The sequence below is a fragment of the Pongo pygmaeus genome, chromosome 10 (assembly GCF_028885625.2).
Source record: "Pongo pygmaeus isolate AG05252 chromosome 10, NHGRI_mPonPyg2-v2.0_pri, whole genome shotgun sequence".
NCBI lineage: Eukaryota > Metazoa > Chordata > Mammalia > Primates > Hominidae > Pongo > Pongo pygmaeus.
Window position 1 is genome coordinate 7,301,474 of NC_072383.2, and position 72,089 is coordinate 7,373,562.

The 72,089-nt window shown below is 41.0% G+C and overlaps 1 protein-coding gene across 17 annotated transcripts; it reads left to right on the forward strand.

The window, feature by feature from the left end:
• Positions 1–7,912: 7,912 nt before the first annotated feature.
• PEX5 (peroxisomal biogenesis factor 5) lies at positions 7,913–48,603 on the forward strand. Of its 17 annotated transcripts, none has more exons than XR_008492984.2 (18): positions 7,913–8,010; positions 8,623–8,785; positions 9,056–9,091; positions 9,395–9,527; positions 9,734–9,865; positions 15,790–15,892; positions 17,034–17,124; positions 17,524–17,634; positions 17,895–17,987; positions 18,753–18,872; positions 22,644–22,787; positions 22,994–23,064; positions 23,439–23,651; positions 23,991–24,156; positions 24,638–24,795; positions 24,977–25,197; positions 38,145–38,249; positions 48,448–48,603. XR_008492984.2 is itself a non-coding variant. In XM_054444532.2 (17 exons), the coding sequence occupies exons 2-16, from the start codon at positions 8,639–8,641 to the stop codon at positions 25,176–25,178; spliced, it is 1,920 nt and encodes a 639-aa protein (XP_054300507.1). In that variant the 5' UTR covers positions 7,913–8,010; positions 8,623–8,638; the 3' UTR covers positions 25,179–25,197; positions 38,145–38,317. The 17 variants fall into 17 exon arrangements, 14 of the variants coding, with proteins under 14 accessions (XP_054300507.1, XP_063502981.1, XP_063502980.1 ...); XR_008492983.2 differs by lacking the exons at positions 7,913–8,010; positions 48,448–48,603 and adding exons at positions 8,107–8,240; positions 33,335–33,457 and having other exon boundaries at positions 38,145–38,317; XR_008492985.2 differs by lacking the exon at positions 17,524–17,634.
• The last annotated feature ends 23,486 nt before the right edge of the window (positions 48,604–72,089 follow it).

A 72,089-nucleotide genomic window follows, 5' to 3' on the forward strand; every position in this document is an offset into this window, starting at 1 on the left:
AGACTCAGGTGTGAGGATTTCTGGGGAAAGGCTTTCTAACAACTCCCAACCCTTCTGGGTTGGGAGTGTTGGTCTGCCTGGAACCAGCTTCCACTTTCACAATATTCCTGGGGGAAGTCGAGGGCTGACTAGAGGCAGAAAGGTGTCATCCTGAACTCCTGGCATTGGCCAGTTGAGATCATGGCACAGCCAGAAGTCTGTACTCAACAGTCGCCCATGCATGTGCCTCTACCTCCCCTTCTGACCCATACCTCCTGGGTCCCAACCACGACTTTCTTGAAAGTGTAGCCCCCAAATTCTCCTTACCTGTGATACTGTAGATACTGCCTCTGATCCCTGTAGATACTTACCTGTAGATACTGCCTCTGATCCCTGCCTCCTAGGTACTAATGCTCAGATTTTTACTTCCTTTCCCAAGTATTAGAGCAAGTTGTATCTCCAAAGGGATCTAAGGGAGCTCTACGCTGTGTCCTTAGGCACCTAGGCTATGAAACCAGGGAGTCTTTCCCCTGGTGTCCCTTCCAATTTAGGTATACAGCTCTTGGCCTGGGCAGTTATGTGGGACCCATTCCCCACCACCCTTGCCAGGGCCTTAAAACTGATGACCCAGTACTTTAACAACTGGAACTGGGTCTACAACAACATAATAGATCAGGATGAAAACAAATTAAGTAAATTAAGGGAAGGTGCATATTCCTATAGTGGCAAATGGGGGCAATGAGCGAATGTCCTTCCGCTGTGTTCCCAAAATCCATCTACCAAGAGAGAAACTATCTCTCTCACAGCTTTGCCTAGTGATCCTATGTAAGTCAATACTACTGGAAAGACAACATACCACCCAGAAGTCTATTTACTGGACTTTAGCACATAAAACCAGCAAGTCCATCCTTTTCTCCTTGCTCCCCTTCTCATAGGAAAAAGGCACATAGGATAAACAGGATCCATTTCTCATATTTCATACCCAAAAGGACTTAATCTGGGGCAACAAAAAGTTTAAGATTGATAATTAGGGCATATTTCTACAAAGGAAAAGAAGGACAAAGGCCCTAGTGGTCAAAAACTCTATCTCAATCCTGACTCAAAAGGTTACCTACACCCTCTCTGAAATGAATTTGCATAGGAACTGTTATTTATGGGACTGCATCTTGATGGGGCAACTGGGTTGTTATGAAATACTCAGGAACCCAGCCCAGCTCTAGAACTCGCCCTTAAGTGCAAAGGCAATGTTGGGCACACTAGTAAAGGACCACTAGAATCCAGCAGCCCTGACCCCTTTCTTTGTGGTCAAGAATGGTGGGAAAACAGGTGCAGGACTGCTACATCAGTGAGCGTAACTAATCCAATAAGCAGAGGTCCATGGGTGGTTACACACCCTGGAAAGGAATAAGCATTAAGACCACAGAGGATGCTCTAAAACTGATGCTCATTGGAAAATGACTTGGGGTGCTGGCATCCCTATGTTGTTTTTTCAGATGGGAAACATTCCCCCCAAGGCAAAAATGCCCCTAAGATGTATTCTGGAGAATTGGGACCAATTTGACCCTCAAACACTAAGAAATAAATGACTTATATTTTTCTGCAGTACTGCCTGGCCACGATATCCTCTTCGAGAGAGAAACCTGGCCTCCTGAGGGAAGTATAAATTATAACACCATCTTACAGTTAGACCTCTTTTGTAGAAAAAAGGGCAAATGGCATGAAGTGCCATATGTGCAAACTTTCTTTTTATTAAGAGACAACTTGCAGTTATGTAAAAAGTGTAATTTATGCCCTATAGGAAGCCCTCACAATCTACCTCCCTACCCCAGTGTTCCCCCAGCTCCTTCCCCAACTAATAAGGACCCCCCTTCAACCCAAACGGTCCAAAAGGAGATAGACAAAGGGGTAAACAATGAACCAAAGAGTGCCAATATTTCCCAATTATGCCCCCTCCAGGCAGTGGGAGGAGAATTCGGCCCAGTCAGAGTGCATGTACCATTTTCCCTCTCAGATTTGAAGCAAATTAAAATAGACCTAGGTAAATTCTCAGATAACCCTGACGGCTATGTTGATGTTTTACAAGGGTTAGGACAATCCTTTGATCTGACATGGAGAGATATAATGTTACTGCTAGATCAGACACTAACCCCAAACAAGAGAAGTGCCGCCATAACTGCAGCCTGAGAGTTTGGTGATCTCTGGTATCTCAGTCAGGTCAATGATAGGATGACAACAGAGGAAAGAGAATGATTCCGCACAGGCCAGCAGGCAGTTCCCAGTGTAGATCCTCATCGGGACACAGAATCAGAACATGGAGATTTGTGCTGCAGACATTTGCTAACTTGCGTGCTAGAAGGACTAAGGAAAACTAGGAAGAAGCCAATGAATTATTCAATGATGTCTGCTATAATACAGGGAAAGGAAGAAAATCCTACTGCCTTTCTGGAGAGACTAAGGGAGGCATTGAGAAAGCATACCTCTCTGTCACCTGACTATTGAAGGCCAACTAATCTTAAACGATAAGCTTATCACTCAGTCAGCTGCAGACATTAGAAAAAAACTTCAAAAGTCTGCCTTAGGCTCAGAGCAAAACTTAGAAACCCTATTGGACTTGGCAACCTTGGTATTTCATAATAGAGATCAGGAGGAGCAGGCGGAATGGGACAAATGGGATTTAAAAAAGGCCACCGCTTTAGTCATAGTCCTCAGGCAAACAGACTTTGGAGGCTCTGGAAAAGGGAAAGGCTGGGCAAATTGAATGCTTGCTTCCAATGCGGTCTACAAGGGCACTTTAAAAAAGATTGTCCAAATAGAAATAAGCCACCCCCTCATCCATGCCCCTTATGTCAAGGGAATGACTGGAAGGCCCACTGCCCCAGGGGATGAAGGTCCTCTGAGTCAGAAGCCACTAACCAGATGATCCAGCAGCAGAACTGTGTGCGTGCGGCAAGCACCAGCCCGTGCCATCACCCTCACAGAGCCCCGGGTATGCTTGACCATTAAGGGCCAGGAGGTTAACTGTCTCCTGGACACTGGTGCAGCCTTCTCAATCTTACTCTCCTGTCTCGGACAACTGTCTTCCAGATCTGTCACTATTTGAGCAGTCCTAGGAGAGGCAGTCACTAGATACTTCTCCCAGCCACTAAGTTGTGACTGGGGAACTTTACTCTTTTCACATGCCTTTCTAATTATGCCTGAAAGCCCCACTCCTTTGTTAGGGAGAGACATTCTAGCAAAAGCAGTGGCCATTATACACTTGAATATAGGAGAAGGAACACCCGTTTGTTGTCCCCTACTTAAGGAAGGAATAAATCCTGAAGTCTGGGCCACAGAAGGACAAATGGACAAGTGAAGAATGCCTGTCCTGTTCAACTTAAACTGAAGGATTCTGCCTCCTTCCCCTACCAAAGGCAGTACCCTCTTAGATCCACCCAGCTCTCTGATGGACAGCCCAACAAGGCCCAACAAGGACTCCAAAAGATCATTAAGGACCTAAAAGCCCAAGGCCTAGTAAAACCATACAATAGTCCCTGCAATACTCCAATTTTAGGAGTACAGAAACCCAATGGACAGTGGAGGTTAGTGCAAGATCTCAGGATTATCAATGAGGCCGTTGTCCCTCTATAACCAGCTGTACCTAACCCTTATACTCTGCTTTCACAAATACCAGAGGAAGCAGAGTGGTTTACAGTCCTGGATCTTAAGGATGCCTTTTTCTGCATCCCTGTATATCCCAACTCTCAATTATTGTTTGCCTTTGAAGATCCTTTGAACCCAACATCTCAACTCACCTGGACTGCTTTACCCCAAGGGTTCAGGGATAGCCCCCATCTATTTGGTCAGGCATCAGCCCAAGACTTGAGCCAGTTCTCATACTTGGACACTCTTGTCCTTTGGTATGTGGATGATTTACTTTTAGCAGCCTGTTCAGAAACCTTGTGCCATCAAGTCACCCAAGCGCTCTTAAACTTTCTCGCCACCTGTGGCTACAAGGTTTCCAAACCAGAGGCTCAGTTCTGCTTACAGCAGGTTAAATACTTAGGGCTAAAATTATCCAAAGGCACCAGGGCCCTCAGTGAGGAATGTATCCAGCCAATACTGGCTTATCTTTACCCCCAAACCCTACTAACTGTTGGATGTGCCTCCCCCTGCACTTCAGTCCATACATTTCAATCCCTGTATCTTTAACCTCCTTGTTAAGTTTGTCTCTTCCAGAATCAAAGTTGTAAAAACTACAAATGGCTCTTCAAATGGAGCCCCAGATGCAGTCCATGACTAAGATCTACTACAGACCCCTGGACCTGCTAGGCCATGCTCTGATGTTGATGACATCAAAGGCATCCCTGCTGAGGAAATCTCAACTGCATGACCTACTATGTCCCAATTCAGCAGGAAGCAGTTAGAGCGGTTGTCGGCCAACCTCCCCAACAGCACTTGGGTTTTCCTGTTGAGAGGGGGAACTGAGAGACAGGACTAGCTGGATTTCCTAGGCCAACTAAGAATACCTAAGCCTAGCTGGGGAAGATGACCGCACCCACCTTTAAACATGGGGCTTGTAACTCAGCTCACACCTGACCAATCAGGTAGTAAAGAGAGCTTGCTAAAATACCAATTAGGCTAAAAGCAGGAGGTAAAGAAATAGTCAATCATCTATTGCCTGAGAGCACAGGGGGAGAGACAATGATCAGGATATAAACCCAGGCATTTGACCTGGCAGTGGCAACCCCCTTTGGGCCCCCTCCCATTGTATGGGAGCTCTGTTTTCACTCTATTAAATCTTGCAACTGCCAAAAAAAAAAAAAAAAAAAAAAAGAGTTTTAGACTTACCACTTTAAGAGGATTAAGAAAATTGAATAAATGTTTATAAGTTTGATTTATTAAAGGGTTGATAAAAGTTTAGAAAGATTTTGCCTAGTAGTGTTGTTTGCCCTGTCAGGTATTTAAAATATGAATATTAAATGTCACATAGTTAAAAATATTAGGAAATTTGTCTTTTATTTCTAAAAAGCAAAAGTACAGCACAGTGTTTAAGAGCATAGACTCTGGAACAAGACTGTGTAGGTCAAATATCCACAAACTATGGCCTGGTCCCTGTTTTTCCATAGTCTGCAAGCTAAGAAGTATTTGACATTTTTTGGCTGGGCACAGTGGGTCACATCTGTAATCCCAGCACTTCGGGAGGCCAAGGCGGGTGGATCACCTGAAGTCAGGTGTTTGAGACCAGCCTGACCAACATGGTGAAACCCCATCTCTACTAAAAATACAAAAATTAGCTGGGTGTGGTGGCATGTGCCTGTAGTCCCAGCTACTCAGGAGGCTGAGGCAGGAGAATCGCTTGAACCTAGGAGGTAGAGGTTGTAGTGAGCCGAGATTGCACCACTGCCTGCTGGCCTGGGTGACAGAACAAGACTCTGTCTCAAAACAAATAAGTATTTGACATTTTTAAATGGTTGGAAAAACATCAAAAGAAGAATAATATTTTGTAACATGAAAATTATATAAAACTCACATTTCAGTCCCCATAAAAGGCATTACTGGAATACAGCCATGCTCATTTGTTTAGGTGTGGCCTATGTCTGCTTTTGTGCTCCAACAGCGGGGTTGAGTCACTGTGACAGAGACTGTATGGACTACAAAGCCAAAAATATTGACCACTGAGCCTTTTACAGTTTGGTGACCCTGGTCTGGGTTCAAATCCCAGCTCTGCTATTTATTAGTTTATTATGACCTTGTGCAAGTCACCCAACTTCTCTGTGCCTCAGTTTCCTCTTTTGTAAAATGGGGGATAATAGTTATTATTAATAACTATTAGGAGGATTAAACAAATCAATAGTTGAAAAGTGCTTGAAACAATGCCTGGCACACAGTCAATGCAATATGTGTCTAAACATGGGAAGAATTTAACCTATGGAACTTGAATTAGTCAAACATTAAAGAATAAGTAAAAATTATTTTTATTTTATAAAAATTACTACTTTTATGAATAGAATAAGAATTTAAAGTTGAACCTGGATTAACAAAATCTAGGGTTTCAAATCTAGAGCTTCAGTAAATTAAATATTAAACACCAAAGTCACTCTATTCGCCCTTTACCAGCACCTCTGGCTGGGACTGTGGACCAAGTTCTGTGAATGATTCAATGGCCTAGGAGATCAAAGATCTCCACGGTTTATCAGTAAATCTTCTCTAAGACTGGGAAGTAGGTGCCTAGAGTTATGCCTGGATTAAATTTTGACTTCCTAGCCGTCTGATTTTGCACAAGTCTTATCTGTAAAGTAGGTCTACTAATATCTGTTTAATAGGGGTATTAAGAAGATTAAAAGCATTGAGATACATAAAATGTTTTACACAACACCTGGATTTTAGTAAACATCAGAAATTATTATTAGCATTCTTCCAAGATCTGCACACAAAGTGAGTTACGGCTAATCAGTCGATAAACTCCTAGCAGAGCAGAAGGTTATGTGTGTCGTGATGTTTAAGTGGTACTGGGAAACTCTGGTTGCCTTGAGGTTCTGAAATTTTACTGTTATCAGATGGGTTCCTTTAAACATTGCTCTCTCTAGGGGGTCCTCTTTTTAAAAGTATGCACCTTCTGGAGGGCATCTCTTCATCCTTGTGTGGTTTAGTTTATCAGGTACTAGGTATTTTCCTCACGATGGCAGCCTGAGAACAGGGGACACCCAAGGGCTGGGATTTGTGTGCTCCGGAAGAAAACTGGGCGTAGGATTGGGGCCTCTGAAAGAGGACGAAAAGGCAAGGAAAAGGAGAAGTGTTGCACAGTCTTATGGTCTGTCCCCGGCCATTCTGTTCCCCTGAGGTGTCAGAGCAGCTTCTCTATCTTCCCAGGGATGAGTTTACACAGACATTCCCTGTGGCACCCTGAGGCCTCCACCTCTGAAATCTGCAGAACAGCCAGGAAATAAGCCCGGTCCATGGCGCCACCTGCTGCCTGCCTGCCTCCGCTCCTGCACCCTGGGCTGGGATGGTACTTCTGTTCGTCTGGCATTATTGTCCTTGGTCATTTACCGGCAGCCCTGGGCCCCTCCTTGCTCTTCTCCATGATACTAGGACTCCCTTGGTCTTGAAGCCGGGTGAGATTATCAGGGTTTGTTTCTCAATGACTTTGAGGTTTGACAGCAGAGCACACTCTGGCAGATGAGGGGGCTTGAGGCTTAGTCTTATTCCGTGATTAAAGGCATTTCTTGTATGTTTGTGCTTTCCCAGCCTGGAGTGGTGGGAATAAGGCCACTATGTTGACTTAGCGGAAGGAAGAGCTGACTCACTGTTCACCTTCCCTGTACGTTACCAGCTCGAGGTCTCAGGATGCGTTGGACCCTATTTTGGTCTCCGGAATTTGTCATCATGCAGTGCTATTTTCCCCATTATGCAGAGGTGGAGAGGGATTAAGGCGGGGGCGGGCCCCTGTCTCCATGGAGACAGTGACGCTACCCCGCCAGGGGTTATTTGGAAGGGGGACAGGGCTAGGAGGCTGAAGAAGGCTTCGGACTGGACTCCCCAGCCCCTGGTGTTAGGGCTTTTCTCTTTCTTGGGCTTGGGAACATTAGCCAGCCCATTTTAGAGAGGAAAACGGAGGCTCAGAAGGGGCAGTGAATCCCCTTAGGTCACAATGCGCCCAAGGGAAGAGGCAGGATCAACTGAGCCTAGGATCTCGCGTCTTCGGCTTTCCCCCAGAGCCTGGGAAGCCCTTCTTAGCTCCACTTTTCTTTGAGCTTTCCGTCAAACAAATCCTAGGGCCCGTGGCCTTTTTGAGCGCTCCTAAAGGCGACTCTCCAAGACCTGCTCTCTAAGGTGCTCTTCCCCTTTAAGACTCACGGCTCTTCCCGTCAGGCTGCGTCGCGGTCTTAAGGCCCCGCCCCTTCAGAGAGCTTCCGCTGGGCCTGGGCCGCTGCGGTGCGGTCACGGCCCCTTTAAGCCTGAGCCCCGCCCCCTGGCTCCCCGCCCCCTCTTCTCCCCTCCCCCAAGCTAGCACCTGGTGGCCCGGCGGGTCGTGCGGCGCGGCGCTCGGCGGTGAGCGCCTGACCCCGAGGGGGCTCGGGGCCGCGTCCCTGGGCCCTCCCCACCCTTGCGGTGGCCTCGCGGGTCCCAGGGGCGGGGCTGGAGAGGCAGCAGGGCCGGGGAGATGGGCGGTGGGGAGCGCGGGAGGGACCGGGCCGAGCCGGGGAAAGGGCTGCGGTGACTTAAGGGGAGGGAATGCTCCTCTGCCGTGCTCACCGCGTGCTGGGGCTGCGGGGGGCTAGGTATGGTCGGGCTGTTTTCCCACTCTCCCTTGCTCGGCCAGTGTCGCCGTCCAGCCCGGTTGTTGAAGCGTCCCCGTGGTTCCCCGGGGTCCAGGCCCCTTTGTGGAGGCAGCTACTGGCCCCCCCAGCCCATGGGACCGTAGTCGTGGAGGCCTCTGCAGAGGCGCAGGCTGGAAGCGGTGGCCTTTGAGGGGGGCGGCAGGAGACAGTGCCGACCTCCTTCGAACTCCTGGCAGGGTGGGGGTCACAGCAAAAGCACTGGGGTGGAGGGCGGCCAGTGTGGGGCAGACGTCTGTGTGCCTTCCTCAGATACGGGCAGAGTTGTGGGTCTGGGAAGGGTCTGGCTTGGGTACCTCAGTTCCAAATCTCCTGTGTCCATCAGAGAGCTGGCGGTCACCATGGCAATGCGGGAGCTGGTGGAGGCCGAATGCGGGGGTGCCAACCCGCTCATGAAGCTAGCCGGGCACTTCACCCAGGACAAGGCCCTTCGGCAGGAGGGATTGAGGCCTGGCCCCTGGCCCCCCGGAGCCCCAGCCTCTGAGGCAGTGAGTGTTCTTGAGGTGGAAAGCCCAGGTGGTGGTCTGAGGTGGAGGGGCTGTTTGCACATCTTGGTATAACTGCTTTCTCTATTGTGTTGCAATCATAGTAGTTACCACTTACTGAGCGTTTACTAAACACTAGAAAACCCTGTGCACCTTTAAATAAATGCAACCATTTTATAGATGAAGAAACCGAGGCTCAGATGCCTATGGTCTTCATCAACCCCTAATTTTAGAGAAATTGCATCATTTTACCTCTCTGTCTTTCTCTCTTAGGCCTCCAAGCCTTTGGGAGTAGCTTCTGAAGATGAGGTAAATAGACCAGTCTCTTTTCTGTCCCATTTTTCTCTTGCCCATTGTGTTTTTACCTTTAAACTTAGTTCACCCGTATTTCAATTTTTGGGCTTTCCTGACTAAATGAGAATGCCTGCTTGTTTTTAAATGTATTTTTTTGTGCTTCTAAATCTATGGAAAGACAATTTCTCTTTATGTGTCTCCAGTTTCTGTGTTTTCCTTTCCTTGTATCTGACATTGGGATCCCCCTCCAGTGGGTCCTGGCCTCTTGCTGGGGCCTCCCAAGCCTATGGGTTCATTTCATCATTTCCCTTCTGGCAGTTGGTGGCTGAATTCCTGCAGGACCAGAATGCACCCCTTGTGTCCCGTGCCCCTCAGACCTTCAAGATGGATGACCTCCTGGCTGAGATGCAGCAGATTGAGCAGTCGAACTTCCGCCAGGCTCCCCAGAGAGGTGAGTCCAGAGTCTAGTGGGAGGGGAGATCGTTTTCCATGTAGCCAGGACCAAGGAAGGGGGTTCCATTGGATGCTGCTGGCATTGGGGACCTGAGATGCAGAAGGAGACAAAAGTAACAGAGTGTTTTCACGTGGACTCACGGTTCTTTAGGCATGATGGAATGGTATGTATGTATTCTTAGTTTTCTGTCTCTCTCTTTTAAGCCCCTGGTGTGGCAGACTTGGCCTTGTCTGAGAACTGGGCCCAGGAGTTTCTTGCAGCTGGAGATGCTGTGGATGTAACTCAGGATTATAATGAGACTGACTGGTCCCAAGAATTCATCTCTGAAGTTACAGGTGAAACTTGTTATGGGAAAATCTATATTGGCTTCTATGGGGCAGAATTCTATACCCTTCCCCTGTTCACAGTATAGTGTGATTACGATTTTTCTGGTCTCATGACTCATTTCTAGAGGGGTAGGGTACTGAACTCAATTTCCCTTAGGTGATAACAGAATGTAATGTATATTAAACAGAGGACTGGGTTTGTACTGGGTAAGAGATTTTGGATAGAGAGAACGAAGAGTTTGGTTGGCCTTTTTACTTTATCACTGTGGTTTGGTGGAGAGGATCTGCAGATTGGATGGATGGCAGTGTTGCCGAGGAAGACAGTATTCACTACAGCACCTGGGATTCTGGCATTAAGTTATTTGGAACAGAATTGGGGCCTTCAGAGTGTTATCGTGAAGTTCAAGTGCCTGAAGTATATGGCTTTAGAAGGTAAAGACCATACCATGATGATGATAATAAAAATTAATAACGATAGTTACGTTCTAGGGCTTGTGTTACATGCTTTGAATGCATTATCTACTTACTCTCCATGAGAACCCTAGAGGTAGTTACTGTTTTTAGACCTAGTTTAAAGATAAGAAAATTGAGGCTTAGAGGTGAAGTGTGCCCAAGGTTACACAGCTTTGTCAGTGGTAGAGTTGGGATTTGACCCTGGATTTGAATGATTCCTGACCCTGTGGCCTTAACTGTGATGCTATACTGTCAGGCCTGCAATTTATGCTCTTTCTTGCTTTGCTACAGACTTCAAGGTCTCAGCCTAATTTTTCCTCTTTGAAAGCATCCATTGCTCCCTGCATCTTTTATGATTGATTCTTCTTGCCCTAAGCCTATCTGATCAGGTACATGGTGGGAAGGGAAGTCTCTTCAGCTTTCCTTTTCCTGATTGCTCTCAAAAGTTAGCCTTTTTCCAGTTTAGGAAATCAAGAATAACAAGAGATACACATAGAGAAAGTTACCAAGTTCCAGGATCTCGGGGAGTCACATCATCATGGTTCCTGAATTTTTCTGAGATGATTAAAGGGACCGAATTAGTTTCTACCCCCACCATTTTAATTTATGTTCTTTCTTGCTTTGTTACAGATTTCAAGGTCTCAGTCTAATTTTCCTTGAGAGCATCCATTGCTCCTTGCATCCTTTAGGATTGATTCTTACCCGAAGCCTATCTGATCAGGGACAAATGTGTGTGAAGGAGGCCCATGTTTAGGATGGGCTTCTCCGCACACAAGAGAAAAATCCCAAATCTAAAAACTAAAACTCACCTTTAATAAGATCTGTGGGTCTCTTTTATCACGTGTCTCTTTCCCACCCATAAGTTGGAGTTAAGGTAGAACAGTAGGTGCTCTTGGCTTTGTTAAGACTGCTAATCACTTTATCTTCTTAAGCTCATTAGAACGTCACAGTAACACTTACAAGGTGGATAGTCCCCCCGCCCCCCACCATTTTATAGATGAGGAGACTGAGATTTGGAAAAGTTAAATACTTTGTGCAAAATAATTGAACAATAGAGATGATATTCAAACTCATGTCTGTGTGGCTCTTGAGATTCTTTTTTTTTTTTGAGACAGGGTCTTGCTCTCACCCAGGGTGGAGTGCAGTGGTGCGATCTCTACTCACTGCAACCTCTGCCTCCTGGGTTCAAGGGATTCTTCCATTTCAGCCTCCTGAGTAGCTGGGACTACAGGCGTGTGCCACCATGCCCGGCTAATTTTGGTATTTTTAGTAGAGACAGGGTTTCACCATGTTGGCCAGGCTGGTTTTGAACTCCTGACCTTAAGTAATCCATCACAGCCTCCCAAAGTGCTGGGATTACAGGTGTGAGCCACCGCACCCGCCCTCAAGTTGAGATTCTTTGTGAAATTGCCGCAAGTTAAAATCTGAACCATAGCAAAGACCCTCTCCTAGACAGAAACTGAGTTTTCTACATAAACCTTAGACTTAAGTGCTTCTTTTATCACAGAGAGGCTTTTGTTGTAATGTGGGCATTAGTCATTTTTGATAACTCAAAAAAATCATTGCTACTGTGAGCGTTGAGATGGATGAAATTTTTGCTATAATTACCTGAATTGCATGCAGCCAGTGAAATCTTCCTTAACTTGAAATGAAAAACAACTTTAGAAAAACATGTTGGATGTGTCTCACCAGTTAAATGCTCTTAGTAGAGCTCTTCTAGTATTTTATAGATTCTTTTGGAATCATGCCTGTTTCACAGAGGTGGAGACATGCAAACCTTAGAAGGGGAGTTGAGCTGTTGAAGTCTTCCTTCATAAAAATGTCTTATTGCAGCAGTATATTGCTTTGCATGTAGTAGGCCTCTGGTATTGAATGAATGAATTGAGATCTGGGAGAAAAAGCTGAAGGAAAGGAGTTCATTTTGTGTAACTGGCTTTTTTTATTATCCTTCATTTCTAATTATAGCATTTGTGGCTGATACAATTGTATAGGTTAGCTGTGGCTTTATAGATAAGTAGATTTTGAGATGAAGGAAGGCTATACTATTTAAGTTCTTATTTTAAAATCTCCATTGTTAAGAGTCAAAATCAAGTTTAAAAAGAACTTTGCAGCTCAATTATTTAAATTTAATTTTTTTATTTGGAAGTACTTAGTTTCACTGGAAGTTGAAAAAAAAATGTATAGGAAGGTTCTGTGTACCCTTCACCCAATCTCCTCCAGTGGTAACATTTTACATAACAGTTATGCAGAGATCAAAAATCAAGAAATTGCCTTTGTTTCAGTCCTCAGAGTTTATTACCTTTCACCAGTTTTACATGCCCTTATTTGTGTGTGTGTGTTTTATGCAATTTTATTAAATGTGTAGATTTGTGTAAGCACCATCACGATCAAGATACAGAACTATTCTCTCACTACATGAAGTTCATTTTTTTAGCTGACCTTATTTTGTGATGGAATCCCCCCCGTCTTAAATCTTCTGGGTCAAATAATTCTCCATCTTGTGTTTGCTCAGATCTAGAGATAAAACACATCTTCAGGGTTCTTAAATTTAGACAGCTTCGGTTGACATGGTATGTGAGGTTCATATGATAATCGTGAGAGATAAACCTGCACTTTTATGGGAAAAGCCATGGATAGCAGTAGCAGAAGATAACTGGCAACAGATCTTTTCTGGATGGTGGAGGAGAGGCTTTGGAATAACAGTCTCATTGTGATGTTTTCTGCTTTTGTTATAGGTTTGCTGTGAGCAGACTAATGCTAACATTTGTTACTGTATGCGTTGGTTTTCACAGCAGCCCCTACTGTTATCTCTGCTTTAAAGATAAGGACGTGGAAACTTAAGAAGGTTGAGTAACTAGTCTGAAGATGCACAGTGAATAAGTGATGGAGTTAGGATTTAAATGTGGCTAGACTGACCCTACAACCTGTATTCTTCTCCACAGTGCTGCTATTTAGCAGACACAGAAACTTTCATGAGTAAGAGTAGCAAGTTCAGACACAGAAACTTTCATAAGTAAGAGTAGCAAGTTCTGAGTTTTTGACTTTTGAGCTTGGAGAAGATGTGCCTAGAAGGAATGAGTAAACAACGAGAAATTTTATGAGGTGCACATTTTGAGTGGGATATTTGGTGTCTAGGTTATTCTCACTCTACTAATCTATATGACCTCAGGCAGTGCATCCCCTCTGTAGACCTTAGTTGCCTTGATCTCAGATGTATCCACATGGATCTGATTTTCTGTAGGAATTTCTCAAAGATTGTGAAGGCAGTGTGTTACTCTTTTGATTCTTTTGGTTATTTGACTCTTTTGTTGGAGTAGGTTCCCAATGCCAAGAAATTCTGGGTCTTGTGGCTAATCTGGCCAAATACCAAATTATGGATATTTGAGGATAATTTTTCTCAGCTCTGGGATTTTTTTTCTTAAACTGCCTCATATCTATTGTTAAGTCCTCATGTCTGTTGTAAAAATTCAAAGGTGCTTTGTATTTTTTCGGTTTTTTTTTTTTTTTTCCTTGAGAGGACCATTTCATAGAAATTTGAAATGTTTTCTGTGAATTGAGGAGCACTTATGGCCAGAATATGCTTTTGCAAAATACTCTAGTTGAGAGTTAGACGTGATTAGAGAGTTGAGGAGGTAGTAGTTATTTTTCAACAGAATGGAACTAAGAATTTCAACTAAGAATGGAACTAAGGAACTAGGAGATCTTAAAGTCTCTTTGAGTATTAAGCATCTCCTTTCTGTCTCCACACTTGAGGCAACAGTCTAATTGGGGCAAATGGAAGAGAAATGCTTCCTGTAAGAGCTAGTGAGCAGAATCTGCATTTAATTTTTGAGAGTCCTTGAAATTAACAGATGGATCTATGGTCAAAAAACAATTGCCAACCATATTTCTTATTACATTATACATTATATATTATATAATATTATATATATTATATATATAATACATTATATAATATATAATGTATTTCTTATTACATGTTATATAATGTAATATCTGTTATATATAATATAATAATTATATATATAATGTAATAAGTAGTAATTACTTATTATTTATAATTAGGTGTATTCTGAGAGTCTTGATCCTTTGTTTTTCACATTTTGACATTTCATGCTCAGATTTTGAGACTACTTTGTTGACATTATTCAGGCAAAGTCTCAGTTAAAATGGAGTAGAAGTTTTTGTACTTTAATACCGAAGGGGTAGTAAAAGCAAGGGCGGTCAGATCTTGAAACTGGGGACAAAGACTGCTAGTATCAGCTAATATTTTCACACACCTGCCCAAATGTCCCTCTTTAATGCAAATTGGAGTTAGTAGGTTCTCAACAAGAGAGTGGAGTTCCCCCTTGGGAACTGTCCTTGTCATGGGCCAGGAGTGGGGAATAGCAGGGGAAGGTGGTGGCAGACTAACTAGTAAGATTAGTTCTGGACACAGGGCAGAAGGAAAGAACACAGTAGGCTTGTGCCTTCTGTTTGTTTCCTTGTTCTTTAGTGCTCGCAGTCAGTCTCCTTGTTTTTTTTTCTGGCCTCAGGATAGTAAAGGGCAAAGTCCTGGAGGATGAAAAACAGTTCAACACCCTCATTGAGTTTGTTGCCTTGATAGATTTATTCTGATGTTGCAGCAGTCCCCTTTGTCACTAGAGCTTCTGAGACAGTTTCTAGAATTAGACTGAAAAAACGTAGCTACTCAAAGATAATCAAAAGTGAGAAGAGTCAGAATAGTGTTTACTTCTGGGGGCTGGGAGACTGAGGGAGCCTGTGAGGGAACTGTAAACATTCTGTATCTTGATCTGGGTGGTGGTTATGTGAGTGTATCATATGTGGAAGTTAATTTAGCTGTACACTTAAGTTTGGTAGACATTATATGGTTTCATATTTGTATATTACATTTCAATTAAAAAATGAAAAAACCCACCAAACATCCATAGGGAAGAGCAGACCTATGTATCTTTAATTCTAGCCTAGCATTCCACTTCTCTGATTCTCTTGGTAGGCAAATTACAATGAAATAAGGCTCCTTTGGCCGGGATTGTGTGAACTCTGGGTAGAGGGAGAACAGACCAGTGCCTTGGTTAAGGAGCAGGAGCCCTTCTGTGCTCCCTTCACTCCTTACTGGCTCCCTGCTGTACTTCTGAGGAAAGTGAAAGCCCTTCCACTTCCTATTTCTTATTGAAATATCTTGTACTTCAAGAAAGAGAGTTTTGTTCTTAATCCTTTCCTGAGATTCCTTATTTGATCTCCCGTTCCCAAATCTCGGTAAATTTCTGCCCCAGGCTCCTTGAGAATGGGTTGGATATTGAGGATGTTGAAAATTTAGTACTATATTCTTTTGACCAGGGGTTTCTGAGGGAGTCAGCAGAGTTTTGTCTGCTTTGGTGTGGCTAAGAGGGTCAGTTGAATATGGGCATCTCTTTCCCTTTCCTTGATCCCACACTGAATGAACCTGTGTGATTTCCCCACCTCTCTGCTCCTTGCAGACCCCTTGTCTGTGTCCCCCGCCCGCTGGGCTGAGGAATATTTGGAGCAATCAGAGGAGAAGCTGTGGCTGGGAGAACCCGAGGGAACAGCCACTGATCGCTGGTGAGTTCAGATGCCTCTTTCCGAATCCCGTGAAAGGAGTATGGACAGTTTTCCCAGCCTCCTCTAACTGCCTCCATCCACGTTCTCAAACCAACTTACTTTATTCTTTAAGATTTCCCCTTGGATTATTACTCCTGTGAATTTATGGTTCAAATGTAGTCAAGGACATGGTGGTTGTGTGCCTGTACTCAGGAAGCTGAGATGGGAGGATTGCTTGGGCCCAGGAGGTCAAATCTAGCCCGAGGAACACAGTAAGACCTTGTCTTTAAAAAAACAAAAGCGCATGCATGTGCGCGTGCGCGCACACACACACATATACACACGTACGCATATGTACATACACGCATACATATATACACATACATACATGTGCACACACGTATACACATACATATGTACACATGTAGATACATGCATGCACATGTATACACATACATAGACATATACATGTATACACACATACACATACACATGTATATACATACATACAAATGTATACACACGTATATATACATACATAGCTATATTTGGCAGGAAGGGAGTTTTCAGACTGTTTTAAAATATATGTATATAGGTAAATATATATGTATTTTTCAAGAATCCTAACTATCCTATATGAAGTTCGTAACTTCATCTTAAAGTTCATAATTTTACCTTGTTCCCTTCTTTTTTTTTTTGAGACAGAGTCTCGCTGTCGCCCAGGCTGGAGTGCAGTGGCGCGATCTCGGCTCACTGCAGGCTCCGCCGCCCGGGGTTCACACCATTCTCCTGCCTCAGCCTCCCGCGTAGCTGGGACTACAGGCACCTGCCACCTTGCCCAGCTAATTTTTTGTATTTTTAGTAGAGACAGGGTTTCACCGTGTTAGCCAGGATGCCTTGTTCCCTTCTTAATTTTGAGCCTGCTACTATCCCATCTGTATGCAAAGATATGTTTGGGAAAGGAAGAGCTAAAAGGATGTAGCTAGTACTTTCACACTCCTGCTCAAATGTCCTTCTATAATGCAAATTGGAGTTTGTAGGTTCTCAACAGGAGAATGGAGTTCCCCCACAGGAACTGTCATTGTCATGGGCTAGAAGTGGGGAGTAGCATGGGGAGGCTGATGGCAGACTAATGTGTAAAATTAGTTCTTACCCGTTCCAGGTATGATGAATATCATCCTGAGGAGGATCTGCAGCACACGGCCAGTGACTTTGTGGCCAAAGTGGATGACCCCAAATTGGCTAATTCTGAGGTGAGCCACATCCCTCTGCTGCTTTGACCAGCAGAGCTGGTTTTGGAAGGCAAGAATCTTGCTTCTCTTACCCCGGTTTAGTTTAAAGAGAAGGAGAAGAGATCCTAGGTCTCTTCCTTCCTGTCTATAGAACAGAGACTTAAGATCCTGCCTCTTCCTTCTAGTGTTCATTCCCTCATCTCCTTGCCTACTAACTCTTTTTTCTGATGCCTTTTCAAGTCTTTAGAGCCAGAAATCCCTTTCTTTTTGCTCTCTACTTCTTTTAGGGTCTTTAGCATATCTTGTCTGCAGCTAGAGATGGTCAGGGGAGGGGTGAGTACAGGGTCCTCTTGGGCATGGTTGAGAGTGCACACCTGGAAGTCCTTTCCCAAGTGGCCTATGTGTGTCTCTGTGCCCCAGTTCCTGAAATTCGTGCGGCAGATTGGCGAAGGGCAGGTGTCCCTGGAGTCCGGTGCAGGGTCGGGCCGAGCTCAGGCAGAACAGTGGGCAGCAGAGTTTATACAGCAGCAGGTAGGACATTGTCACTTTCCAGTCCCACTTCAGAGCCAGCTGATGCCCCAGGCCATGGGTTCAGTGGTCAGTGGTCCCAGATGGGGAAGGATAAGGCCAGCTTGTCTTGATAGCATCCAGGTCCCAAGTGGGTGGGAAAGAGATTCTGAGAATGATTTTCTCAGAAGTACCCAGGTTGGTGGTGTTTAGTGGGTATTTAGTGTGCATCTGATGGATAGAAAGTTGGTGGTAGTGGTACTGACCATCCTTTTTTGTCGCAGGGTACATCAGATGCTTGGGTTGACCAGTTCACAAGACCAGTAAACACATCTGCCCTCGATATGGAGTTTGAACGAGCCAAGTCAGCTATAGAGGTGAGAGCAGATAGTGCAGGAGCAGACACCCCAAAAGAAAACACTCCTTGGAGTGAGTGGGTGTATGAACATCAAAGATGATGCAAATTGTATTTCATAGTGGACCTGGATCATCTGTGTCAGAGTTGCTTGGGGATGGGGTGGGTGCTGTTCAAAAATGCAGATTTCTGGGCCAGGCATGGTGGCTCATGCCTGTAATCTCAGCACTTTGGGAGCCCGAGGTGGGTGGATCACCTGAGGTTAGGAGTTTGAGACCAGTCTGAACAACATGGAGAAACCCTATGTCTCTACTAAAAATACAAAATTAGCATGGTGTGGTGGCGCGAGACCAGTCTGAACAACATGGAGAAACCCCATGTCTCTATAAAAATACAAAATTAGCATGGTGTGGTGGCGCATGCCTGTAATCCCAGCTACTTGGGAGGCTGAGGCAGGAGAAATGTTTGAAACTGGGAAGTGGAGGTTGCAACGAGATGAGATCACGCCATTGCACTCTAGCCTGGGCAACAAGAGTGAAACTCTGTCTCAGACAAAAAAGTAAACTAAACTAAACTAAACTACAGATTTCTGGCCATCACCCCAGACTACTAAATCAGTATCTGGGGATAGGATCTGGCCATCTGCATTTTTAAAAAGTTATTCAGATGATTCTTAAACATGTTGAAATTCAAGAACTGCTGCCTTGGGGAATCCCAGCAGAGCTGAGAGTGGGGTGGGGTGCTCATGATGGATCTCCTTTTTCTATCTGCTTTCTCTTCCTTATAGTCTGATGTCGATTTCTGGGACAAGTTGCAGGCAGAGTTGGAGGAGATGGCAAAACGGGATGCTGAGGCTCACCCCTGGCTTTCTGACTATGATGACCTTACGTCAGCTACCTATGATAAGGTAAGTTAAAAACTCTTAGTTTTACAGGTTCCAGAACCTCCTTCTTTTTAACGTCTTTCCTTTAATCCTGAATTTGAAGGGTGCTTTTAAGTATTTTCTTGAGTCCTTTTCCATGAAAAGAAGTCTGAATCATTCCCTTGCCCTTCCTCTTCAGTGATTGAATATAAACTTTATTCTTGGGATATAGATGTTAATGAGACTATCTTTGTCAATAATGACAGTCCAGTACGTAACACCTATGAAGGAGGTTTGCACATGCTTGCTGCATTAAAAGCACAGAGGAAGTAGCTCTGCTTGGAGGTCAGATTGGGAGCTTTTTGAGAAGACTGCTAACTCCTTTGGTGGGGAGTGTTAGTGGACAGACTATCCCTTTGCCTCCACATCTTAATATCTGTTTACTTTTTAAACTCACATGTTCATTTTAAGTTCTTATCTTTTATAGGTACTAGCCACTTGCCCTAATTTAGGGTTTTCAAATAATTTATATTAAATAACTTAAATATTAGGGAAATTTCTTAGTATGAAAGATGATTGCATTTTGCATATGGCATGTGCTGTTGACTTAGAAGCATATGTTACTTCTGGGGTCTTACTAAAAAACAAATCTACCTGTGGGTTGTAGGATATTTGGGGATGTGTTTAATAACTGAGCTCCTGAGTTGAAACATGAAGAGGGGAAAGAATCACTTGGTTTTGAAAAAAGGCAAAACAGGAACTGGGGAGGTGAATAGTGATGTCTTTTTCTCAGTTCAGATCTGGTTGGGAAAGTATTCTGGGGCTGGAACCAGGGCCTGAGATGCAAACCAGGGTGCTGGAAATGGATCTTGATGTAATAAGGGAGCTATGCAAAGATGGGAAGATGCAGTTCAGAAAAAGGCTAGGGTTTGAGAACCAGTGAAGAACAGTATTAGGAAAAATATGATTTTGCTTATTATTCCAGTCTGATCTGGATTTTTCTAAGTATTCTGTGTGATAAAAGGGAAAAGACAGCTGGGACCTTGCCATGTATTTCACCAGACTATTAGTTCATTGTATATAATTTTGATAAGGAAGAACTGAAGGAAATATAGATAACACTTTTGTTATTATTTTGTATTAACAATTTGATAAGTCGCATACGCCCCATCAACTTATAAATGGAAAGTTATACATTTATGTAAAAATGTCCATGCTTTTCATACATATAGACATAATACTAGTTTTGTATGAGCAGCATTTTCTTTTATCATTTATTACTTTCGTATTTATGACATGCTGGCCAGAATACATTTTTTAATTAAAAACTTTAAAAGTATGTTTGTAGATTCTTGAGCCCTACTTGATGTCATTGATACTTTGGGATATTGCAAAATTAGGACTAGAAATACTTGCATTAATGTTCCTCAAAAAGTGATGTAGTAAGCAATTCAGACAGTATCTGGCTTTAAGCTAATATTGAATTCCATGTCAATAGCACTTTTTAAAAACAAAGGATTTGACTCTTGATTGTTACATAAATTCGTGGATCTCTTTGAATGCACTGTTTGTTTATTGATAGCCCTTGTATTTTCAGAGACAATTTACATTGCAGCTCAGGCAGATGTTAATATACTATTACGATAAAAGAGAAGTATGTGACGGGGCAAACTCTTTGTAGTGATCATTTCTGCAGTTTGATCCTATGAGATTTTGGAGCAGACCAGACCAGACCATGTATCAGATAAAATTAATGACTTGGGTTTGGCTTTTCAGGATGTAACAGTGAAGCCAAGCTTATCCCGTGTTCTGTGGGTTGTTGAGGGATCCTCCAGAGTACTGTATTTCCATCATCTATGCAAATATTCTAATTTTGGAAAATTCCTCTTTGATCAGCAATTGATGAGACTTCAAGGAGGGTAGATAATATGGATGAGAGGAAACTTAAAGAATCCTGTGGTTGCAAGATGGTGGCATTGAGTTGTTGTGTTATCTAATGAAGACACCTGAAGAGCATTCACATCACTCCTGGCTGTCATATACAGGCCATCATATCTTAAGGAAGTATCCAGAGCAATGAGGATAATAGCTATTTACAGAGAGTATCTTAAGCTTTTTGGTAAGGCGTTGGTGAAGATTCCCATGTGATGTTCTCAATGGCTCTGAGAGGCAGGAATTACTTTTATTAGGAAATTGCATTATAGATGACAGTAATCTCTGTTTTCTGTAGAGTGGCTTAAAACACGTATTAATGATGAACAATAGTTGAGGTTGAATGCAGAAGGATTTATTTTATTGAACTGTAATAGTCTAGGGCAAGGGCCAGCAAACTGGCTTGTGGAATAAATCTCTTATGTTTTTAGTGATCCACTAGCTGAGGATGGTTTTAACATTTTTAAATGGTTGGAGGAAATCAAAAGAGTAATACTTTGTGACAAGTGAAAATTATATAAAATTCAAATTTTAGTGTCCGTAAATAAAATGTTATTGGAAGACAGCCGTGCTCATTTGTTTACTTATGTCTGGCTGCTTTCGCACTACAACAGTAGAGTTGAGTAGTTGCAGCAGATCCACGAAGCCTGAAATATTTATTATCTGGCCCTTCACAGAAAAAGTTTGCTGATCACTGGACTAGCGTCATTTTCTGCCTTCTGAGTTTTTATATTATGCAGAGATGTCCAAAAACACACTTGTTTTCAATATAAATATACTTTGTATACATTTATCTCAAATCTACTATAATATGTCTCTCTTCTTAAACCCCCATTGTAATTATTTAATTTTCATTTGTGACAAATAATTTGCATCTGATCATGACTTAGAATTTTGCTGGTAAGATTTAAGCATTTTTGATTCTTTATCATTTTCACAATAATAATGAAAAAGGGCCTCATGTCTTTATTTTGTACAGTTTTATCTGAATTTATTCTTAACTGCATTTAGAAAGACCTCCACCTGGTGTTTTGCATCTTGTTTTCATTCTGGTGTATTATTTTGTGATGGTAACTACTCTCCAAAAAGGGACTTTTTATTTGCATGTCCCAAATTTTGCAGCTTACTAGTGACTTCCCCTTTACCTTATTTCTTCTCTGCCTAGTGTAAAATGCCAGTTGACAAAGCTTTGCAGATAGTATTGTAACTCTTCTCTAAAGTGAGAAATCCTCAGCTGGAAGAGAATGGTGTCTTTCTGAAGTATTCTCTGCCATCTGGATTTGGGATCCAGCTTTTGCTTACTGTCAGATACAGATTAATATTCATAATTATTAAGAATGAAATTGGGGAATAAATTAACATTTTCAAAATTCTTGAACGTGGTTTATCTAGTTGACATGTGGAATGACTCTGTGAGCTAAGTAAGAGTTATATTTGAATAGCAGGACTCCAAACAACATTTCCTCTATACATCATCACATTATTGAAGGATAATAAGAAATGCACTTTGAATAGCTAGGGACACTTTGTCTCATTACTATAAGCAGATCCTGTTGAGACATTCTGCCCCGTGGTGAGAAGTCAAGGTGTGGGAATGCAAGCCTGTGATGACTTCCTAAAATAAGCTTATTTGCAGCGTGGATGAGTTTGTAGACTTGCCTAGCTTCCCAGGTATCATGAACAGGAGATGGGAGCACGAACCTGATACCAAATGATTTTACTTGTGTCATACATGATCTTTATAATATGGAGAATTTGCCAGCAATTAATTCAGGAACCTGTTTGGAGGCCCTCAGCTTCTCTGCCTGTTGGTTGTCATCCTCACATCCCTGCTGTTCTGACTGTGCCACCTCTCAATCCATCTCTCACGTACTTTTCTTGTAGGGGTACCAGTTTGAGGAGGAGAACCCCTTGCGTGATCACCCTCAGCCTTTTGAAGAAGGGCTGCGGCGCCTTCAGGAGGGGGACCTGCCAAATGCTGTGCTGCTTTTTGAGGCAGCTGTGCAGCAGGATCCTAAGCACATGGAAGTGAGTGACTCCATATTCTCATTTCTGACTAGAGACTGCTTCCTCCATCTTGAGAAAGGCCCCAAGGAGAGTAGTGCAAATGGGTTAGGGCCTGGGTGATGGCCTAGGATAGGGGCTTGAGAGTGAGATGGTGAGTGGGAGAAGCCAGGGGAAGGGCGAATGGAGAGGTGAATATGGGGTGATGGAATCTGTCAACTTCCCTCTAGGCTTGGCAGTATCTGGGTACCACCCAGGCAGAGAATGAACAAGAACTATTAGCCATCAGTGCATTGCGGAGGTGAGTACACCGAAAGGTGTGGGTGAGGTGCTTCCAAGGCTCTGCATATAACCTTTTGAATGACAGAAGCCCAGACCTGGATCGTTGTCTTCTTTCTGGGTGCTAACAAGAGTGTTTTCTCATGCTGAAACTCTGAGGGTTGGAGTGAATTCCATTCCTTCATTGGGTTTTGATTTTATTTGTGGGGCTTTGGTTGGCTCCTTGCCCGCTAAAACTTTCCCCTTAGATCTGTAACTTTATTATTAACTCATGTCAGAGGAGTCACAGGTGAGGCCGTTGTGACTCTGCATTTCAAAGCTTGGCTTGGATCCCAGGGTGCTCACGTGTGCCAGTATCATTGCCGTTATCAAGTCTGCCCATCCCTGATCAAACAGGTGTCTGGAGCTAAAGCCAGATAACCAGACAGCACTGATGGCTCTGGCTGTGAGCTTCACCAATGAGTCCCTGCAGCGACAGGCCTGTGAAACCCTACGAGACTGGCTGCGGTACACACCAGCCTATGCCCATCTGGTGACACCTGCTGAAGAAGGGGCTGGTGGGGCAGGACTGGGCCCCAGCAAGCGTATCCTGGGATCTCTCTTGTCTGAGTGAGTATGAGGGGTTCCTAGGATGAGGAATTACAGTTACCTAAGTCCCAGTAGGAGGGTGACCTTGATTTTGGAAGTTTGGATGGATTGAGACTGAAGGGTCCTGAGAGTGGGATGGGAAACCTAGGATCAAGTTGAAGGAGGTCTGCATTCTACAATTCAGTGCTAGGATGAAATAGAAAAACAAGCTTCTATATTGGACTTTGAGAGTAGAAGAGATGACTGATAGATTGATGAATGTTGGGGATAGATTGATCAACGAAGGAATTAATTTGGGGGGGATGGGAATAGAGACATTCATCTACCTACTTTTTTTGTGTTTTTTTCCTTTTCATCCAGCTCCCTGTTTCTTGAAGTAAAAGAGCTCTTCCTGGAAGCTGTGCGGCTGGACCCTACCTCCATTGACCCTGACGTGCAGTGTGGCTTGGGAGTCCTTTTCAACCTGAGTGGGGAGTATGACAAGGCCGTGGACTGCTTCACAGCTGCCCTCAGCGTTCGTCCCAATGTGAGCCCAGGGGAGGAATGGAAATGGGACATGACTGTGTACCTTATTGAAGAGCCATTTGTTGGGAAGCTGGGTTTGATGGTGCATGCCTGTAGTCCCAGCTACTTGGGAGGCCGAAGTGGGAGGATCACTTGAGCCTGGGAGTTCAAATCCAGCCTGGGCAACATAGCAAGACCCTGCCCACCTCCACAAAAAAGAATAATTTGTTCAGGCTTTTGGAGTCTTGGGGTATTTCATTCCAGTGTTCCATGTACTGACTGCCTTGGGAGGATTGGGAAAAGAAGGATGGGAGTGTAGGGTCATATGGACATAAGAGAGTCTGCGTAGGGTGAGAGGGGCTACATTGTAGCCACACACTGAACTGTTAAGAATGGAATGGGACGAAACATGTTAGCTAAACAGAGTAGTGAAACAGGTGGAGTAATGTGCAGAATTTGATCTGAGTCAAGCTGTTCCCATCCCTTCTGCATCCCTATCCCAGGACTATTTGCTGTGGAATAAGCTAGGGGCCACCCTGGCCAATGGAAACCAGAGTGAAGAAGCAGTAGCTGCGTACCGCCGGGCCCTCGAGCTCCAGCCTGGCTATATCCGGTCCCGCTATAACCTGGGCATCAGCTGCATCAACCTCGGGGCTCACCGGTGAGAGTATCTATTGAGAAATGAATGAATGAGCTTTTTCTCCCTGCCTTTGGCGCTAGCTCCTTATTCTCAGATCCTGTTTGACTAACCAGCCCTAGCTTTCTCCCTCCCGCTGCTAGCTGACCTGCTTCCTTCCATTGTTGTTCAGCTTAAGAGCTCTCATTCCTCTTCTTCCTTACAGGGAGGCTGTGGAGCACTTTCTGGAGGCCCTGAACATGCAGAGGAAAAGCCGGGGCCCCCGGGGTGAAGGAGGTGCCATGTCGGAGAACATCTGGAGCACCCTGCGTTTGGCGTTGTCTATGTTAGGCCAGAGTGATGCCTATGGGGCAGCCGACGCGCGGGATCTGTCCACCCTCCTAACTATGTTTGGCCTGCCCCAGTGACAGTGGGACGGGCTGCCCTGTGAGTGTCCACCTGGAGGGATCCCCGCTTTGGATGTGATTCCCTCTCCCCAAATGGGCCTACCAAGGGGGTGGGCTGATGACCATAAGCGGTACAGCCTTTCAGGAGCTGCCTCAACGTAGGGGTGGGTAGTCTGTGTTCTAGTTCCTACATAATTGTAGGAAAATGAGCTGTGTTATCTCTGAGTCCCTTGGTAATTCAAGGGCTGTACATCCAGCTGCAGATCTCTCTGCTCATCATGCCCTTTCTTGGTGCTGCTTTTTGGGTAGGACCCAACGATTTAGGGTAACTGTTATCATCAGCTGCCATTTCTGATAGGGTCTACCACATCTGTAATGTCTGTCCTTTCCCCCACTTTTACTGGGAATTGATAGTCCAGCTACCTTGGGCAGTGTAAGTAGGAGGTTCATCTGCTGTGCGCCTCTAATGTCTGTCTGGATGGGATGTGTTAGGAGTTGGCCTGTTTGGTTGAATTGTTGATTTGGCTGAGCAGAGCTGAGTTTTGGTAGGAGTGCTCATGGTTCTGTCATTCTTGGACCTCTCCTGGCTGAACTCTGATTCCCTGTGAGCACGATGCTGATGCAATAGTCCTGTGTCATCACTGCAGCGGTCCTCAGGAGCTGCCAGGGCCAATTGCTACAGAATGTCTGGGTGTGTGGCATAGGAAGAAGGTTCGCTTGTGAAATGAAGCTGGGTGGGAGCGGGGAGGGACTAGATCAGAAGAGATCAAGGGCTCTATTCAGGAACGTTGGTGGGAGGACAGAGCAAGTGGGAAGGGGGTATGGTGAGTGTGGCAATCCCTCCTCCTCTTAGAAGCACCTGTGAATGGGAATTGAGCTAACTGTTCTAGAAAATTGGTTCAGAAACTGCAGTCTTGCCAGATTTCTAGCAAATAGGTTCAGTGTTACCATAAGCCTTTGCTGCACTTCTTGAAATGTTTCTAGGGGAGAGCATTGGAAAATCCCCTTCCCCCATCTTCTCTCCAGAAGGTGAAGATCGAAGGAAGATGAGGGAGCAGCTTGGATTCTTCTCAGTTGTCCCCTGCATGGGGAGATACACTAACCCCCAGAAATGACTGCTAAGCCTCTTGCCTTGTCTTCAGTAGCTAATGATCAGAGAGATTTTTTTTTTAAACTGCTATGGTCCCAAGATTCCATCCTGAAATTTATTTTTCTTTGTATGAATATGTGTAAATGATTTAAAAATAAAACTGTAAAATATTTGTACGAAGAATAAATGGAACTGATGTGGGTATGAGTTCTGCTGGTCATGAAGTTGGGGTGGCAGGAGGTGAGTTGGCGTTTGGAGGACCGGGATTCAACAGTTTTTGTCTTTCAAATTCTCACTGGTATATTGGTTACCCGCTCATCCCTCTAAAAATGATAGAGCACAGGGGACAGGGTCCCTGTTCTCTGGGCCTCTGGGCTAGCAGGAGAAAAAGATTCTCCTGCATGAATTTTTACTCCTGTTACTACCACAGAGGAAAGTGTGCAGTGCCATATAATTGTTAGGTTGTTTTGTATTATGAATTTCATGGAAGGATTTTGATAGTTTTTCAGTGCTTAGGGTTTCTAAAGCTTTTCATCTGGCTCTGCCTGCCTTTATCGGGAACTGTATCAAGTGCCATATCAAGATGGGTATTTATCCTGAGGAAAAATTTTAAAATATACACAAATATTTATACTTGGAGATAAATTTTTGTGGCCACATTAGATGTGGAAAAAAGTGTTTTTTTTTTTTTTTTTTTTGAGGCAGAGTTTAACTCTTTTTGCCCAGGCTGGAGTGCAGTGGCGCGATCTTGGCTCACTGCAGCCTCCACCTCCAGGGTTCAAGCAATTCTCCTGCCTCAGCTCCTAAGTAGATGGTATTACAGGCATGTGCCACCACACCCAGCTAATTTTGTATTTTTAATGGAGACAGGGTTTCATCATGTTGGTCAGGCTGGTCTCGAATGCCCGACCTCAGGCAATCTGCCCACCTCGGCCTCCCAAAATGCTGGGATTACGGACGTGAGCCATTGTGCCTGGCCAAAAAAAGTCTAACTTTTAAAATTATTTAAAAAGTTTTTCAAATAGAGACTAGATCTCACTGTGTTGACCAGGTTGGTGTTGAACTCCTGGCCTCAAGGAATCCTCCTGTCTCAGCCTCCCAAAGTTCTGGGATCACAGGGAGGAGCACCATACCTGGCCAAAGTCTATTTTTTTTTTCCGGTGGGCTCAAAAGCTGCCAAAAAAAAAAAAAAACCCAAAAAACAAAAACACAGGTCTAAAAGACAACTAGGTAAGTAAATTGTCCAGACAGTGAAATATAGCTATTGCTAGTTAATCATTTACGGAATAATTTCCAGTGACAATAGATGCTAACAATATAGTGAGAAAAATGGTTAGTCAATTATTTACAGATTGTCTCAAGAAAAAAATGCATTGAAAAGACAATAGGGAACTATCCCAATGTGCTAAAAGTGGGGAGATCATGCTTCTCTGTAATTCTCAAATTTTCTTGGTGCATGTGTGGTACTTTTCTAGAGGAGAAAATTAAACACCTGGGGGAGGGAAACAGGAAGCTGTGGTGGCACCTGTCGCCACCTGGGTGATCATGAGGCAGCTGGTGTCTTGGGCTCTGCAGGGTGGTGGTGCAAAGACCCAGGCGGGAAGTGGGCTGGGCAGGTGGAGGAGCAGTTTCCACACTACATAGGTGCAGGACATGACAAAGTCTGGCTGTGTAAATGACTTAAGAATTAAGCTAACACTTGGTTTAAGCTGAGTCTCCAGGTTTGCTTCACCTGATTTTGGTAGCATTAATGTGTCCAAGAGGATGCGTTTCTTGCATGGCTTGTGCCAGGTACATCTTTTGAACCTAAATAAAATTCAGCCACATTGCTGACCCCCTACCATGTGCCAAGCACCAGTTCTAGGCACCAGGGCTACAATTCACAAAGCAGATGAGATCCCTCCTCTTGGGGCTAACATACTTGTTGGAGAAGAGACAGTATACAAGTAAGTAAGACAATTTCAGTTATAAGTGCTCTGAAGAAATAAAAATGTCACTATGTACTAGAGAGTGAAGGGGAGGGTTAGTGGTAACATTAGGGTGGTGAGGAAAGGCCTTTCACTTGAGGTTATCTGCGTGATTGGTAGGGGCCAGCCCTGGAGAGTTTCGGTGGAAGAGCAGTCCAGGTCCTGGGAGCAAAGGCTCTGATCTGAGGCTAGAAGAGCCGTACATTCCAACAGAAAGGGCAGGAGCTGGAGGAGACCTGAACACTCACCCACCCCACTCTACCTCTCGCTCACAGCCAAGCTGCTTCAGTGAGTGGGCTGTGCACACTGCCTCCACTCAAGGCCATTTCATTCACGTCTTCTACAGTACTGTTCCCTGCACTCACCAATGCAACTGCTTTGCCACGGTCACCTGACTTCACAGATTGCCAAAGCAAATGGACACATTTATTTATGATCTTGACTATACTGTGAGCTCTGCCACACCTGGTTAGGCAGGTTGTGCACTGCATATTACTATGCCATTAATATCCATATGATGATCTGCAGTGTTGTCCAGTTCATGATCTATATGGCTGTACTCTGGCTCCGCACGATGACCACCCTTCTTGAAGTCTTCTCCCCTGCTTCTGTTATTTCTCTTCTCATGGTTCTACTACGTCTCAGTCTCCCCCATGTGTCTCTATCTGCTGCTTAATGTTGATCTTCCTCTGGGCTGTTCTTGCCTTGCTTTCCTTGCTTTGCAGGATCCTGGGGTGCCTTCATCTACACCTGTAGCGTAACTACCATGTAAATGTTGATGACAGTCTAACCTAGATCTCACCCCAGAGGCCTTAGATACGTGGTACAGTTACTATGTTCTGTCTTCTCCACTTGGATGTTCCCTAGGTACCTTAAATTCAACAAATTCAAAACAGGAATTTCCTTCCAAAAATCTGCTCCTTGTTTTGTAGACTTGGAGACACATGAGGAAAAAGCAGTGAGTGGATCTGGACTCCTCCTCGTTCTCCCGTAATACTCCCTTAGTCCCCAGCCCTGCAGGGTCTACCTCCTTGATACAGGTCACAGAGATTCTCCCATCTCTTTGCCTTTGTTAGTACTTTTGTTCAGGGGTTCATCTTCTTTCTTGGATTGCTGTGATAGCTTCTTTTTTTCTCATTTCATTTGCCATCAACTCCTCATCACTATAAATAGTGTTCTTAGACATGACGTGCTGTCTCTTACCTCCGACTTCTCACTATCGTGCATGACAGGTGAAAGTTTAATCAATGCTGTTGAGTGAACCGAATGCATACTAGAACTGTGGGTTGAAGAATCAGGGAATGCCAAGGGAGCTGATCCATATGTGGAGATGTTTTGATTCTCTCCTAGTTGGAGAAGATGAATTGAAATTCTTGGTCACGGTGCCTTCCCCAAGGGAAAGTGCCCTGAGACAAAGGTACAGGCGGATACTTTTCTGGAGGGCTCCGCCTAGAGAGGGCACAGTTAAGGGGGTGCTCTCCTTCAGAACAAAGCCATAGAATGAGCCAGAAACCCCATTCAACTGCTCTTGGTATGGAAGGGAGAACACAGCTCCTGGAGAGGGACTTCTGCAGGGGTCAGGGTGTGTGTCCTGCCCAGAGGCTCCTCAGTGCCCAAGGCCTGGGGTTCAGCAGTTAATGTGGAGTGGGAAGGAGCTCTTTGCAAGGAAGCTGTGGCTTTGGAGACTAAGGCTATGCAGCTTGGCAGCAGAGCTTATGAGTCCTTACCGAGAAGACCCTGATGCCTGGTGTTAGGAGAGAGCAGCATGATGAGACAGTGATGGTGGGAGGGACCACCTTGGGTATGACTGATTAGTGATTGCCTTGACCACACCGGCATTGCAGAGGCCACAGACATCTGGATGAGCTGCTCTCTGGTGTCTGAGGTGCTGCACCTTTGTTGGTCCTGCAGAACTCAACTATGGCCCATGGCCAATTAAGAGAATCAGAAGAGAACTTCAGCAAACAACAACAGGAACAACAACACCACACATACACACACACACACACACAGAGGAATTCTCAAGAAAATGGCAGTAGAGCACAAAGGACTTCTTAGAATGAATAAACATGATTTTCTAATTAAAAATGCAATAAGTAACTAAAAAAGAGAATGATCACTCTTGAGAACCAAATTAATGAGGCCAGGAGCAGTGGCTCCTGCCTGTAATCCCAGCACTTTGGGAGACCGAGGTGGGTGGATTACCTGAGGTCAGGAGTTCGAGACCAGCCTGACCAACATGGTAAAACCCCATCTGTACTAAAAATACAAAAACTAGCTGGACGTGTTAGCGCATGTCTGTAATCCCAGCTACTGGGGCGGTTGAGGCAGGAGAATTGCTTGAACCCAGGAGGCAGAGGTTGCAGTGATCCAAGATCGTGCCATTGCACTCCAGCCTGGGGGTCAGGGCAAGATTCTGTCTCAAAAAAACAAAACAAAAACCCAGAAAATGCTCTTGAGCTCAAGCCTTGATTGAAAACCTATTCCGAATCCCATATAGACTAATTAGAAAAACAGGGCTCCCTCGTGTCAATTGGGATGATAGCGTTCTGGAATTGTAGAGGCTGTGTGGAGGCAGTTAACCCTCAGAGCAAGATGGGCATAATTACCATAGTAGATGGTAAGGTTGGAATGGGAACGAGGGGGCCTTGACCCACGTGAAAGTATTTGTCATGGCTAATCAACACTGTTCTTCCTCAGAGCAAGAGAGATGGACAGCCAATGAAGGCACGGCAAAAGGCTAATGTCAGCCACTGCAATGGAATCACTTTTGCCCAGGTTCCAGATCTGAATTAGTTATTAATTGAAGAGAAGGGCGAGTCTCTTTGAAAAAGAACCCTGTGATACCACATACAAGTATACTCAATACATATTCTCCAAATCTGTCAAAGGACCTACCGCCAAATACTAGAATTACCATGTACTAGGGAAGGGAGAGTACCTAGATCTTCAAGGCATCTAATGACCCTGGGTCATAACTATGACCTAGCTTGACATAGTGTGGAATGAATGGAGTCCAGGCCCAGGGGTTTCTCATAGTAGGTCTAATGTGGTCTTTTCTCTCAATATTTAGCCTTTCCTAATACAATTAGTTATTATTACTAAACGCAGCACCCTTTTTCCATTACCCAGCCTGGAAACTCTAGTTCTCAAATCTTTCTTTACTCCCATATCCCATCAGTCACTAAATTATAACTAAGCCTTTTTATTCATTGTTTAAAACTATGTAACATTTAATAATGCTGAGAATACACTTAACATGTAATTTATAAAGCACAAAAATGAGGTTCTTTCAACGTATGCTTCCCTATAACAGTAATGTATTTGTTTTTGAGTTTTCTCAAAATGGTATCATTTTGTTTTACATTCTTGGCACTTGCTTTTATTCATTTAGCATTACATTTCAAAGACTCATACATATTTTAGTGTACAGCTGCTGTTCACTAAGATATCACAAATAATTTGTTCATTCTTCTGTTAACATTTAGGTTGTTTCCACTGTTTGCTGTAAAGAACAAATTGGGAATATTCATGTAATAGTCTCCTAGTGCACATATGCAAGAATTTTGGGGTATATACCAAGGAGTAGAATTGTTGAGTCGGGTGCATACCCATTGTTAGGTATATGCCAATGGGTAGAATTCTTGTGAATAATTTAGGGTAGGTACTCTATTTAATATATGGTAATGTTGAACTATTTTTAAAGAGTGCCAGTTTCCATTCGCATCATAACTGTATAAAAATTCCCACTGCTCTGTATCTTTCCTGCACTTAGTACTGTTGAACTCTAACTTATTCTATAATTTGGAATTGTTAGACATTAATTTTTCCATTCTAGTGACTTAAAATGGTATTTCATTGTGACTTTTCTTTGCATTTCTTTTTTTCTTTTTCTTTCTTTCTTTTTTTTTTTTTTGAGATGGAGTCTTGCTCTGTCGCCCAGGCTGGAGTGCAGTGGCGTGATCTCAGCTCACTGCAACCTCTGCCTCCCAGGTTCAAGTGATTCTCCTGCCTCAGCCTCCTGAGTAGCTGGGATTACAGGAGCCTGCCATCATGCCCAGCTAATTTTTGTATTTTTAGTAGAGACGGGGTTTCACCATGTTGGCCATGCTGGTCTTGAACTGACCTCAGATGATCCACCTGCCTCAGCCTCCCAAAGTGCTGGGATTACAGGCATGAGCCACTGCGCCCGGCCTACATTTCTGATTAATAAAAACATTGAGCATCCTTTCGTATGTATTGGCTATTCATAGTTCCCCTCCTGTGAATTGCCCAATTTATGTCTATTGTCCATTTTTCTATTGAGTTGTTTTTATTTTACTGATTTTTAGAAGATCCTTATGTATTTTGGATGCTAATCCATAATGTATTACAAATAAGTTCTCTCAGTTTGTGGCTTGTCTTTTCATGTACTGACATTTTTTTTTGACTAACAAAAGTTTGTTGTAGTTACATTTCTCACTTTAAAAATATGATTATTGCTTTTTGTGTGTAGTTCAAAAAGTCCTTGCCTACCTCAAAATCATAAAAATATTATCCTATATATTGCTCTATAAATTTTAAAGCATTGACTTTCACATTTAAGACTTTAATCCATCCAAAATTGATTTTTATATATGGTATGAAGTAAGAATCCAATTTAATACTGTTTTCCATATGGATAGTTAATTACTCCAGAAACATTCACTGAATGACTTCTCCTTTCTCCAGTGATCTACAGTGCCATCTCTTTCATTTCTATTTGGTTTCATTTCTTTTTTTTGTCTATTCCTGTGCTGATACCACTCTGTCTTGGTGATCTAATTTTTGTCATAGCCTTTAGCTATGTTAGCTTGTTAGCACACGTGCTAAACAGAAAAAGTATCTTTCCTCAGTTTATTCACTTTTGGTTTTTTTTGAAAAATATTCTGGAGTCTTTGCTTTTTCATATATATTATATAAGGAGTTTATAAATTTCTACAAAAAAGCCTATTGGGATTTTAGTTGGGATTGCATTTAATCTGTAGATCAATTTGGAAAGAGCTGATATCTTTACAATGATTTTTCTTTTCCATGAAATTTGTATAAATATCTTTTTAAAAATTTTTTAAAATTTATTTTATTTTATTTTTTATTTTTAGACAGAGCCTTGCTCTTGTTGCCCAGGTTGGAGTGCAGTGGCACAGTCTCTGCTCCTTGCAACCTCCGCCTCCAGGGTTCAAGCAATTCTCCTGCCTCAGCCACCCGAGTAGCTAGGACTACAGGTGTGCGCCACCACGCCCGGCTGTTGTTTGGTATATACCAATGGGTAGAATTCTTGTATTTTTATATTTTCTTGTAGAATTTTGTATTTTTAGTAGAGACGGGGTTTCACCATGTTGGTCAGGCTGGTCTTGAACTCCTGACCTCAGGTGATTTGCCTCCCAAAGTGCTGGGATTACAGGCATGAGCCACTGTGCCTGGCCTAAATTATCTTTTAATATACTTAGATCTTTACTATTTTTTTAAATGTAAAGTTTAGTATATATGCTGCCAAAGCAAGCACTTAGTGCAATGTTTTATAATTATTACATTTATTTGTAGGTACTTACTTAATATTATAAATTATGTCTTTATTAAATTATGTGTTAAAAATAGTTTATTTCTGGCAGTTCTTTTTGAATATGAAAATGCAACTCTTTTTGTGTAATAATACATCCAATTGCCAAATTCTCTTACAGAATCAGTAGGTTTAATCAATCTGACAATAGATTCTTTTGGATTTTCTGTAATCATACACAATTATACCATATAGGAATGATGACCTTTTTATTTATTTTTCTCCAATTGTTATAACTATTGTATCTTTAAAAAAATTATACTGCACTATCTAGACTCTCCAACACAAAATTGAATAGAAGAGTTTATTCTTATGTACGCAATGCTTCTAATTTTTCACCAATAAGAATGACTTTTGAGTCTTCTAAAAATGGTATCATTCTATTATAGTTTCCTGGGATTTGTTTTCATTCATTATATTTCAAAGACTCATTCATATTTTAGTGTATAGCTGCAGTTTGCAAATACATCATAAATAATTTGCCCATTCTTCTGTCAATTAATATTTAGGTTGTTTTCACTTTTGACTGTAACGAACAGATTGTTGCTATGAATATTCTTGTAGTTATTTCCTAGTGCACATGTGCAAGAGATTTTTGGCTGTATATCAAGGAGCACTAATGGTAAAACAATTCATTAGTTTACAGAAACTTCTATTTTCCTTATTTGGTAAGAATTGTTCTCTTAAAAAATTGTTCTCTTAAAAAATTGTGAATGTTACATTATTCATGTTTTTACATTAAAAATATGAATAGATGTTGAAATTAATTTCTTTAGAAATCGTCAGATATAGACTATTATCTATTAATATAATACTGATAATGATATCAGTATTAGTGAAAAGTTCTAAATTCATCTTGGGATTTTAGAAATTATATTGAAGCTAGCATCAATGAGCAATACAATTATTGTTGATAACCCAAATTTATCAGAGACATGTGGCATCTTAAAATTTTACTCAGATTATGCATTTGGGTGACTTTGTAGTCTGCAAAATTTGCAGTCACTAAGGCTAAGGTTAAGAAAACCATTTTATAAATGGACAAAGGACATGAACAGACACTTTTCAAAATAAGACATTCATTTGGTCAACAAATATATGAAAAAATGCTCAACATTACTAATGAAATGCAAATCAAAACCACAATGAGATACCATCTCACGCCAGTCAGAATGGCTATTATTAAAAAGTCAAAAAAGTAACATGTTAGTGAGGTTGCAGAGTGAAGGGGACTTATACTCTGTTGGTGGGAGTATAAATTAGTTCAGCCACTGTGGGAAGCAGTTTGGAAATTTCTCAAAGAACTTAGAACTACCATTTGACCAAGTAGTCCCATTACAGAGTATATACCCAAAGGAAAATAAATCACTCTACCCAAAAGACACATGCACTCATATGTTCATTGCAGCAGTATTCATGATAGCAATGACGTGGAATCAACCTGGATGCCCATCAATGGTGGACTGGATAAAGAAAATGTGATACATATACCATATAGAATACTATGCATCCATGAAAAAGAACAAAATCACGTCCTTTGCAGCAACATGGTTGCTGCTGGAGGCCATTATCCTAAGCAAATTAACACAGGAACAGAAAACCAAATACCACAGATTCTCACTTATAAGTGAGAGCTAAACATTTAGTACACATGAACATAAAGATAGGAACAGCAGACACTGCAGACTACCAGAGAGGTGGAGGGGGATGAAAGTTGAAAGCCTATTGGGTACTATGCTCACTTTTCTGAGTGATGGGATCATTTGTACACCAAACCTCAGCGACATGCAGTTTATCCGTGTAACAAACCTGCATGTGTACTTCCAGAACCTGGAATAAAAGTCAAAAACAAAACAAAACAAGCCATTTTACAAAGACACTATTTAAATTATTTGTAATCAATTTAAATATATTAATTAAATGATTTTTTTTTTTTTTGAGATGGAGTTTCACTCTTGTTGCCCAGGCTGGAGTGCAATGGCACGATCTCTGCTCACTGCAACCTCTGCCTCCTGGGTTCAAGCGATTCTCTTGCCTCAGCCTCCCGAGTAGCTGCGATTACAGGCGCCTGCCACCACGCCAGGCTAATTTTTGTATTTTTAGTAGAGACAAGGTTTCACCACGTTGGCCAGGCTGGTCTTGAACTCCTGATGTCAGGTGATCCACCCGCCTCAGCTTCCCAAAGTGCTGGGATTACAGGCGTGAGCCACTGTGCCCAGCCCAAATTCCTTAAACACTCACACCCATATATATATTACCTACTCTTAAATAATGACAAAGGTAATAACAACTTACTTTATCTCCAGGGCAAGTGTAAGTGATTTAAATTTCATTTAATCTAGTATTTTAGAAAGGAAAATCCAAACTCTTGCATAAGCTGTAATACCATGTTTGCATTTTTATTTTACTCTGTGGGAAAAATGGGAGAGAATATTTATATAGAAATATTGTATGTCCAAAATTCACAAATTGACTTACTTTGGAGTAAAATTGAATTATCATACTTATTTTACCATCATAACTTCTATTTTTTGGTTTTAAGATCTTAGGACAAAAAGGTTTGTAAATAAAATATCTTTCAATCTGTAACAATATATTTGAATGAAATTTAGACCCAGAAGCTGGAATAAAAGTCAAAAACAAAACAAATTTTAGAAACTTAGACCCAGAAATTTTTGTATTATTTTTATTTTCTCTTTAGTCTTTACGTGAGTATTAATCATTAGCCTATTGCCCATTTGTATTTCTTTTGTATTTTTTCTTGTAACACAGCAGGGACTCTGAAGTCATTAAACCAAAGTAAGATTTCCTTTATTTCCATCCAACAACTTTTTAAAGGAGATAAAGTGTTTGCGTTAGAGAATAGGAATGTTTAATCTTTTGTTAATAAATTATTACTTTATACACACTAATTCATATGTATTTATTTTTTCTTTCTTCACATCAGTGTAGTATTTACTTTTAACCATGAATTTATAATTCAAAGTAATCCAGTGTTTCATTTGAAAATGAAGTAGAAAATCTTCATTTTAAGATTTAATTCTATGAACTATCAGCCCATGGGGAATACTAACATATTTAGTAGATTTGGGCAAATTAAGGTGGTGACAATTAAGAATGTGTTCTCATTTTCCAAGTAGGAAAGTTTTTCGTAAAGAGCAAGTGCACTTAAAGCATTCAGAGTTTGGTTTGGGATTTACCTTTTCTTGGGAAGTATATTAGTTATATCTTGCTGCATAAAAACCACTCCACAATTTAGTGGCTTAAAACAACAATAATTAATTATCTCTGACTATTCTGTGGATTGGCAATCTGGGTGTTTCTTCGCTGTACTCACCGGGGAACATTCATGGGGCCACCTGCCGTCATCTGATGCCTCAACTAGGGCTGGGACGTTCCAAGGTGGAGGAGAATTCCTCAGTAGGCTAGACGGCCTTGTCACAGGATGGTGGTCTCAGGGTGTCAAAATGACAGAGCAGGAACTGCAAGGCCTCTCAAGACCAAGTCTCTGGATCTCACACAATCTCACTCCTGCCACCTTTCATTGGTCAAAGCAAATTATTTATTTTACAAGGCTCTGCCTTTGGTCCCACAGGCAGGAGGTCAGACTGCTGCGTCAGGGCAGGCATAACTGGGGTCGCCTGTCCCTGTGGAGAATGACCCTTGGTGGCCCAGGCTGGCTGCAGGGGCTTTGCAGCCTCCACCCATACACTCAAGCTGGAAATGACTTAGGGGGCCAACAGGGACACGATAGGCCCCGCTGCAGAGCGAGTGCCCTGCGTATGCACCCGTACATTCCTCCCCTCCCCGAGTTGTATGGGGTGCACTGTGCCTTTACCCTAAGTCCCTTCACGGTCAGTCCCTGGCTGTTGTCCCTTTGTGGTGGTCAGCAAGAGATGTGCAGTTTCAGTTCCATGCGGAGTGGGATGGCAACTTCAGGGAGGGGAGTTAGTTAGTCTAACTAATATCAGTTAGATGTTATTTTACAAACTTATAAGTTCAACCCTGAATCAAGGGTGTGAAGATATAGACTCCATCTCTTGATGGGGAGATGGGGAGAGAAGAAGTGACACACTGCAAAGAGATGTGGAAACAGGGAAGTATGATTTATTGATGACTATTATGATAGTGACCTATCACAGTAGCCTTTAAGAGTCCTTCCAGGATTCATATAGATGCTTAATGGTCTTTCTTATATCAACTAAAGTAGGAATTCATTGCAATTGAGACACTTTCTGGTCTTTAAATATAAGAATATTCTAGAGACGGGCAAACTATTCTAGGTCAAAGTTTCCTCAAGTGGAAACTGTACAACTGGGTTTTATTCAATTTACCCATTTGTTTTTCTTTAGAAATATACAGCCTCTGGAGACACTGCTTCTGAATGAATGGGCTGGAGTTTCCTTGGGATCCTGAACTCATACTGGATTCTCTACCTACCATCTTGGACAATTCATGTAGGAAAACAAATCCTCATTTGTTCAAACAATAGATGAAAATTATTAAAGTTTGGACACATCTTAAATGGCAGCCTTGTGTTTCAAAGAAAAGGAAAGAGATAGTTGAATCAGGGTAAAACAACCCACTCACAACCTTAGGCTAAGACACTTACACAGCTTGTCTTCTAGCAAACTGCATATTTAATCTGCTAAGGCAATGGGGACCTTGTCTTGAGATAGGACTGCCACTCACGGTCATATCTTTTGTTCTCCTCTAAACTCTACTCTAGTTGAAGTTTTCTAACAGTCTGGGTACTCTTATCCCCCAATCCCTGCAGAATGGCTTAATCTAACATGTCATAAAGAAGGAAACTTCTTGTCTTAACTTGGGTTAAAAAATCTTTCTAATGACACAATTTTCAAAGGCTTCATCAGTTTAAAAAGATTATTGTGCTGACTCCATTAGCAATATCTGGCAGCTGCTATTAGGCAGCAAAACCTACCATGACTACTACTATTATATATTTGCAGTTCTCTTACTTTTTGGTGTTTTTTTGAAAAACAAATGTTTAATTTTTGTAGGTACATAGTAGATCTATATATTTATGGGCTACATGACATATTTTGATACAGGAATGCAATATGTAATAAACACAGGGTAAATGGGGTATCCATTACCTCAGGCATTTATCCTTTGTGTTACAGACACTCCAATGATATTCTTTTAGTTATTTAAAATGTATAATTAATTATTTTTGACTATAGTCACCATGTTGTGTTAGAGAATACTAGGTCTAATTCGTTCTTTCTGATTATTCTTTTGTACCCATTAACCATCCTCACTCCCCCCCACCCACCCCACTACCCTTCCCAGCCTCTGGTAACCATCCTTCTACTCTATCCCATGAGTTCAATTGTTTTAATTTTTAGCTCCCACAAATAAGTGAGAACATGTGACGTTTATCTTTCTTTGCCTGGTATATTTCACTTAACATAATGACCTCCAGTTCCAGTCATGTTCTTGCAAATGACAGGATCTCATTCTTCTTTATGGTGTTCTCAAAGCCAAAATATCTTCAATTCTTTGGACCATACTAGAAGCAGGCACAAAGTCAGACAGCCTTCAACATTCAAACAGAAATGGACACCAACACTCTTCTGGCCCATATTTGGGCTCACTTAGGAAGTTAAAATGAGATCTATAATCTCAATGTTTTTATTTGAATAGATGACCTAACAGTGGAAGAAGAAAACATCATAGGCATATGTGTTCCAGTAACAGAAAGAAACAGACTTAAATGTCCCTGTCTGACAGCTTTGAAGAGAGCAGTGGTTCTCCCAGCATGCAGCTGGAGATCTGAGAACAGGCAGACTGCCTCCTCAAGTGGGTCCCTGACCCCTGACCCCCGAGCAGCCTAACTGGGAGGCACCCCCCAGTAGGGGCAAACTGACACCTCACACGGCTGGGTACTCCTCTGAGACAAAACTTCCAGAGGAACAATCAGACAGCAGCATTCGCGGTTCATGAAAATCCACTGTTCTGCAGCCACCGCTGCTGATACCCAGGCAAACAGAGTCTGGAGTGGACCTCTAGCAAACTCCAACAGACCTGCAGCTGAGGGTCCTGTCTGTTAGAAGGAAAACTAACAAACAGAAAGGACATCCACACCAAAAACCCATCTGTACATCACCATCATCAAAGACCAAAAGTAGATAAAACCACAAAGATGGGGAAAAAACAGAGCAGAAAAACTGGAAACTCTAAAAAGCAGAGTGCCTTTCCTCCTCCAAAGGAATGCAGTTCCTCACCAGCAACGGAACAAAGCTGGACGGAGAATGACTTTGACGAGTTGAGAGAAGAAGTCTTCAGACGATCAAACTACTCCGAGCTACAGGAGGGAATTCAAACCAAAGGCAAAGAAGTTAAAAACTGAAAAAAATTTAGACGAATGTATAACTAGAATAACCAATACAGAGAAGGGCTTAAAGGAGCTGATGGAGCTGAAAGCCAAGACTCGAGAACTACGTGAAGAATGCAGAAGCCTCAGGAGCTGATGTGATCAACTGGAAGAAAGGGTATCAGTGATGGAAGATGAAATGAATGAAATGAAGCAAGAAGGGAAGTTTAGAGAAAAAAGAATAAAAAGAAACGAACAAAGCCTCCAAGAAATATGGGACTATGGGAAAAGACCAAATCTACGTCTGATTGGTGTACCTGAAAGTGACGGGGAGAATGGAACCAAGTTGGAAAACACTCTGCAGGATATTATCCACGAGAACTTCCCCAATCTAGCAAGGCAGGCCAACATTCAGATTCGGGAAATACAGAGAATGCCACAAAGATACTCCTCGAGAAGAGCAACTCCAAGACACATAATTGTCAGATTCATCAAAGTTGAAATGAAGGAAAAAATGTTAAGGGCAGCCAGAGAGAAAGGTCAGGTTACCCACAAAGGGAAGCCCATCAGACTAACAGCAGATCTCTCAGCAGAAACTCTACAAGCCAGAAGAGAGTGGGGGCCAATATTCAACATTCTTAAAGAAAAGAATTTTCAACCCAGAATTTCATATCCAGCCAAACTAAGCTTCATAAGAGAAGGAGAAATAAAATCCTTTACAGACAAGCAAATGCTGAGAGATTTTGTCACCACCAGGCCTGCCCTAAAAGAGCTCCTGAAGGAAGCACTAAACATGGAAAGGAACAACCGGTACCAGCCGCTGCAAAATCATGCCAAAATGTAAAGACCATTGAGACTAGGAAGAAACTGCATCAACTAACGAGCAAAATAACCAGCTAACATCAAAATGACAGGATCAAATTCACACACATAACAATATTAACTTTAAATGTAAATGGACTAAATGCTCCAATTAAAAGACACAGACTGGCAAATTGGATAAAGAGTCAAGACCCATCAGTGTGCTGTATTCAGGAAACCCATCTCACGTGCAGAGACACACATAGGCTCAAAATAAAAGGATGGAGGAAGATCTACCAAGCAAATGGAAAACAAAAAAAGGCAGGGGTTGCAATCCTATTCTCTGATAAAACAGACTTTAAGCCAACAAAGATCAAAAGAGACAAAGAAGGCCATTACATAATGGTAAAGGGATCAATTCAACAAGAAGAGCTAACTATCCTAAATATATATGCACCCAATACAGGAGCACCCAGATTCATAAAGCAAGTCCTGAGTGACCTACGAAGAGACTTAGACTCCCACACAATAATAATGGGAGACTTTAACACCCCACTGTCCACATTAGACAGATCAACGGGACAGAAAGTTAACAAGGATACCCAGGAATTGAACTCAGCTCTGCTCCAAGTGGACCTAATAGACATCTACAGAACTCCCCACCCCAAATCAACAGAATATACATTTTTTTCAGCACCACACCACACCTATTCCAAAATTGACCACATAGTTGGAAGTAAAGCTCTCCTCAGCAAATGTAAAAGATCAGACATTATAACAAACTGTCTCTCAGACCACAGTGCAATCAAACTAGAACTCAGGATTAAGAAACTCACTCAAAACCACTCAACTACATGGAAACTGAACAACCTGCTCCTGAATGACTACTGGGTACATAACGAAATGAAGGCAGAAATAAAGATGTTCTTTGAAACCAATGAGAACAAAGACACAACATATCAGAATCTCTGGGACACATTCAAAGCAGTGTGTAGAGGGAAATTTATAGCACTAAATGCCCACAAGAGAAAGCCAGAAAGATCCAAAATTGACACCCTAACATCACAATTGAAAGAACTAGAAAAGCAAGAGCAAACACATTCAAAAGCTAGCAGAATGCAAGAAATAACTAAAATCAGAGCAGAACTGAAGGAAATAGAGACACAAAAAAACCCTTCAAAAAATTAATGAATCCAGAAGCTGGTTTTTTGAAAGGATCAACAAAATTGATAGACCGCTAGCAAGACTAATAAAGTAGAAAAGAGAGAAGAATCAAATAGATGCAATAAAAAATGATAAAAGGGATATTACCACCAATCCCACAGAAATACAAACTACCATCAGAGAATACTATAAACACCTCTATGCAAATAAACCAGAAAATCTAGAAGAAATGGATAAATTCCTCGACACATACACCCCCCAAGACTAAACCAGGAAGAAGTTGAATCTCTGAATAGACCAATAACGGGCTCTGAAATTGTGGCAATAATCAATAGCTTACCAACCAAAAAGAGTCCAGCCAGATGGATTCACAGGCGAATTCTACCAGAGGTACAAGGAGGAACTGGTACCATTCCTTCTGAAACTATTCCAATCAATAGAAAAAGAGGGAATCCTCCCTAACTCATTTTATGAGGCATTATCCTGATACCAAAGCCTGGCAGAGACACAACCAAAAAAGAGAATTTTAGACCAATATCCTTGATGAACATTGATGCAAAAATCCTCAATAAAATACTGGCAAACTGAATCCAGCAGCACATCGAAAAGCTTATCTACCATGATCAAGTTGGCTTCATCCCTGGGATGCAAGGCTGGTTCAACATATGGAAATCAATAAATACAATCCATCATATAAACAGAACCGAAGACAAAAACCACATGATTATCTCAATAGATGCAGAAAAGGCCTTTGACAAAATTCAACAACCCTTCATGCTAAAAACTCTCAATAAATTAGGTATTGATGGGACGTATCTCAAAATAATAAGAGCTATCTATGACAAACCCACAGCCAATATCATACTGAATGGACAAAAACTGGAAGCATTCCCTTTGAAAACTGCCACAAGACAGGGATGCCCTCTCACCACTCCTATTCAATATAGTGTTGGAAGTTCTGGCCAGGGCAATTAGGCAGGAGAAGAAAATAAAGGGTATTCAATTAGGAAAAGAGGAAGTCAGATTGTCCCTGTTTGCAGATGACATGATTGTATATCTAGAAAACCCCATTGTCTCAACCCAAAATCTCCTTAAGCTGGTAAGTGACTTCAGCAAAGTCTCAGGATACAAAATCAATGTACAAAAATCACAAGCATTCTTATGCAGCAGTAACAGACAAACAGAGAGCCAAATCATGAGTGAACTCCCACTCACAATTGCTTCAAAGAGAATAAAATACCTAGGAATCCAACTTACAAGGGACGTGAAGGACCTCTTCAAGGAGAACTACAAACCACTGCTCCAGGAAATAAAAGAGGATACAAATGGAAGAACATTCCATGCTCATGGGTAGGAAGAATCAATATCGTGAAAATGGCCATACTGCTGAAGGTAATTTATGGATTCAATGCCATCCCCATCAAGCTACCAATGAGTTTCTTCACAGAATTGGAAAAAACTACTTTAAAGTTCATATGGAACCAAAAAAGAGCCCGCATCGCCAAGTCAATCCTAAGCCAAAAGAACAAAGCTGGAGGGATCACGCTACCTGACTTCAAACTATACTACAAGGCTACAGTAATCAAAACAGCATGGTACTGGTACCAAAACAGAGGTATAGATCAATGGAACAGAACAGAGCCCTCAGAAATAACGCCACATATCTACAACTATCTGATCTTTGACAAACCTGACAAAAACAAGCAACGGGGAAAGGATTCCCTATTTAATAAATGGTGCTGGGAAAACTGGCTAGCCATATGTAGAAAGCTGAAACTGGATCCCTTCCTTACACCTTATACAAAAATTAATTCAAGATGGATTAAAGACTTACATGTTAGACCTAAAACCATAAAAACCCTAGAAGAAAACCTAGGCATTACCATTCAGGACATAGGCATGGGCAAGGACTTCATGTCTAAAACACCAAAAGCAATGGCAACAAAAGCCAAAATTGACAAATGGGATGTAATTAAACTAAAGAGTTTCTGCACAGCAAAAGAAACTACCATCAGAGTGAACAGGCAACCTACAAAATGGGAGAAAATTTTTGCAACCTACTCATCTGACAAAGGGCTAATATCCAGAATCTATAATGAACTCAAACAAATTTACAAGAAAAAAACAAACAACTCCACCAAAAAATGGGCGAAGGACATGAACAGATACTTCTCAAAAGAAGACATTTATGCAGCCAAAACACACATGAAAAATGCTCACCCAAAACACACATGAAAAAATGCTCACCATCACTGGCTATCAGAGAAATGCAAATCAAAACCACAGTGAGATACCATCTCACACCATTTAGAACGGCAATCATTAAAAAGGAAACAACAGGTGCTGGACAGGATGTGGAGAAATAGGAACACTTTGACACTGTTGGTGGGACTGTAAACTAGTTCAACAATTGTGGAAGTCAGTGTGGCGATTCCTCAGGGATCTAGAACTAGAAATATCATTTGACCCAGCCATCGCATTACTGGGTATATACCCAAAGGACGATAAATCATGCTGCTAAAAAACACATGCACACGTATGTTTATTGCAGCACTATTCACAATAGCAAAGACTTGGAACCAACCCAAATGTCCAACAATGATAGACTGGATTAAGAAAATGTGGCACATATACACCATGGAATACTATGCAGCCATAAAAAATGATGAGTTCATGTCCTTTGTAGGGACATGGATGAAATTGGAAATCATCATTCTCAGTAAACTATCACAAGAACAAAAAACCAAACACTGCATATTCTCCCTCATAGGTGGGAACTGAACAATGAGAACACATGGACACAGGAAGGGGAACATCACACTCTGGGGACTGTTGTGGAGTGGGGGGGAGGGGGGAGGGATAGCTTTAGGAGATATACCTAATGCTAAATGACGAGTTAATGGGTGCAGCACACCAGCATGGCACATGTATACATATGTAACTATCCTGCACATTGTGCACATGTACCCTAAAACTTAAAGTATAATAATAAAATTAAAAAAAAAATAGCATTAAAAAAAAAGAAACAACAATCATAGGAGTCCAAACTATTTGGAATTGCCAACTCTGGCACTAAACAGCAGATGGCGCCAAAGGACCTTAGTAGCAACCAACAGATTTGTGGCCATCTCTTACTTTCTGCTTTCTCCTCCATCTACCCAAGATTCCTAGGCCTCAGGGTCTGGAGTTAAGAGCATAGGTTCAGGAGTCTGACTGCCCAGCTTCACAGTACCACATTTGCTACTTGGGTGACCTTTGATGACCGACTTAACTTGGTTTTCCTCTTTGCAGAATAGGAATGTTAAGAAAAACCCTACCTCCCAGGGTTATTGGTAAGATTAGAGTAATTATTACATATCATCATAAGGAATAGTTCCTGTCACATAAGTTTAAAAAATGTTAGCTATTACTCGCTGAAATGCATTCCTTTCTATATTTTAACATCTTCAGTGGCATCTAATCTTGATGCATTGCCACCTCTCCTTTAATCCCCACCTAAGCTCCGTGGGGAACTTCCTATGACAAATTGACTAGGAAAAAAATTCAGGTCTGATTTACAGATGGTTCTGAGGATATGCTGGTACCTCCTAAAAGTGGATGACCACAGCATTATAGAATTCCCCAAGGGTGATCCTGAAAGGCAGTTAGGAAGAAATATCTTCTTAATGGTCAGAACTCTGAGCAGTGCACTTAGCTGTCCATTTTACCTGGAAGGAGAAAGGCCAGAAGTTATGGATCTAAGCTGATTCACGGGTAGTGGCGGATGGTTTGGCTCTATGTTCAGGGACTTAGGGAGGACTGACAATGAATTAGAGAAGAGGCATGTAGATCAATCTTTTGTAAGGGCACAGGTGTGGAGATATTCGTGTTCCATGTGAATGCTCACTAAATGTCATCTGTTATAGGGGTGGTGCTCAAAAGTCATCTTGACAAGATGACCTTTTGTGAATCACAACCAACTGCTTTCCCAAGCCACTTCAGTGCTGCTCATTGGACCAATGAACAGGGTGATTATATTAGATCTCTTCCATTATGGATAAGCACATGATTATTTTCCTCACTGGAATAGATACTTACTTGATATGGATTTGTCTTTCTCGTGCATGATATTTCTGCCGGCACTATGATTCTTGGATGTATTGAATTCTTATCCACCATGATGGTATCCTATGTAATACTGCTTCTGTACTACGAATTCATTGTACAGCAAAAAACCCAGGCAAAATGTTCATACCCATAATATTCACCAATCTTACCTGTATCATTTCATCACTCAGAAGTAACTGGCCTGATAGGATTATAAAATAGTTTGTTGACAACTCAATTATAGCATCAGCTGAGTGACAATGCCATGAGGGGTTAGGGTTCTGTCCTATAAGATGTAGTGTCTGATCAGAATCAGTGACCAATATACGGTAGTTTCTTTCCCATAGTCAGAAAATATAGGTCTAGGAACAGAGGGATGGAAGGAGAAGTGGCTTTCTTCATAATTATCTATTATCCACATACAAAATTTGTGCTTTTTGTTCCTGCAACTTTGGAAACTTTGATTTAGATTCTTAGTTCTCAGGGGATGAATACATCTACCAGGGTACATAATTATGATTCCATTGAACTGGAAGTTGAGACATCACCTGATTATTTTGGGCTTCTTGTTTATTCTGTTGTCTCTACAGCATCCTTCCAGATCAGCTCAGGAGGACTCTCCTTTCACAGTGGTGAAAGGCTAATTAAGCTGTTTTCTCAAGCAAACAACTCTTTTTACACCTCATCTCTATCCTTATGTCATGTAGGCAGTGCTGCAGTTCTTTTTCTCATAGCAAATTTTTCTTCCTGTTTTACTTCTATGTGGTTTTAATTGAAAAGCAGCCAAATGATAAATATATAAACATCCTGCATCCTCTGTTGTGTCTGATTAAGACTTAGTAAGAGGCCTCAGGGTCTCCACCTGTTAGTATGTTGTGGTTTGTCTTGTGTATCTTTGGAGACAGGAGAGATCTATGGCTTGTATATGTTTGTTGGAAAGAAACTGCTTCTGTTTTTGAAAATTGGAATTTGCTTTATTTATTGCTGAAAACTTACACCTTTGAAATGAAAATATAAATTGCCTAAGTAATGTTTTCAAAACCAATTCTTACATAAGATAATTTCTCTTAAATGTCTAGCACAGTGCCATTCGAGCATTCAATAAACATTAGTTGAGTATCGTTTAGGTTATAGACATTGGAAATACAGAGTCACTCCCCTCAAAATCTAACCTAGAAGAGTAAGTTGCCATAAATAAATAAGTTAAGAATTTCAGGCACTAGAGTAGCAGTAGCTAAGAGGTAAAATGGGGGCATAAGGGAGGTAAGTAGATATAGGCTTTCCCCCAATCTTGGGCCCTATCAGAGCCCCAGCAGATGCCTGTGGCCTGCAGAGGCCTTAGCATGCCCAGATGAGGAAGGATTCAATGATAAGGAAAGAAAGAATCTGTTTGCAGACTTGGAGTCTCACTCTTTTTGCACAGGCTGGAGTGCAGCCTGGGCAAAAATCTCAATCTCAGCTCAATCTCAGCTTGCTGCAATCTCAAAAAGCTCAATCTCAGCTTGCTGCAATCTCTGCCTCCCAGGTTCAAGCAATTCTCCTGCCTCAGCTTCCCGAGTACCTGGGATTGCAGGCGCACACTACCACGCCTGGCTAATTTTTGTATTTTTAGTAGAGATGTGGTTTCACCATGTTGGCCAGGCTGGTCTCCAACTCCTGACCTCAAGTGATCTGCCCGCCTTGGCTTCCCAAAGTGCTGAGACTATAGGCATGAGCTACCATGCCCAACCACAGGCAGGACTTTAAACTGCACAGAAGCTGCATGTGTAGGACAGATCACCTGTGTGGGAGCATGTGGCTTTGAACTCTGAGTACCAGCCAGAGATGGACAATCTTGGATCAGCTGCCCAAATTCTGTTCCTCTTCTGTCTTCCGGCTTAAAGATAGAACTGTGGTGTCATTAACCTTGGGTTCAATTACCTTAAGAATCTCCACTCACAAGAGCTCAAATTGCTTTGGAGTTTTTAATTACACCAGCCTCTGAATAGAGGTGGATTAATCGTGAAGCTAATGAAGTTTAAGCTTCATGACCTAAATTTCACTGCACCAGCTACTTCCAAGGTTCTGGAAGGGGCCCTGACACTGTGTTTGCAAGGGCACATGCTTCTGTAAACTTTGCAAAAATAAACTATTTTCAATGCAGTTAGTTAAGATGACTGTTTCTTTCCACTCCAACCCCCTCTCTGCCATACTTCTCCTTGCACTGAAGAGGGCTGAAGTAGGACCATGGAATTTCATACTGGTAATTTGTATTCTTTTACTTACAGAGGGTTCCTCCAACTGTACAAGCTTCAGTCTCCTCCCTGGATCCATCCCTGGTTCTGATCATGACTACGATTTCCCCCAAGTCAACATTTAGATTGTATTAATATTAAATTGAGATAAAACAGTCCTTATTATTAAAAGAATGTATTGTCTTTTTTAAGAAAAGAAGCAGTTCAGTGAAATTATTATTATTATTGTTATTATTTTTGAGACAGAGTCTCACTGTCACCCAGGCTGGAGTGCAGTGGCGCAATCTCGACTCACTGCAACCTCCGCCCTGCCAGGCTCAAGCAATTCTCCTGCTTCAGACCCCCAAGTAGCTGGGACTACAGGCACATGCCACCATGCCTGGCCGGTTTTTGTATTTGTGGTAGAGATGGGGTTTGCCATCTTGGCTAGGCTGGTCTTGAACTCCTGACCTCAGGTGATCCACCTGCCTCGGCCTCCCAGAATGCTGGGATTACAGGCTTGAGCCACTGCGCCAGGCCCAGTGAAATTATTTCTTACCCAAAGAAGGCAACTAAAGGAGCCTATGCATGGAGCACTAAATCTGGGGATCAGATTTGCCAGAAAAATCAAGAAGAAACTGAAGAGGTTTAAACACATATATTGCTTTTTCATTAGTATAGGAATGGTGGAAGAATAAAAATAAAATCAAAGATGATGGATTGATTCAGCTGGAGGAAAGGAGAGACGATTAAGATTAAGGGTCATGGATCAGGGACAGAAGGGAAGAAATGGGAAGATGACTGTCAGTAGAGACAGATATAAAAAGAAAAAGGAGATGAATGCACCTAGGTCCAGCTGCTTTCAAGAAGAGTTTTAAATCTAGATGCCAGTAAATCAGAAATAAATTGTGACTGGAAGCCAACAAAGTCCAACTGAAGAAGCAAGGCGAGATCTAAGAGAGCTGCTTGGAGTGAATATGAAGAAGGAAGCCTGGATCCAGGAAACTACTGAGAAGCACCTTAATGCAAAAGATTCCATCTTCTTTTCAAGTATTCTTTCTATATTATATTCATCAGAATAGGCTAGGTTATGCTGTGGGAACAAGTTAACCCCCAAATCTCCACAGCTCACACACACACCATTTATTTATCACTATGCTACAAACCTGCTGTGGTTGGTGGAGGGCTTGGCTCCACATAGTAACTCAAGGACCCAGGTTGACCTAGGCTCCACCATCTTGTAGATGCACCATCTGGAACATGTAGTTGCTAGGGCAGCGGAAGAGAGAGACTGGAGCGTCTTACTTGGACTTTTCACTGCCTCTGCTTGGAAGTGACACACATGACATCCATTCACATTTTATTGGCCAGAACTAGTCATTGGGGATTTGGAAAATTAATATTTAATGAGTATTCCTGTGTATGCTGCCTCCTATCTGAATCTTGATAGTGATGCTGTCAGTTTTTTTTTGAGGTGTAGTTTCGTGCAGAAATTGGATGCAGTCTGAGCCTCCCCAGAGTGAGATTTGAATACATTTTGTATTTGATTGCTTTGACCGATAGGGTCTCCAGTTTAGTCGGTGCTGAGGGTGATTACTCGAATTTTGTGTCTCCCCCCTTCCCTACCTCCAATGTCCCCTGAGGGTCATTAACTTTAGGAGTATTTTCATTCTATGTTCATGCATTCATTTCTTTATTTATCCAACATTTATTAAGCTCTTACTGTGTGTTATGGCTTTACTTGGCCCTGCAGATTCAATGAAGACTAAGACACAGTTCTTATTCTCAAGAAGCTCCCACTTTGGAGAAAGTAAGCAAGTTAATACAGATCACATAGACATGCCAGCAATTTCTAGCTGGAAGGATCGGGAAGGACTCCATGTAGGTGACAGCTCAGTGTATTCATAAACTTGGGGAGATTTAGGAATTTATCATCTGTAGGAGGCTTAAAAATGTATACACAAGAACTCAGATATGCATAAATGTAGTGTGCTCTACTTTTTTTCTTTTCTTTCTTTTTTTTTTGTATATAGATATTTTTATTTTACATTTGAAAAAGACTCAGAGGTGTGAAGAAACTTGTCAAGATCCTTCCTATATATTGGTTTAGTTGAGGCCTGGTTTTAAACCCAGCCCAACTTTGTCTGGCTCTGAAAACTGGGCTCTTAGCCACCACATGATTCTGCTACCTAATCATCTATATGTTCCTATCTTTTCCTTTTTTTCCAGAATAAAAGAGAAAAAGGGGGAAAAAACCCATTTTTTTCAGGCAAGGATTAATTTTTAATGACATCCTTTCCTGTGTTAAATGTGAAGTCTCTTTTGTCTCAATGCCAGTCAAGTATTTAGTTTTCAGTTTCTTTATACTATTTGTATTCAAAATATACTTGATCTTAAAAAAGTAGGGGAACACTTAATTTGGTCTGTTTTCAGATTCCTGCCATTAATTTGGCACACATTCAAAATGGTCAGATGATTTAATTACTTATTATTTTTATGAGTTTAGTTATTCTAAAGTAGTTTCCAACCTATGGATCTTAGTTTCTAGAAGTTTTTTTTTTTTTTTTATTATTATCATTATTATACTTTAAGTTCTAGGGTACATGTGCACAACGTGCAGGTTTGTTACATATGTATACATGTGCCATGTTGGTGTGCTGCACCCGTTAACTCATCATTTATATTAGGTATATATCCTAATGCTATCCCTCCCCGCTCCCCCCACCCCACAACAGGCCCCGGTGTGTGATGTTCCCCACCCTGTGTCCAAGTGTTCTCATTGTTCACTTCCCACCTATGAGTGAGAACATGCGGTGTTTAGTTTTCTGTCCTTGCAATTGCTCAGAATGATGGTTTCTAGCTTCATCCATGTCTCTACAAAGGACATGAACTCATCCTTTTTTATGGCTGCATAGTATTCCATGGTGCATATGTGCTACATTTTCTTAATCCAGTCTATTATTGATGGACATTTGGGTTGGTTCCAAGTCTTTGCTATTGTGAATAGTGCCACTATAAACATACATGTGCATATATCTTTATAGCAGCATGATTTATAAGCCTTTGGGTATATGCCCAGTAATGGGATGGCTAGGTCAAATGGTATTTCTAGTTCTAGATCCTTGAGGAATCGCCACACTGTCTTCCACAATGATTGAACTAGTTTACAGTCCCACCAGCAGTGTAAAAGTGTTCCTATTTCTCCACATCCTGTCCAGCACCTGTTGTTTCCTGACTTTTTAATGATTGCCATTCTAACTGGTGTGAGATGGTATCTCATTGTGGTTTTGATTTGCATTCTCTGATGGCCAGTGATGATGAGCATTTTTTTATGTATCTGTTGGCTGCATAAATGTCTTCTTTTGAGAAGTGTCTGTTCATATCCTTTGCCTTCTTTTTGTTGGGGTTGTTTGATTGTTTTCTTGTAAATTTGTTTAAATTCTTTGTAGATTCTGGATATTAGCCCTTTGTCAGATGGGTAGATTGTAAAAATTTTCTCCCATTCTGTAGGTTGCCTGTTCACTCTGATGGTAGTTTCTTTTGCTGTGCAGAAGCCCTTTAGTTTAATTAGATCCCATTTGTCAATTTTGGCTTTTGTTGCCATTGCTTTTGGTGTTTTAATCATGAAGTCCTTGCCCATGCCTATGTCCTGAATGGTATTGCCTAGGTTTTCTTCTAGGGTTTTTATGGTTTTAGGTCTAACATGTAAGTCTTTAATCCATCTTGAATTAATTTTTGTATAAGGTGTAAGGAAGGGATCCAGTTTCAGCTTTCTACATATGGCTAGCCAGTTTTCCCAGCACCATTTATTAAATAGGGAATCCTTTCCCCATTTCTTGTTTTTGTCAGGTTTATCAAAGATCAGATGGTTGTAGATGTGTGGTATTATTTCCAAGGGCTCTATTCTGTTCCATTGGTCCATATCTCTGTTTTGATACCAGTACCATGCTGTTTTGATTACTGTAGCCTTGTAGTATAGTTTGAAGTCAGGTAGTGTGATCCCTCCAGCTTTGTTCTTTTTGCTTAGGATTGTCTTGGCAATGTGGGCTCCTTTTTAGCTCCATATGAACTTTAAAGTAGTTTTTTCTAATTCTATGAAGAAAGTCATTGGTAGTTTGATGGGGATGGCATTGAATCTCTAAATTACTTTAGGCAGTATGGCCATTTTCATAATATTGATTCTTCCTATCCATGAGCATGGAATGTTCTTCCATTTGTTTGTGTCCTCTTTTATTTCATTGAGCAGTGGTTTGTAGTTCTTTGTGGAGTGTAAGGCAATGTCATGTGATGAGAATGAGAAAATGGTGGGGTAAGAGTCTTAGTGAAGAATTGTTTAAAATTATCATTGCTGAAAATAGAAGAAAGAGCAAATTGTAAAAATGAAGGAGAAATGGGTAATGATAAGAGCACATTTGAGGTTGGAGAGCATTAGTCTTCATTTTTTTAAGTTACTAGTTGTGTGATTTTCTCCAATATCACTCTAAAATATAGATGAAAAGCATGGTAAAAGTGGACAGTTAGATTGAAGCAGGATTAACATTTTGCCAAGAAGGTGCAATAAAAGGGCAGTGGGTAAGGGATCTAGGGATATTGGCATTAAGATGAAAGACTAAGAAACTAAGTGGATCAGAGAAGGAGAATTCAAGAAAAGGCAGATCAGTAGTGAGAAGACAAGGCACTGGAGATGTCCATGGGGATGGAAGGACTGAAGGTAGTTGTCTTAGTCTGCTCAGGCTGCTATAATAAAATATCTAGAGGCTGGAAGTCTAAAATCAGAGTGCCAGCAAGGTCAGGTCCTGGTTAGGGCCCTCTTCTGAGTTACAGACTGCCAACTTCTCATGGTGTTCTCACCTGACCGGGAGAGAGAGATCAAGCTCTTTAGTGTCTTTCTTTCTTTCTTTCTTTTTTTTTTTTTTTTGTGAGAGGCAGGGTCTTGCTCTTTTGCCCAAACTAGAATGCAGTGGTGTGATCATAGCTCCTGGCAGCCTCAGATCCCTGGGCTCAGGAGATCCTCTAACCTCAGCCTCTCAAACAGCTGGGACTACAGGTGTACACCACCATGCTTGACTAGTTTTTTTGTAAATTTTTTAGCAGAGACACAGTCTTGCTATGTTGCCTAGACTGGTTTCAAACTCCTCTCCTCAGTGATCCTACCACCTCAGCCTCCCAGAGTACCTAGGAAGACAGACACAAGCTACCATGCCCAGCATCTTTTCTTACAGGGACATGAATCCCATCATGAGGGTGCCACCCTCATAACCTCATCTAAACCCAGTGACCTCCTGAAGGCCCCATCTCCAAATACCATCACAGAGAGGAGTAGGGTTTTAGCGCATGAGTTTTGGGGAGACACAATTGAGCCCATAGAAGTAGTAGTCAAAAGTGAGATGCATAGACTTACGATTTCAGAGCTAGAACATTTACAGGTGATGCCAATACAAGGACATGGTCACAGGTGGATTAAGTGTCATGATACTCTCTGGAGATCAGGATCAAGGAAGGAAGAGAATAGGGGTAGGACTGATTATCCATATAAATGTAGGAGACACTCAGGATAATGGTGGGACATGGAGTCAAAGGAAGGATCATGAACTTCATGCTGAAGGCTTTAATGAGTAAGGAATGACTGAGAGATTGGTAAATTATAACAACCAAGAGTGGCATAGGGTGGTAAAAGTAAATGGTGTGAGTCTCAAAAAGACAAGGGGATTGCCCACAGGGTCAGAGAAGTAATGGTCAGGAGGTGGTATTGGGAGCTCAGAGGATGCCAAACCTAAGGAGTGTAGAAGAATCAACATCCCCCTCTTGAAAAGGAAAAGTAGTAACATCTTTCCATGGAAAAGCCAGGTCTCTGGAAAGGTAAATGATAAAGAGAACATCCAGTGAAGAAGATATAGAAGAGTGGATGTAGAATAGTTCCTTAACCACTCAATTGATATTCTATCTAGAGGGCACTGTGAAACGTTTCTGGAGGGAGAGGAAGAGTCAGGGAACAAACAGTCCTGTTCCTGCAACATGAAAATGAGAATGCAGGAAAAGAGAAATAAGCAGAGGAGTTTATATGATGGGAACACCACAGATAGAAATGTTAGAGCTGGTACCTTAAGCTGGTGGCCAAAGTCTTACAAGAATTGGTCTCAGTGTTTTCCAGGTGGAGAGGAACAATAGAACATAGGGAGGTGCTGCCTGGATTAACTGCATTCACTGCTAGATGGTCCATAAAATAGGGTACCTGAGAAGCAGAAATCCAAAATATTTTTGAAAGAATTTAATACCCACTATTTTAAAAACATTCAAATAGCCAGCATGGGAAAAATAAGACTTTGGGAGGGGGGATTTCTTACATTTGTTTTATATGTTACTACTGTTTTTATGAATTATACTAAGAAGGGAATTCCATAATCTTGGTAACACCAAAGCCTTTCTATAGGACTTAGTTCTATCTTTATACTTCCAAAAACATTCTCTGGTGACTAGAAACACCTCAGCCTGCCTGGGAGAAGACAAAACAGTCAAATTGATAGCCCAGACTCTGGGGAGAGGACTATAGTTTGAGGACTCTGGTGGTGCCATGTGGTTCCATTGGCTTACTTAGAAAGATAAAAGAAAATTCAGAACACAAGGTTCAAATCTTCAAGACGACATCATAGTCAAGCTCACACTTGGTAGGCAGATTATAATTCAAAAGCATAAAAGAGGGAATTCGAGAAATAATCAAATTCTGTCTCAAATTCTGTCTATACCACACTCACAGATATATTTAATTACAAAAGAGTTGACATTTTCAATACCTGAGACTCATTGCATTGTGTTTTCCCACTGATCTCAGCTTGTGAAAATTCTGTCTAACAAGAAAATAGCACATCTTAGGCAATATTGATTTTGGCTTTATCTTTCTTTTTATGAAATACAAATATGGCTGACACTCAGAACATCTGAAATCAGCAAGGTTACCACACTAAGTTGATATGATTCCAGCAACACTTAATAAATTGGCATTTTTAGTTAGTCACACAGCCTACACGAGAAAATTTACATCTTCCATTTAATTGTAATATACTGGCAATAGCTAAAGACCCTTGTGTTAGCCAGCATTATTGCGGATGCAAGTGACAGAAATTTATTTCAAACAAGCCTGAGCAAAAGTGTTAATTATAAATCCATTTTGCTGGGAGCACCATCAAGGCAGCTTATGGAATCAAGACTGGGGTGCCAAAACACCAGGATTAAAACATATTAACTCGTAAAACGTCAGATCCCTCCCTTTCTCTCCCTCTCAATCACTCCATTTACTTTTTTCTGTGAGTTGTTGTCTGATGAATTTCTTCCACAAAGCAGACAAAATAAACACCAGCAACTCTGGAGTCACCTCTCCTTAGATCAAGGTCAAAATAGTCCTACTTCTCCCCCACCTCTACTTTGGAAATTCTTGGAACATATGCTGATTGGCTAGGTTTCTGTCATCTGCCTTTTCCTGGGACGGTAGCTTAAGGGGCCTAACCTGGGACATTTGCTCATCCCCAGGAGTGGATCTATAGGACCATGATCAATAGTCCCACCAGAATTACATGGAGGAAAAGAGGAGTTCTTAAAGGAACCACAAAACTAGTTACCATAGTACACTACAATGAGATCACTATGGCCATTCTCAAAAACATTCAGAATCTAGGGGCCCCAATTTGTTAGCATGTAAACACAAGAAACACAAGAAAGTATTGTCTCTTTTATAAGACACAGCAATAAGTACCAGAGAAATAACTATGTAAAAGACAGAAATAATTCCTTTTGTAGGCCTGGTGTGGTAGCTCTTACCTATAATCCCAGCATTTTAGGAGGCTGAGGCAGGAGGATCACTTGAGCCCAGGAGTTTGAGACCAGCCTGGGCAACATAGTGAGCCCCGTCTCTATTTTAAAAATAATGAAAATTCCTGTCCTCATCAAAAGCACAAATAATATAGGCAATTGTAGTATAGTGGAAAAAGCATGATGAAGCAGAAACACAGGTTGCACTGGAAATGCATGGAAGGGACATCTAACTTGGCCTGGGGAATCAGAGAGAGCACCCTAGAAGAAGTGACATCTAAGCCAAGGTAGAAAAGAGAAGTGAGTAGAGGGAGCACTGAAGGTACAGAAACCAGCAAATGCAAAAGCTATGTCACTGGAGTTGTAAAATAAAGTGAATGGGATCAGCTTCCCTCTGTTTTTCTGCATCTGTGTGTGCTGACTCCATTTGGCCACATGCCAATTGGTACGAAGATGTTTGTCCCTTGCTGTTTTCCACAGCAGAGGAAATCACAATTGTGAATTCACAAAAAGAGTAACTTTCATATTGATTGGGGCACTATGGAGAGGAAACCTGTCATGCGCTGCTCTGTCCCCTGCCATCTCACTGATTATTCTGTCTTGCCATCTAGGAGTCTGACCTCTAAATTTTTCCATAGTACTCAGCCCCTTGGGAAATGTCAAGTCCCTTACTCAGATGACTTCCCTCATAGGAAGCAGGCTCTCCAGGATGGACCATCTTACCTGGTTTTTGTGAAATTCTAATAAATAAAAATTTCCCCATCCCATTACACCCATGATTGACTCATACAAGATCCATTTCTCATGTCTTCCAAGGCAGACGTCTGTGCCCTCTCTGGAGTGCCCTATATGCTGTGTTGAAGTATTTCTCAGCAGCCTAAAACAATTACTTAATTTTGAAGCATTTATTATTGAAAATCTCAAAAGACATACAAAAATAGACAAAATTGTATATTGAATTCTCATGTATCTACTGCCCCATTTCAACAATTATTACCTTATGGCTAATCCTGTTTTTTCATTACTCCTAACCAATCTCCAAAATTACATTTTATTCATAAATAGCTTTAGTATATATATCTAAAAAACAAGGACTCTAAAAACAAACATATTCTCCAATTATACCTAAAAGTTAACAATAATTGCTTCTTATCATCAAATATCCACCATTCACATTTTCATTGATTATCTAAGTCATGCATCTTTTCTAGCTACCATTTGTTCCAATTAAGCTCACACATTGTGGTTAGTTGATAAGTGTTTTGTGTATCTTTTAATCTATGAATTTCCTCATAACCTTCTTTTTCCCTTGCAATTTGTTATTTTCAAGAACTGAGTTGTTGGTTCTTTTGAATATTTCACAGCTTGAATTTTGCTAATTGCATCCGTATGGTGTGGTTTACATGTTCTTCTGTTCCCCTACATTTCCTGTAAATTGACCTAGAGGTTTAGTCAGACTCTTGCTTGATTTTTTAACTAGACTACTTCTTAGGCTGTAAAATGTTGTTCTCTTAGGAGGCACATAATGTCTGGTTAGGTTATTTTTTTCATGATGATAGTAGCCATTGATGATTATGACTAGATCCATTAATTTATTGCTTTTTCAAGATAAAAACTTGTCTCCATTTCTTTAAACAGGGTCTACTCTGTGCCACTCCCAAAATAATAAAATTGAAGCCACGCTGTCACCTTACATTGTCCAGGTAGCAGATCATAGTAATGATTATGACAGCTATTATTAAGTGAGCTCTTACGGTTGTTTATCTAAATTTCTAACATAAAGATAGGCAACAAGGACAGTCCAACATTCTCTAAATGCACCCCGAGCGTAATCTCACATTATTGCTTTTATTTCCCCCTCAATGTCCTTTTAGAATAAAGAGCCTAGACACAGGAATGAGGGAAAGAGATGCTGACAATTTTGCAGAATATCCCTTTAATGTAGTTCAAGTTTCAAACATGGAGAAAGTAAAGAAAAACATATTTGCTATTAGAAAGATATGTGCAAAATAAAGACAACTATTTTGAATGCACCATAATAAGGGTTCTGTACCTGAACTAAAAATACACTAAAGTGGGAAGTCTTAGCCACTAGTCAGCTGCTCAGGTGTTGATTATAAATACTGTAGTGTATTTGGGAATGGTGTTGCTGAATTCACAGTACAGGCATAGGTAGCAATACTAAGATGGTAAGGCAAATGTTAGTGTCTAGCATTTTATTACATAAAAGCAGGCTCAAATTAGCAGCAGTTATAAAATTACCGTTATTCATTTTAAGATAGTCCTTTGCCTTCATGTGTATCTTGCCTTTTTTTATACATTGGTCAAAAGGAAATAGTAAGTTCTCAACCTGAATGAGACAAACATTAGTATTTACTTTAACTATTGTATCATTCCGAAATTGACCCAATTTTTTAAAGATGTTTATTGTAGAGTTCTATTGTTTGTTTTTTGTTTGCATATCCATTTTCACCACATATTATTTAACAGAGTGTGGAAGTTAGCCTAATTCATTGAGGTTTATATGTTTGTTTTTTCCAATAATCATGAATAGGTATTACATGATATTAAATGTGTTTTCCGATTCTGTTGAAAAGATAAAATAGTTTTTCTCAACTAACCTGTTAGAGTTAATTTAAAAATATTTTCACATGTTAAATTTGCATTGCATTTCTTTCCTGATTTTATTTTCTTGGGTTAAATTTCTTAATTTTTGTTTGTTTGAACCTTTGCATTTAGAGTCATGAATAAAATGAGCATGTAATTTTCCTCTCAAAAAATAAGAAAAAATTAAAACGTTCATTGCATACTAAAGTATGAACAAAAAATGAAAAATAAAATGTTCTTTAGGATTTTCTTAGAAAAAACTCTTTCCACAAAATCAACAAACCCTATAACTATGAAAAGTAAAAGAGAAAAATACTCAAAGAAAGAAAATCAGGAGTGAAAGAGGAGACACTGCAACTCATGCCACAGAAATGTGAAGAATCCCTAGAATAATTATATGTCAACAAAATGGACAACTTAGAAAAAATAAAGTCCTGAAAACACACAACCTACCAAGACTGAATTATGAAGAATTAAAAAGTCTGAACAGACCAATAACAAATAAGGAGATTAAATTAGTAATCAAAAACCTTCCAGCGGGTGTGGTGGCTCACGCTTGTAATCCCAGCATTTGGCAGGCCAAGGCGGGTGGATCGTTTGAGGTCAGGAGTTCGAGACCAGCCTGGCCAACGTGGTGAATCCCTGTGTCTACTAAAAATACAAAAATTAGCTGGGTGTGATGGCACGCACCTGTAATCCCAGCTACTCGGGCAGCTGAGGCAGGAGGATCGCTTGAACCCGGGAGGTGGAGGTTGCAGTGGGTGAGATTGTGCCACTGCACTGCAGCCTGGGTGACAGAGCAAGACTCCATCTCGAAAAACAAAGAAACAAACAAAACCCCAAAAAACAAAAAACAAAAAGCCTTCCAACAAAGAAAAGCCCAGCCCCAAATGGCTTCACACATGCTTTCTACCAGAATGAGGGACAAAGATGACTTGATAATCTCAAAAGATACAGCAAAAGCATTCCACAAGATTCAACACCCTTTGATGATAACAACTCTCAACAAATTAGGTATAGAAGGAATTTATCTTGACAAAATAAAGGACATATATAAAAAGCACACAGCTAACATCATACTCAATGGTCACAAACTGAAAGCGTTTTCTCTCAGATCTGGAACAAGGAAATGATGCACATTCTCACCACTTCTATCCAACATAGTATTAAAAGTCCTAGCCAGAGTAAGTAGACAAGAAAAGAAAATAAAAAGTATTCAAATCAGAAAGGAAGAAGTAAAATTATTTCTGTTTGCAGATTACAAGATCTTATAGATGTGCAGAAAATTATATTTCTATATATGATATATAGAAAATTCTAAAGATTTATCAAAAAAACTTGGGATATACAAATTTAACAAAGTTTCAGGATACAATATCAATGTACCAAAATCAGTTGTGTTTCTATACACTACAATAAGTTGTCCAAAAAGGAAATTAAGAAAACAATTTTGGCCGGGTGCAGTGGCTCACACCTGTAATCCCAGCAGTTTTGCAGGCCAACGTTTGGATCACTTGAGGTCAGGTGTTTGGGACCAGCCTGACCAACATGGCAAAACCCCAGATCTCTAAAAATACTAAAAGTAGCCAGGCGTGGTGGCACACGACTGTAATTCCAGCTACTTGGGGGGCTGAGGCAGGAGAATCGCTTGAACCCGGGAGGCGGAGTTTGCAGTGAGTCGAGATCGTGCCACTGTACTCCAGCTTGGGTGACAGAGCAAGATTCTGTCTTAAAAACAAAAAAAGTTTTACTCATAGATCCAGAAAGTGAATTGGTGGTTGCCAGGAGCTGGTGGGGAGGAGAAAACAGGAAGGTATTCATCAAAGGGTACAAAATTTCAGCTACACAGGGAGTAAGTGCTAGAGATCTGCCGTACAGCATAATGCCAATAGTTAACAATACTGTATTATATTCTGAAAATCTTGCTAAGGAGATATTTTAAGTGTTCTTATTACCAAAATAATAATAATAATAAAGTCAGAGAGTGGAAGGAAACTTTTTGGAATTTTTCAGTTTGTCAAAATGAAGCATTATAACTTAATTTCTTACACTCCCCATCCAACACACATGCGTGCACACACACACACACTTCCCACAGAGAAAAGGCCAGGCCCAGATGGCTTCATGGTGAATTCTATCCAACATTTAAGGAAGCATTAACATTACTCCTTCACAAATTCTCTCAAAAAATATGTAAGACCAGGATTTTGGAGGCTGGGCCTCAAAATGGGGTCATAGTATGAGCCACGATTATCTTGATACCAAAACCAAAGACATCACAAGAAAAGAAAACCACAAATTAATATTCCTTATGACTATAGGTGCAAAAAAAATCAACATACTAGCCAACCTAACAAGGAACATATAAATGGAATATATTTCACAACCACGTGGGATTATCCTAGAAATACAAAATTGGTTCAAACTATGAAAACCAATTAATATACCATATTAGTAAAACAAAGGACATAAATCACATGATCATCTGAGTAGACGCAGAAAAATCATTGACAAAATTTAACACCTATTTATGGTAACAACCCTCAACAAACTAGCAATGAAAGGGAACTTTCCCAACCTGCTAAAGGACATATACAGAAACCCCACAGCTCACGTCATACTCAACAGTTAAAGACTGAAAGTGCTCCCATTGAGATCAGGACTTACAAGAATATTCACTCTTGCCACTTCTATTCAACATAGAGGTGTTCTATCCAGGGCATTTAGGCAAGAAAAAGAAATAGCATCCAAATTGGAAAGGAAAAAGTAAAACTATCTCTATTCAACAGATGACATCACAATGTATATAGAAAATCCTGAGGAATACACACATACAAACACATACATACACTATTAGAGCTAATAATTGAGTTCATCAAAGTTGCAGGATATAAGATCAATATATAAAAATTATATCAACTGTATGTCTATATAATATCAATGAACAATCCAAAAATAAAGTTCATAGAACAATTTCATTGAAAATAGAATCAGTTTTTAAAAATCTCATTTAAAATTGTATTCTCCAGATAATTCATCTAATTTATTAGACTTAGTACTAAATGCCACTTTTTTTCCCCAAAGTTTGCCATCAAAGTGTGAAGATCTACTATCCCTGAGCACCTTCTGATCCTTAGAGCTGGTGCTTCCTATATAAAAGTCTCAAAGCATTCAGCAAGGATAATAAATTCAAGATGAGTATGAAGATTGCTTTCCAAGGTGATAACCTGGAAGGTTGTGGCCCTCAAAATTGAGGTAGCATCTCAGTCCACTTTTTAACTCATGTCACATTACTTCATGGTCACATCCTCTATTTTAGGTCAATAAAGAAGCCACTTGGCTGAAATAACTCATTATTTTCAAATTGTATTTTATTTACTCCCAATCTGCCCTCCAATCCTTGAAAGGAAAAAATAACACCACCTCCTATACTGTTATAAAACTGCCAAATCTGTTTTTAAAATTTTGTGTTTTTTATATTTATTTTCTTAAACATTAGATGACTAATTAAGCATCCTGGTTTGAAAGGCCTTCCTGAGATGCTAGTTTCTTAAAACTTTGTAGTAACCAGGCACTGGAGCCCTTACCTGTATCATTTTATTTCATCCTCACAATAAAGCTATACAGTAGGTGCATTTTTAAATCTCTGCTTTTCTAGATGAGGACACTGAGGTTCAGAGAAGCATCCAAGGTTCTCAAAGTCAGAAGGTGTCAGAGTGGACATGCAAACCCAAATGTTTCCAGCTCTGGCACCCTCACACTGACCACCCAACCACACCCCTCTTAGGTTGCCCAGTTTCTAGGTACACCAACCAAGCACTTTCCTGGAATATTGAATGGGGGTAGTAAGGCTTAAGTTTAGATCCTGTGTTTAGCTCTGGTAGGAAGAGCACAAATGGTTTGTAAGGAAAATCCCTTTAATGGTTACCTAATTTCAGATTATGGATGAAAACTCAAATATCCTGCCTCTAGGGGAAGAAGGAAATACTGCAATTCATATAAAACTAAACCAACCTGTTTCTCTGTACTGTCCACACGTGGTAAGAAGTTTCTTTTTCTCTAAATACTTTCATTGTTGCTACTAATCATAGTGCCATTGTTGTTGAGTACTTTATGATTTGCCGAGTACTTTTGTCCCGACTTTTAATTTTGCAAATTTTTGAGTCTACAAAAGTGTCAAAATAGCAGCATAATGAACACCTACTTGTACATCTTTCACCTATATTCACTTATTATTAAAATTTTGCCTCATTTACTTTATATTTGCTTTTTTTTTCTTTTTCTTTTTTTGAGACAGAGTCTCACTCTGTCACCCAGACTGGAGTGCAGTGGTGCAATCTCCACTCACTGCATCCTCCGCCTCCTGGGTTCAAGCAATTCTCCTGCCTCAGCCTCCTGAGTAGCTGGAATTATACCACCACGCCTGGCTAATTTTTGTATTATTAGTAGAGATGGGGTTTCACCATGTTGGCCAGCCTGGTCTCAAACTCCTGACCTCAAGTGATCTGCCCACCTTGGCTTCCCAAAATGCTGGGATTACAGGCACGAGCCACTGCACCCAGCCTATTTGTATATTTTTAATGAGACATTTGGGAGTAAGTGCAGACATTATGATACTTTGTTCTTAAATATTTCAGCAGCATTCTCTGAAGAACAAAGATTTTCTTCTTAATCATCAGCATTATTACATCTATGAAAATTAAAAATAATTCTTTAATTCTATCTAATATCCAGCCAATATTTATATTTTCTCAATTGTACTCAAATGTGTTTTATAGTTTTGGTAAATCCAGAATTCAATCAAGGTTCATGCATTTATTTAGTTCTGATATCTCCTTAGTTATTTTTATCTAAAACTGTCCCATCACCATTTTTTGTTTTTCATGACATGGACATTTTGAAGAGTAGAGGACTATTGTGTTAGAAAATGCCTCACTTTCTAATTTCCTTATAATGAGATCCGAGATAAACATCTTTCTCAAGAATGTTATGTAGGAAATGTGTATTTCTTATTTGCTTATATTGAGGAAACATTGTGTTGTCTCGTTTTGGATACTGACAATTTTGATCTTTTGATTAAGGAGGTGACTGCCATTTCTCTCCATTGTAAAGGTACATTTTCCTCTTTGTAATTAGTATGTAATCTGTTGTGTAATAATTTGAGACTATGTAAGTATCCTATTCTCCAGTTAACTTTTGCCCAACTATTTTAGTATCCATAGATGATTCTTTTCTTTTCAGAATCAATTATTAAAATAGAGAGTGGCTGGGCACAGTGACTCATGTCTGCAATCTCAGCACTTTGGGAACCTAAGGTGGGCAGATCACTTGAGCCCAGGGCATCAAGACTAGCCTGGGCAACATGACAAACCTCATCTCTACCAAAAAAAAATAAATAAAATGAAATTAGCCAGGCATGGTGATGTGCACCTGTAGTCCCAGCTACTCAGGAGGCTTAGGTGGGAGGATAGACTGAGCTCAGGAGGTCAAGGCTGTAATCAGCTGTGATCACACCACTGTGCTCTAGCCTGGGCAACAGAGCAAGATGCTGATGAAAAAAAAAATTAATAAAATAAAATGGGAGGTGCAGAATGTATAAGAAAGTGCTATTTCTTATACATTAATTAGGTGGCATTATTCCATAAAGATGAGCAGATCACAGTCCATATTTTCTATAAAGGGAAGCTTTCTTTTAATTACTTTAAAAATACTTGTATTTATTTAGCCTTTCCTGATAATAAAACTCATTTATGTTCAATATAAAAAACTTTGAAAAATATAGAAAAGACCAAAGAAGAAAAGCCTGTCCACTCATAATGCCACCATTATCACTCACCATGAACCTTTGGTGTGTATATATCCTTTATTCTTTTTCTATTTATTTCTCAAATTTATTTATTTCTCTATTTATTTCTATTGTTTCTCAAAGTGGGATTATATTCTATCAGCTTTTGTGAAGCCTGTTTTTTTACTTATGATTTTCAGATACAAGTAAATCTTATATGACTATTTATTTATTTATTTGAGACAGAGTCTTGCTCTGTCACCCAGGCTGAGTGCAGTGGCACAATCTTGGCTCACTGCAACCTCTGCCTCCCAGGTTCAAGAGATTCTCCTGCCTTGGCCTCCTGAGTAGCTGGGATTACAGGTGCTCGTGACCACACCTGGCTAATTTTTGTATTTTTAGTAGCAACAGGGTTTCACCATGTTGGCCAGCCTGGTCTGGAACTCCTGATCTCGTTTAGTGATCCTCCTGCCTCAGCCTCCCAAAGTGCTGGGATTACAGGTGTGAGCCACCACACCCCGCTTTTATATGACAACATTTTAAATAATTTTATAGAATCCTATCAAGGAGAACTATCATGATTTATTTATCATATCTACCATTGTTGAAAATTTTGGTTATTTCTAATGTTTTATACTGTAAATACTGCTTCAATGAGTATTCTTGTTAACTCTTTAAATGCTTCTTTGAGTATTTCTTGTGGAGTTTTTGAGTTAAAGCCCAGGTAAAACATTTTAAATAATTTAATATTATGAATTTCTGTAAGAGAATATTGCTTAATATTTCCAGACTTTGACAAGACAACTTAATATGCTGAGACTTTAAAATCTTGTTCCCACCCGTAAGACACAGATTCCAAAGAAAAGATGCAGATCTCAAATACCTACTGGGATTATTATGTTGTTTGGGAGTGAGCTGCTTACACAGCGTTTTACTGGAGTTCATTAGAACTTCAGTAAGCAGGTTGTCCATTAGATGTAAGAATCTGAATAAATTAGTCACATGGTCTCATGGCAATGAGTAAATGCTGTTAGAATCTGTGAACACTCCACAGAACAATCCAGCAAAATGGGCCTGCCTCATGCAAAGGAGCATTTTTACCAACCCCTTTCATTGTGTTTCTGGTATAAGAACGTTAGTCTAAATGCACCTTTTTCTGATGAAATTTTTGTCATGGGCAGTGTGAAAATTAAAGGAACAATTCAAAGCCAGGGAGCAGTGATTGCATGTGATGAATGATGAGCCTGAGAAAACAGCAGCCAACAACCCTTACACATTCTGTACCTGGCCCTTTGCTAAAATGCTGTGTTCATGTTGCCTCATTTAAACCTCAGGACAAACTTGTGAGTGAAGTGCCATTATTACTCCTGTTTCCAGCTGGGACAAAAAAAAAAAAAAAAAAAAAGAGCTGAGATTAAGAGAAATGACCAAGAAAAGTTCTCCATGTGTGTTGAGTTTTCTATGTGGAATCCTCCAGAGAATGGGGATCCTGACTTATTTTTCTCAGTCTCCCTTGGGGGTAGCCACAGTGCTCAATTCATATCATTAAATGATTGTGAAAGGTAAGTAAATGTAGGTTTCTGGATTTGTCATTTTATCAGGTGAGCTGGGAGGATTATGCTTCAGCAAGAGGCCACATGCTTTACCTCACAGGGGACAGAGGGATCAGGGATAAAGACGGCTACTCTGGTTGTCTGGTAGAGCTGATGATGTTGCTGATGCGTTGGGTCAGAGGTTGTGAATGTTGTGGTTATTGCTATTGAGCTTGGGGCTGAGAGAGTTTGGAGAAGATGCTGGACCACCTCGGATACATCAGAATTATATTTCTAAAGTTTAGAAAATGCAAAAAACCAAAAATAAAAAATAAAACTTATCCACAGTCTCATATTTTGGAGTATATTCTTCTAGTCTTCTTTCTTCTTATATGTAAATTTTTTTAAATACAAGTGAGTTCAGGGAGAAATGCTCTAGCATAACTTGCCTTTTTCACTCAACATGGTAATAGAAATATTTTTTTCTGTGTAATTAAATACATAAATTCATTTTTAAAATTTGAGTTTATCATGACCAATAAATAAACAGATCTTACATGAACAGCTCAATGGATCTACATATATATAAACCCCTATAACCATCTAGATCAAGATATAGGATATTTCTAGCCTCCCAGGCTCTCTCATGTCCTCAGACCTCAGACCTCATACCTCTGTGAAAGCTGTACTTCTTTCATGAACGGTAGACTAAATTTCTATGCCTAAAGACAGTTTCAAGGACTGACACTAAATTCTTAGGAGCAATTAATTCCAAGGAGCAGATGGTGGCAAGCAGATACCATGAGACATCCTGACTCAGAGCTTGTTGACCACAAAAATCACAGGAGTGTTGAGAAATAGAAATGAAGACCTAGGCTTTATGGACTCATTGCTATTACACGCCATTGATTCTGAGACCTGAGTCAGCAAACTTGCTTTCTTACCACATTTCCACTCTGATCCTTGACCCAATGAAACAATCCCAACTAAATTTTGCTCAGAAAGTCACTCTCCCTGGAGCGCTCCCTATTGCAGTAGCAGTGAATGAAGTGCTTGTCTCTGCCTCTAACTGCTCTCAATTTTTAGTTTGAGCCCCTCATCCAGAAGTAGCCATTATTCTGACTTCTAAAATGCAGGTCAATTTTGCCTGTCCTTGAACTTCATACAAATGGAATCATGGTTTGTATTCTTTTGTGTCTGCCTTCTTTCTCTCAAAATAATGTCTGGACAATTCATTTATGTTGTTGTATGGATCTTCCTTTTTATTGCTATACAGAATTCCATTGTATGCCTACACCCAGAATTTATCCATTCTTCTGTTAATGGTGACTGGCGTTTCCAGTTTGAGATTACATGAATAACACTGCTCTTGATATAGGAGGTAGATAGAAATTATTTAGGCAGATAGTGAGGGCAAAAGAGTCCTTGGCAGAACTTCCCTTCTAACAAAAAGCAGCCCAAGAAATTACTTTTTTCTAACAAAGAGCAGTCTGAAAGATCAAGCTGCAAACATAGATAAGGAAGCTGAAACCTTGCACAGGGGGAGGCCTGCAGCTGCACTGATAGAAAGGGGCAACCTGGGGACCAGGCATGTCCACCATGGGGTTCTACCTTCCCTTTCTTATTAGCACATGTATAGTAAGAAAGAACTGGGCAACATGGAGAAGCTCAGGCAGAGAACCCACCTGCATAATAAGAGATTGTGGTGGGGGCTGCCAGAGATTTGTGCCCTACGCAGATGGTGCACCTGGTTCTAACCAGTTTTTCATGCCCTATGTAGGTCAGACACTGCCTCCCTGCTAGCTCATCTATAAAAACCCCTGCATTTCATCATGGATTGGCAACCCATTTTTCCAGGACCCCTCTCTGTGGCAGAGAGCTATTCTCTTTCTTCGTCTATTACATTTCAGCTCTTAACCTCGCTCTGTGTTTCCGTGTCCTTGATCTTCATGGCTGTGAGACAATGAACCTCAAGTGTCACCCCAGACAATGAGGTCACTTCACTATGGATATTTTTCTGCATGTCTTGTGGTGAACATATGCAGAGATTTATAGTATATATAAATAGTATGTGTGTGTATACTATATATAAATAGGAGTGTGTTTATACACACACACAGAAATGCTGAGTCATAGGTATATGTATTTTAAGTTTTAGTAGACATAGCCACACAGTTTTAAAATTACCAAATTATACTCTTGCCACAATAGAGTGAAATGTTCCAATGAAATGAAGGTTACAGTCATTTCACATCCTCACCAACACTTGTTATTGTGAACCTCCTAAATTTTAATCATTCTAGTAAGTGTGTAGAAGTATTTCATTGTAGTTTTAATATAATTTTAAGGGCCACAAGGTAATTCATTATGTCAAGATGCCTAAGTATTTTGCTTTACCAATCCCTTATTTTTGAACATTCAAGAGTTTTTTCTCCCCCATTTTTCACTTTAGAGAACACCTGGATGATCATCTTTTAACACAAACATTTTTCTTAGTATTGGGAATGAAAGAGGCATTATCACTATAGATCTCACACAGATTAAAAAGATAAGAAAAAATGTTATGAACAATTTTATATCAATAAACTCAACAAAGTAGATTAAATAGAAAAATTTGATGAAAAATATAACTTTCCGGTCTGGCAGCCAAGATAGCCGAATAGGAACAGCTCCGATCTACAGCTCCCAGCGTGAGCGACACAGAAGACGGGTGATTTCTGCATTTCCATCTGAGATACTGGGTTCATCTCACTAGGGAGTGCCAGACAGTGGGCGCAGGACAGGACAGTGGGTGCAGTGCACCATGCGCGAGCCGAAGCAGGGCAAGGCATTGCCTCACTCGGGAAGTGCAAGGGGTCAGGGAGTTCCCTTTCCTAGTCAAAGAAAGGGGTGACAGACGGCACCTGGAAAATCGGGTCACTCCCACCCTAATACTGCGCTTTTCCGATGGGCTTAAAAAACGGCACACCAGGAGATTACATCCTGCACCTGGCTCGGTGGGTCCTACGCCCACGGAGTCTCGCCGATTGCTAGCACAGCAGTCTGAGATCAAAGTGCAAGGCGGCAGCGAGGCTGGGGGAGGGGCGCCTGCCTTTGCCCAAGCTTGCTTAGATAAACAAAGCAGCTGGGAAGCTCAAACTGGGTGGAGCCCACCACAGCTCAAGGAGGCCTGCCTGCCTCTGTAGGCTCCACCTCTGGGGGCAGGGCACAGACAAACAAAAAGACAGCAGTAACCTCTGCAGACTTAAAAGTCCCTGTCTGACAGCTTTGAAGAGAGCAGTGGTTCTCCCAGCACGCAGCTGGAGATCTGAGACTGGGCAGACTGCCTCCTCAAGTGGGTCTCTGACCCCTGACCCCCGAGCAGCCTAACTGGGAGGCACCCCCCAGTAGGGGCAGACTGACACCTCACATGGCCGGGTACTCCTCTGAGACAAAACTTCCAGAGGAACGATCAGACAGCAGCATTCGTGGTTCACGAAAATCCACTGTTCTGCATCTACCACTGCTGACACCCAGGCAAACAGGGTCTGGAGTGGACCTCTAGCAAACTCCAACAGACCTGCAGCTGAGGGTCCTGTCTGTTAGAAGGAAAACTAACAAACAGAAAGGACATCCACACCAAAAACCCATCTGTACATCACCATCATCAAAGACCAAAAGTAGATAAAACCACAAAGATGGAGAAAAAACAGAGCAGAAAAACTGGAAACTCTAAAAAGCAGAGCACCTCCCCTCCTCCAAAGTAATACAGTTCCTCACCAGCAACGGAAGAAAGCTGGACGGAGAATGACTTTGACGAGTTGAGAGAAGAAGGCTTCAGATGATCAAACTACTCTGAGCTACAGGAGGAAATTCAAACCAAAGGCAAAGAAGTTAAAAACTTTGAAAAAATTTAGACAAATGTATAACTAGAATAACCAATACAGAGAAGGGCTTAAAGGAGCTGATGGAGCTGAAAGCCAAGGCTCAAGAACTATGTGAAGAATGCAGAAGCCTCAGGAGCTGATGAGATCAACTGGAAGAAAGGGTATCAGTGATGGAAGATGAAATGAATGAAATGAAGCGAGAAGGGAAGTTTAGAGAAAAAAGAATAAAAAGAAATGAACAAAGCCTCCAAGAAATATGGGACTACGTGAAAAGACCAAATCTACGTCTGATTGGTGTATCTGAAAGTGACGGGGAGAATGGAACCAAGTTGGAAAACACTCTGCAGGATATTATCCAGAACTTCCCCAATCTAGCAAGGCAGGCCAACATTCAGATTCAGGAAATACAGAGAACACCACAAAGATATTCCTCGAGAAGAGCAACTCCAAGACACATAATTGTCAGATTCACCAAAGTTGAAATGAAGGAAAAAATGTTAAGGGCAGCCAGAGAGAAAGGTCGGGTTACCCACAAAGGGAAGCCCATCAGACTAACAGCAGATCTCTTGGCAGAAACTCCACAAGCCAGAAGAGAGTGGGGGCCAATATTCAACATTCTTAAAGAAAAGAATTTTCAACCCAGAATTTCATATCCAGCCAAACTAAGCTTCATAAGTGAAGGAGAAATAAAATCCTTTACAGACAAGCAAATGCTGAGAGATTTTGTCACCACCAGGCCTGCCCTAAAAGAGCTCCTGAAGGAAGCACTAAACATGGAAAGGAACAACTGGTACCAGCCACTGCAAAATCATGCCAAAATGTGAAGACCATAGAGGCTAGGAAGAAACTGCATCAACTAACGAGCAAAATAACCAGCTAACATCATAATGACAGGATCAAATTAACACATAACAATATTAACTTTAAATGTAAATGGACTAAATGCTCCAATTAAAAGACACAGACTGGCAAATTGGATAAAGAGTCAAGACCCATCAGTGTGCTGTATTCAGGAAACCCATCTCACATGCAGAGACACACATAGGCTCAAAATAAAAGGATGGAGGAAGATCTACCAAGCAAATGGAAAACAAAAAAAGGCAGGGGTTGCAATCCTAGTCTCTGATAAAACAGACTTTAAACCAACAAAGATCAAAAGAGACAAATAAGGCCACTACATAATGGTAAAGGGATCAATTCAACAAGAAGAGCTAACATCCTAAATATATATGCACCCAATACAGGAGCACCCAGATTCATAAAGCAAGTCCTGAGTGACCTACAAAGAGACTTAGACTCCCACACAATAATAATGGGAGACTTTAACACCCCACTGTCAACATTAGACAGATCAATGAGACAGAAAGTTAACAAGGATACCCAGGAATTGAACTCAGCTCTTCACCAAGCAGACCTAATAGACATCTACAGAACTCTCCACCCCAAATCAACAGAATATACATTTTTTTCAGCACCACACCACACCTGTTCCAAAATTGACCACATAGTTGGAAGTAAAGTTCTCCTCAGCAAATGTAAAAGATCAGACATTATAACAAACTGTCTCTCAGACCACAGTGCAATCAAACTAGAACTCAGGATTAAGAAACTCACTCAAAACCGCTCAACTACATGGAAACTGAACAACCTGCTCCTGAGTGACTACTGGGTACATAACGAAATGAAGGCAGAAATAAAGATGTTCTTTGAAACCAATGAGAACAAAGACACGACATACCAGAATCTCTGGGACACATTCAAAGCAGTGTGTAGAGGGAAATTTATAACACTAAATGCCCACAAGAGAAAGCAGGAAAGATCCAAAATTGACACCCTAACATCACAATTAAAAGAACTAGAAAAGCAAGAGCAAACACATTCAAAAGCTAGCAGAAGGCAAGAAATAACTAAAATCAGAGCAGAACTGAAGGAAATAGAGACACCAAAAACCCTTTAAAAAATTAATGAATCCAGGAGCTGGTTTTTTGAAAGGATCAACAAAATTGATAGACTGCTAGCAAGACTAATAAAGAAGAAGAGAGAAGAATCAAATAGACGCAGTAAAAAATGATAAAGGGGATATCACCACCGATCCCACAGAAA

Coding starts and splice junctions, on each gene's coding strand:
- PEX5 (XM_054444528.2), top strand. CDS start 8,194: ATGCTCCTCTGCCGTGCTCACCGCGTGCTGGGGCTGCGGGGGGCTAG. Junction 9,092..9,394: donor GAGTAGCTTCTGAAGATGAG/GTAAATAGACCA, acceptor CCCTTCTGGCAG/TTGGTGGCTGAATTCCTGCA. Junction 23,065..23,438: donor GCCATCAGTGCATTGCGGAG/GTGAGTACACCG, acceptor CTGATCAAACAG/GTGTCTGGAGCTAAAGCCAG.